At 44.2% G+C, this 72,089-nt stretch overlaps 3 pseudogenes; 2 read left to right on the forward strand and 1 right to left on the reverse strand.

Annotated features, from left to right (window-relative positions):
• The first annotated feature begins 23,081 nt into the window (after positions 1-23,081).
• On the forward strand, positions 23,082-23,204 carry LOC136637499 (5S ribosomal RNA; annotated as a pseudogene).
• A 16,892-nt stretch (positions 23,205-40,096) lies between these two features.
• Positions 40,097-40,214, reverse strand: LOC136638051 (5S ribosomal RNA; annotated as a pseudogene).
• An 11,114-nt stretch (positions 40,215-51,328) lies between these two features.
• Positions 51,329-51,442, forward strand: LOC136637253 (5S ribosomal RNA; annotated as a pseudogene).
• Positions 51,443-72,089: the final 20,647 nt, after the last annotated feature.

Genomic DNA, 72,089 nt, shown 5'->3' on the forward strand with positions numbered 1-72,089 from the left:
CTGCCAGTAGCAACAGATTGCAGAGGACCACTTGGTAGCTTGGTTTGAAGAATACAGACTGTAGAGCAGGGGGGAAATGTGTTTGATGTCAACAGTGTGCTGGAGTTCAGACAGGCTCTGTTAGTCTTAGATAATCAGGGTTGGGTGGTAGCCACTGTCACATCTCTCATTTAGCTTTCTCCAACTGGTAAACTGAAGTCCAATTCATGTATCCACCAGACAAGAAACAGGTGGTGGGGTGTGGCAGGCTGTGGCATCGCTTGACCCCTCAGCTGCGGGACAGTCCACACCTGGCCGGCTGCGTGCGACAGCCTCTCTGCCACTAATCAGTGGGAAAGATTGAGTAGCTTGAAAAAAAATGCTGCACTGAGTGGCTTGAATAAATGCTATGCCAGAGCAGAGTGAGGAGAAAGCAACACAGGCAGGAAGAGAAACAGGGAGTTCAAATGCAAGAGGGAGCAAGGACGAACCAGAGACAGGGAGCAAACTGGAGGAGGAGGAGATGAGGGGAAAGCAGAGAGCAGAAAGGAAGGAGGAGGAAAATGCTGTGGAGGAGGGAGAAGGTGCAAAGTGGGTGAAGGTTCAAAGACAAGAGGAAAGAGATCAAAGGGCTGGACACCAGAGCGGCAAAATAAGGACAGGAGGAAAGGCAGAAGCAAATGACCATAAGAGGATGCCACCCCCAGGTAGGGAAAGAGCAGGGAAGGAATGGCGGCATGAGGAGGCTGAAAGATTGGGGCATGAAAGGAAAGGAGAAAAGGGGGAAAGGAAGCTAGGAGTCAGGGGATGGCCTTTGAAGAGCCAGTGTGAGGCAAAGCACCAGGAGGAGAGAATTGCCAGGTGGCTGTGAGTGCCTGCTCAAAGGAAGTCCTCTTTGGTGCAAGGCCAACTCCAAGAGGTCCATCAATGCCACTGAGTGGCTGATCTGCCAGATTCACTGGTTCCTCATGGTGCAGAGGTTTTTAGCCCAAAGAAAAGAACCAATATCCAACCAAGCCAGTGCCCAACTAAGTAGTAGACGTTTAAGGAGCAATCTAAAAGGTGCCCTGGGCCAAGGCAAGTCTCTTGCACTGGCCCATTGTCATCACGAAAGTGCTGTAAAGCACTTTCACACCAGTAAATGGACATGCGCTGGCCTCTGGAGTCCAAATTGGACCCTGCTGCGCTGGTAGATGGGTAAGGATACACTGGCCTTTCCAGGCCAGTACAGGGTCTAGGGCTGGAGAGAGACATTCCAGGACAGGGGGCGGGTGGGCGGGCAGGTCTGTGGGCAGGTGGCGGGAAAGCAGGAAGTGGAACTGGGACCCGGCAGTTATGCCAGATCTGACCTAGTTCCTGGGCAGCCCAGGCCACCTCTGTGCTGCTTGTATCTGCACCACCTCTTGAGGTGGCGTAGATCTGAGTAGGCCCATTAGGGCTGCACTGGTTCTCCCCCAGGTAAGGAGAAGTGATTCCCCTTGGCCTGGAGCAAGCTGCTTGCAGCCCAAAACTTGCATTGGATATGGGCAGGTACACTGACCTCCCCATTCCAGAGCAAGTTAGGATTGCGGTGCCCAAGTGGCATCACCTATTTCCATTGCCTCCCAATAGGGAGTGCTTGTCTGTTATCTCAGAAGATTAGAGGAATCTTGAGGAATCAACCTCCGCTTGGAATAGTATTATGTCCTATCCTCAGTCCACCAATGTAGACTTGCCCTCTTGGGATGAGGAGGAGGGGTAGCCATGCCCACATGCAGGTACTAGAACTGTGCTCACTAGCCATGCCCTCCCTCCACAGTCACTGGCCATGCACCCATGTCTTCATGTCCCCTGCAGAAGGGAGCAACACATATAAGCAGGGTTTCTCTACAAAGTGTGGAATTCTGATCCCATGTTAAATGCTGCTATCTATATTAATTGGCCCTTCCCAGGTCCCCATATATTCAATATTCATCCACGGATTGGTTGAAGGTAGGACCAGATCTAAGGGGGGGGGGAGCATGGGTGTGTGCCCCCCCCAAACTGTCACACCACTGGGAAAGGATGCCCGTTGGGATGGAGAGTGAAGTTGGGTGCCAAAGGAATGCCCACTGGGTGGGCTGTCATCATGCCCAGCCTATGCTCTGGCTGGTCCAAGGTCTTACAGCCTTATTATCCTCCTCTGTTGGTAGGCCTGGGCCCCAGAGCCCCATGTATGTGCAACCCAAGCATAGCTGGGAGCCCAGGTCTACGTGCCTGGAAGAGGTAGCTCTAGTCAGAATGGGAGCCCCGATCTACCTGACAGGTAGATCTGGACTCCAGAGTTCCAGCCCTGTGAAGCTTCAGTTCTACTGCACAGGAAGATTTGAGCCCAGCATTCCAGTCCAGGTGGATAGGTAAGTAGATAGGTAGACCTGGACTCCAGAGTCCTGGCTCTGCAAAGTACTTCCACTGGAAGCCCAGGTCTACTGGCCTGGTTGATGTGGGCTTGGGAGTCTTTCTGGGCCCATCCAGGCCATGTGACCAGAAGGGGTGGAGCTCATAAGGATTATATTAATGGTTAAATATTATTGTTTTGGATTATATTTATATTTTTATGTAAGTTCCAATTCCAAATTTAGTTTAACTTATGATTAATATTTTTCTTTCTTATATTTTTATACAAAAATATATTCATTAAATATATATTTAATATAAATATATTTAATAAATATAAATTTATTTCTTATGTTTTCTCTTGTTTTAGTTACAAGTCATTTCAGTTAAGGTAGTGCTCATGGCCGCCCCCCCGCCCCCAAACACTGAATACCCCTTGTTGAAGGTGGTCTGGTTAGGATACATTCTCCCATTTGGTCTACTTCATGCATTTGAGCATAACATCCAAATAAAGTTCATTTTTTTTACATGACTGCATGGTGAAGGAACAGCTTTGGAAAAATAAAACATACAACCTAGTACAAAAATATATGGGCATTTTTTGTTGTTATTGTTCAATCACCTATTGTTACAAATAGTTTGTGTTGGAATCTTTTCGTAGGATGCAAAGATGATCCCAAATTTTAAATAAGTTATATTTAATTGACATAATTGCCATAAGAAGTTAATGTTTGCTTCTTCCATAGCCCCATGAATATGTAAGTTGCCTCCTCGCCACTGTCACTAGTACAGTAATTACACAGGTAAAGGAATAGGACTGTAGAAATAATATATTACATGCCCATGTGACAAGAACATAAATTCACAATATGGAATACATTCAAAATGATTCTGTGCTGATCAACTGCTGAGAATGGCCATTGTAGGCCATTTTACAAATAGGTTATATTAATGCCCAGCTGAGAAACATTTGGAGTGCAAACAGCAAGAACAGAGCATCTCAGAGTATTCATTTTTCATGGAGTGTTTGTTAGTCCATTTTGTACCTACAGAGTATCTTATGACAATTATTGTTTCTGGTTATTGTGGTAGCATAATGGCAGCTTCCAAGGTCTTTAACTTTATTGTGGGTCTATAAATTCAATATTTTACCAAGCATAGAAAATAAAAAAAAGAGATGACAGCACAATTTTAAGATAAAATGAAAAGCATAAGAGGTCTATTCTTGTTCTTATGTTGGGTTGTGTTTTCTTGCAGAAATGAATGAAGTGGATAAGAACATAAGAACATAAGAACAGCCCCACTGGATCAGGCCATAGGTCCATCTAGTCCAGCTTCCTGTATCTCACAGTGGCCCACCAAATGCCCCAGGGAGCACACCAGATAACAAGAGACCTCATCCTGGTGCCCTCCCTTGCATCTGGCCTTCTGACATAGCCCATTTCTAAAATCAGGAGGTTGCACATACACATCATGGCTTGTACCCCATAATGGATCTTACAAAATAAAGGGGGGATATTGAAGTTCTTACCGCACAGTCTTATCTTGGGCCTAGGGCAGCAGACCTCACAATCCGCTGCTGTAAGTTCATTTACGGCAGCATGAAAGGTGTGCCATTGGATATACAGAGCCCTCAACATCCTGAGTGGAGTTCAGCATTCCATCATGACACCATGTGTTTTTCAAACAGAACAGGTCACAGGGATGCTCTGGGCGGTCGCATCTGTTGCCCAGCATCCCAGAAGGCTATGTCACAGGATGTCTGGGCAGACACGACTGCCTGGAAGGTCCCTGTGACCTGTTCTGCTTGAAAAACATGCAGCGCCATGGCGGAATGGTAAGCTCTGCTCATGGAAGGAAAGGCTTTCTCCGAATCCCGGATCTGGTCTGCAGGCTGGGGTTTGGAGAGCCCTGAGCTAATGAGCCTGATATGGCCTGATATGGTATAAGGCAGTGTTCTTATGACCCATCAGCACTTCAAGTTGTACTAGCTCTCACTCGTGTGTTCTCCCCCCAATGTCCTTCAGTTCAATTCACTAATACAGTGTCTTCAGTTGAGGGTTAGGTTTGAACACTGGGTATTTTTCTTTTAAATGAAAAATATTCTACAAGCAGATTTTCTTTCTAATTTCCTGGGAAGCTCTGATAATGAGGATGACCATTTAATTGGCCCATTCCTGTTCCTGGAAAGCATATGTGCTCCAACTGTGTTTTGAATGATTTTGCTTCACGTTATTCCCCTGAAATGGGGAGGGGGAGAGAAAAATCACTTTGAAAAAGAACAGAAAAACATCATGCCTAGCAAAGAAATGAATACTCGGAATACTTTTATAATGGACATTATAGGCAAGTGAGGGATGTTTGAAATGCTGAAGGTATGAGGTTGAAGCACTGTAAATCCAGAAGTACAGTAATGGGGTTAGAAGATAAACTGCAGAAAGAATCCCAGGTTGTAGGAAGGGGTATGCAGCTTAGCAAAAAAAACAGTGCCTGAGAGTGAGGTAGCATTAAAATTTAGAACTGATATATCTGTTTGTAGGATACCTGTAAATAAAATATATATTTAAGCTTACTCTGGTGTCAGATGAGACTAGCAGTGTAAAAGAACTATGATGCTTTATCCTGTAATTCACTTTTGTGTGGCGTTATCCCACATTTCCATCAGTATGCCACTGCGAGGGGCAGAATGGGGGGAAGACTATGGGCAGTCTGGAGTGGGGAGCGGGCCAAGGAGAGGCGGGAGGGAGCAAGAAGGGTAGCAGAATGCAGAATGGGTCAAATCTCAGACACAGAGGTACATGCAAAAATCCCACTCCCCCTTTTCCCAGTCAGACACACCCCAAACTCTCCTTGGAATTATGCCAGCTAAATAGTGAGAAAATCCATTGATGGCTAGGGATCCTATGGAGAAATAAGTAACAAAGATTTTTACCTACCTCACTGGGGGCATCTAGTCACCACTCCATCATAGCATGTGGTGCTTGCTCTGTGTGCTGCTTTTTATAGACTAGTGGGGGATAGGATTGGGCTGTATCAGCATCACTGCTTGATGTCTAGCAATGCTAAACAACATATAATCATAGAATCATATTTTGTATGATTATTATGCATTCATAATTGTATTTTATTATATATCCGTGCCATACAATACCCCTGCTAACTGGGTAAGAGGCACTTTTTAAGTGCGTGCTCTTCTTTTATTTAGCAGGGGGAGAGTAACTGGCCCTCCTCACCCCAGGACTGTCTTTTCTAGTAGCTGTTTGCTGGTGTTCTTTTGCATCCTTTTAGATTGTGAGCCCTTTGGGGACAGGGAGCCATTAGTTGTTTGTTTGATTTTCTCTGTAAACCGCTTTGTGAACTTTCTGTTGAAAAGCAGTATATAAATACTGTTGATGATAATAATACAATAATCTTTATATTTATTGTAATATTATACGTTATTGTATAATATGCAAAATAATATTAAATTTAAGAGATTGTTTCTTTGAAACTAATCACATCAGGATATATTCATTCATTCATCCATTAATTTAAAATAAATATTATATTTCACCTTTCCCATGCTGGAGCAAATGCCCAAGGCAGCTTATAGAGATCCAAGAATGAAATGTACAGTACTCCAGACATTTCACTCTCTCTCATAAAAACAATGCATAAAATGATGGGGAAAAAAGCAAGAAAACCAATTTAGGCAATTTCCACAAGAATTTAGAATAGAAAAGCAGCAGGATAAAACACAATTACAGATGTACAGAGGGCAGGCACCAACCCGTTATCCAAATGCCAGACGGAACAGAAGTGTTTTGAGTCCTCACTGAAGCTCTGTGAGGGCAGGGCTGGCCTTAGGGCAATTTGGCCAATTTGCACTGCCAGTGTCCATGCCAAGGTGGGGTGGGCAGAGCACTGTATTGGCGTTCTTGCCTGCCCCTGAGTCCATATGGCCTGAAATGGAAACAGCTGGCAGTGAGGTCATCATGTCTCTACCAACTATTTTCAGGTGCCACGCTTCGCACATGGCACCATCAGTACTGGACTCCCAAATGCTCTGTATTGGGCCCCACCACTCCTGGGGCCAGTCTTGCCTGAAGGAGGGGATTGTTATTAATTTCCCTGCCAGTTAATTCTATAAATAAATACCTTTTTTTATTTCTTTTTAAAAACTACAGTGGGCCCTTGGTATCCATGGGGGTTCCATTCTCGGAACCTCCTTAGATGTCAAAACCCATGGATGATTAAATTTTTCAGCTATGGCCACCTGAAATTCTCCAAACACAACCATCGCTGTGCTCTGGTCACGTCCAGAGGATGTTCTGAGGGCCAGGGATGTTTCACTGGCCCTCAGAAGTCCTTCTGAGGCCTCTGAAAGGCAGAGAATTGCAACTTCTGATTTTTGGTCAAAAAAAGGAAGTTGAAATTTTGGCCTTTCAGAGGCCCTCTGAGGCTCAGGCAGGCTGAAGACTTTCTGAGGCCCATGGAGGGCCCAGGTCAGGCCGACCCTGCAGGTTTGGGACCCACAGATAGTGAAATCCATGAGTCCTGAATCTGTGAATACAGAAGGCTGATCTGTATATCTAAATGGCTAAGAATGCTTTCTAGGTGAAAAAGATGGATTATTTTGCAAACTATACATTTCTTTGCTGTGAAGTAATTTCACAACGTGCTTGAGAAGCAGAAATGTTCAAGATATGCTTTTTCACTATATGGAGTTTACAATCTGGGTACGTGGCCACTTCATTTTAATGGGGACTTTCACTAATTCTGTAGTGATCCCTGACAGCTACTAGACCTCATGGGAGTGACTTATTTGTTTTATCTCAGTATGAGGTCCTACACTTTTACAGAAGTAGGTAAAACAAGACAAATGCAAGTGTGTCTACTTCAGCTGAGAAGCACTGGAGAATATGTGTTCCTCATTAGTGCTAAAGAGATGGGAAACTGTATGCCAAGTACATCTTTTTCTTAGCTCTTCTGTTCCAAGTAAAATGTCAGAGGGCACAATTAGCAAGATCTCAGGTCTGTTTTCTCTTCTGTATCAAATCTGATGCCTTCTGAATGTACTTGAATGTGAGCTCTGCCTAAACTTCAGCATAGTGATGGCCTATACCCCCTGCTTCCTTAATCCTCCCAAAGAAGTCACACACACACCCCTATGGATGGAGAGAGAGCAGACACATCCCTGTCCACCTTTCCCTTTACTTACCAGGAACGTGGTGTATAGCCTCTGCGTCACTTCTGTTTGAAATGGGTAAGAGCAGTGCAAACCAGCACACACTGCTCCTGTTCTTTGGAAATAGATGGAGTGCAGATCAGGGAGGCTACATGCTCCACTTTATTCACTTATATTGAGTGAGAGCCTTTAGAGCTCTCAGTTCACCAGATGATTTCCACCCAGGTGCAGTTTTTTAAAGTAGCTGTGGTTGGTGCTCAGGATATTATCCAACTCTAGCTCACTCCTCCACATTCCACACATTCATTCTCTCACAGAATGCCTTCACAAGGCTCATCTCCATCCAAAGTCTTCCATCCAAAGTTGAGACTGCAGCTGAATCTGCTTAGCTTTCTTCAGGCAGGCACTGACTTAACCACCAGACCACACCTCCTGCTGGCACACTTCTGGTAAATAAAGGGATGGAGGAGGGCTCAAAATTACAACTCCCTGCATGTGGGTTTAAGCACTAAGTGGGCAGGGCCGTGGTACCTTCTTTCTTTCTTCTTCCAGCAGTGCTGGAGGGAGAAGGTGGGAAGCTGCTGCAGCTCTAGATCATCAGGTGGGTAAAAAGAGGTAATTGGGAGTTGCAGCAGCTTTTTTTTTTCCTTTCCCAGCAGTGCTGGAGGGAGAAGGGGGTTGCCATTGCTGTGATACACTTCTGGTTTGTTCCCAGCAAGTTTGAAGATGATCACAGCTCCGAGTGGAGTGATATGACCACCAGTTCAAAGCGGCTGCTGTACATGACTCTCTCAGGGGACTTCATAGCAAGGCTGGCCTTGCTTCCACATCACACGTGTAGACAATGCCCTGGGTATTCACCGCTGCTGTCCAAAAGGCTAGCCCAAGATTTATTGCCCTCTAAGCCCTAGTTTAATGACTTGATGAGCATTAGACACCGGGAGAACTTTACCTTGGGTGCGTCGGTAAATGAATGCACAATCAGTTTATTTTGCATGCATTTCCCCTAGGATAGTAAATATGTTATGCAAGAAGTCATATAAGGAGGAAAGACAGTTATAGATAGGGATGCCTGCCAGAAATTTCAAGAGATGCTGTTCTCATTTTGCTCTGCTTTTTAAAATTGAGTTGTTATTCAAGTGCTTTAGAAAGTCCAAGAAATCTATCAGCATTACTGCTCACTCGGGCATATCTTTCAGAGTAATAAACATGATGTAAGAATGACAAGTTATGGAAATGGCCATGAACACTGGCAATAAATGTAAGCACTTTCTTAGCAGCATTGCTCTGATGAGTATTCCTCAACCACTCCCCCCCCCCCCTCACAATACAAGAACCAGAGTTTGGCCAGTGAAGCTGATTGATGGGAGGTACTTAGGCACGGTGACTTTTGACCCCAGGCTGTAACCCACATGTACGGACACAGGATGGTAAAAAACTGCTTGGTATTAAGAAAGAATCATTTTGCAAGTTTGATTAAAAGTCTGAGAGAAAGTGGCTGAAGCCTCAGCTCAGGGTGTTTATACTTCGTAGCTCAAGAGATAGCAGGTGCTAGGCAGCTACTGAAGAGCAATGAGCTCACTCCTTGGCAAGGGATAAGGGCATTCACTGATTTATGCTTACTAGGAAAACTCTGCAGCTTTCATACTTGATGCTTTCAGAGCAAAAGCATACATAGGTAATATGGAGACCAAGTGACCCTTGATACCAAACTGTACCCAAGGTAACTGGTCACAATAGTTAGAAACCAAAATGCTTGATTTTAGTAAAGCTTTTAAAAACCTCTTTAATAAATGGAACCAAAAGCTGCTTTGCTGTGTTTCAGAAAGCCTTGGCTTTGCAAACTGGGCCCCAGATAACACTAGGCAACTGTATCAGGACACCCTAATGAGGGATGAGTACGGGTCTGAAGTTCTGCCAAGATGAAGTCTTCACACTTGTCTTTAAGTATTTTGTGCTCTCTGTTAATGATGTTATTCTAAACCTTATCAAAACAATCTGTATAATTGGGTTGATTTATGTGAATGTGATCCAAAACTAAGTAAATAATATTAAAGTGCACCCTGGTGGGATTTAGAAACTTTTATACTTTTTTTAGGTTTTAAGGTGAAACCCCACTTGTATGAAAATCAAAGCCAATCAATTGTTTTGCCCACTTGTTGCCCACCTATTTCCCATCTTTTATGCAAATGGTACCTTATCTGTGACCTATTAGGTGTTAGCCCCATCTCTGATATAAAATTTCAGCCAATGGGAAGTCTAGATTTTGGGACAAAGAGCCAAAAATTGTATAAAAAGTTGGAACCCATATTGGGAATTGCTCTCACGCTTTGGACACTAGTCCCGTGAGATGCCCATTGCTTACAATGAAATAAAAAAGCCTGCAAACCTTCACCCCTGAGTACCGAGTTATTCTTGAGTTGCCTTTTCAACCTTGCAACAGTACTACTTCACAAAGCATGCAGTCACCTGTGGAATTTGTCTAGCAATGTCTACTAGTCATTTTGATGGTTATGCAATATTTAGTTAACACTTTGCAAAGTCCTGCATGTACTGAAGGTACAAAAATTCAGAGGCAGCAGTAAAGGATAGGATAGACCTAGCTTGGTAGCAACATGTTTGAAAAAGATGTAGGTGTTTCAGTGACCCACAATCTGAAATGAATCAGCTGGAGGGGGAAAAAAAAACCTAATGCAATACTGGGCTGTATTAATAGAGGCATATAGTCTAGATCTGGAGAGAAGCAATAGTTCCACACTATTCTGTACTAGTCAGAACTCACTTGGAATACTGCATCTAGTGCAAGGTTAAGAAGGAGATGGATAAGCTGGAACAGGTTCAGAAGAGGGCAGCTGAGATGGTGAGAAGTTTGGAAATAAGTCCTATGTGGAACAGTTAAGAAAGCCTGCTAAGTTTAGCTTGGAGAAAACAAAACTAGGGGGAGATATGACAGCCATCCTCAAGCATATGAAGAGCTATCTCACAGAAGAAGGGGAGAACTTACTGTCCCTAGCTCCCTAGGACAGGGCCAGAACTAACTAGCTGAAACTATAAGGAAGTAGATTTATGGCTAAGTCCTAACCAGGCATGTGTTGTCCTGGCAGCAACTGGCAGTCATAAAGCAACCTCTGTGTTGCTGAACCATTGGTGAGGATGCTGGAGTGGCCTCACACATACTGGCAGATGATCAAAGACCCACCAGAGCAAGTAAGGCTGCAGAGAGGGTGGAACAGGGCAGGTGGAGGGCAGGGGTGGGCAGAATATCAGAGGGGTGGGCGAAACAGGGCAGTGATGGGGTAGTGTTCTTCCCTTCTGATTGCCATGCTGGGTCTGCTAGCAGTTGCAGCTAGCAAACCAATGGCTGTCATGGTAGGGAGAGAGAGAACAGAGAAAAGAGACATGGCTGCAGAAGGCAGGAGCTATGAATGATGAGAATATGTATAATGTTTGCTGGGGCACACTCCAGCAGCTTCAAGCCTCATTGAAATGAACGTGAGTTTGGGAGCAACAAAAGTATGTTTTTTGCACAACTCGCAATTATTTTCAGGGGAGATATTCCTTGTGACCTACCTACTATATTGTGGGGATGTTTTCTGGAACTTCCTTTAGCTTCCACCATTGACATTTCAGAATGATCCAGTGACATTCACAGCTACTTTGTGTTGCTTACCTAGCAAAAGAATTGCATGCACAAACCGCAGTTTGCATACCCCAGAATTAGAAATGGATACAGATGGAGGAGACAGTCCAGGACAAACAATGACTGTGGATAGAAACAACTGGCATGGATAAGTTTAGCAATGGCTCCAAAATTCATAATTACCTGATTCGCGTTTAAATTTAGTTAGCTTGTAGTGCAAGGCTGTATTACAAATTTGAGCATAGGCATAATGTCCTCATAAGATTCTCAGGCTTGGATTGCTAAATAAGATTCTGTGTACAAGCAGTCACAGTTCAGCTGATCAAGGACTGAGGGTCACTGCACAGAAGTTCTTTAATGTTAGCCTTGTGCTCTTGCTGAAACTCTCATTGATTGCTGTGAACTCCATGACCAGACCCAAGCCACCTAAGTGGCTTTTTGTTTGGTGAGTAGCTTGACTATTCCGGGTCTGTTCTCTTGCAAATTACAGATTGGCTCCAGAGGAGAGCAAGAGGGAAGAAGATTGGGGATGGTGGTTTTCTAATCCCAACTTATCCACTGCAGCCCCTGGCATGCAATAGTAAATAGGACCAGGGAGAAGTGGTATGGGGGCTGCAGGTGAGGCAGAACCACCCCATTGTAGTCCATGGAAAGGCACTGCAGCTGCCCTGCCTGCTTACACTGCTTACACTACATGTAAGGAGAACCTCCTTGGGTGTAAGCTGGCAGGGCAGCTGCAGAGTTTTACCATGGACAACGATGGGGCAGTTCTGCCTCACCCGCTGCCCCTGCACCACATGTCCCTGAATAGGACACTAATGTCATGGGAGCCAGGACTGTCACCTGAAAGGATCTGGCACAAGATCCACCTCCTCTCACCCCCAAACTACTACAGTCCCCCCCAAACCACCTCAATCCCCTTAATCTGATCACAATCCATCCCCAAACTGCCCATGACCTGCCCACCTAATCTGCTCCAGTCCAGCTTGGGTGGGGGGCCACTGGCAGACGTGCAGAGACTCTTTTTTGGGGTCTCTCCAAACTGGAGACCACTGATCCAGCTCTACAGGGCCAGCCTTAGGGCAATTCATCCAATTGGACCAAATCAGGACCCATAGTTGGGAGGGGCCTGGTGTGGGGGGGCAGTAAGTAGAGCGCCCACAGGTGCCACCACCACCACGCTCTGTAGCTGATACTCTGGCATAGAATCATCCTTGCTGCTATGCGGCCCTCCTGCTGTCCCCTGGGCTTTATTGGCCTGAAATTGGGCACCCATCATCACCTAACCACCACCTATTTCTGGATGCTGTGCCTTGCGAGTGTGCAGTCAGCCCTGGCTCTCTGCTGCTGGTTCAGCCCCAGTGAGTAGAGGGCCCTATGGGGAGCACAGGGGTGAGGGTCTCATAACAATGTTTTGCACTGGGCCCTGCAGTTCCCAAGTTTGGCCCTGTAGCTCATTGCTGTCATCACAAATTGACAATGGCTCTCCAGCACTGGTGTCGCTAGGGGGGTGTGGGCCACACCAGGTGACGCACCTTAGAGGGTGACGCGCTAAAATCATGCCTGTATGAGCTACCGTGTCATGCCATACACTGTTGGATGCAGAATGGCCAGTGGAGTGCAGTGCAAAAAACAGAATTGAAATTGTTCCTTTTGTTCAAATTTTATGGCCAAAAAACCGGAAGGAAAAAATGCATGGAGCCCTATCAAAAGTGAAAGTGAGCCGTATCATGCGTTTACTCGTGAGTAGGTGTACTTGCCATTGTCTGTCGGAAAAGGCAGGCTGAGAGGAATCCAACGACACCTGAATGGTCCCAATCCAATGAATGTAGCCCCCCAAAAACACCCGAGAAGCTCCCCCCTCCCAGCTGCGAGTCTGAGCCGGAAATGAAGCCACGTGGCCACGTTTACTCACGCGTAGGCAGACTTGCCTTAGTCGAGGCAGGCTGAGAGGCTCCAAGGATGTCAGAATGGTCCTCATCTAATGATGCAGCCCCCAAAAACACCAAAGAAGGAGGTTCCTCCCTGCCAGCTGCCTCCCTCCCAGTCTATGGAGCCCTATGGAAAGCAAAGCAGCCTCACAGTCGTGTTTACTCATGAGTAGGCAGATGTACCTTGGCTGGTGGTCAGGCCAGGCAAAGGGGAATGTGAGGACACCAGAAGGGTCCTGATCCAATGGAGCTGGAGTGCAACAGAAGGCAGCCTCCCCCCCCCCCCCTAAAAAGAACAAAAAAGAGGCTTGAACTGGTAAGGGGAAAGTTTTCTATTTTGCACTTGCAAAGCCAGGAGGGTCTTTATCTGGATATGCCTGAAATAGAAGAACTTGAAACTGGGCACTGGGGAGGGCTGAACATCTCACTGATGCTTTTGGGGGGTTGTTATTGCAGGCAGAGTAAACCCCATTGACCACTATGGGACTTCAGAGTAGACATGCATAGAATTGGGATCACAGACTGCAATCCTACCCACACTTTCCTGAGAGTAAGCTCCATTGACCACAATAGGACTTACTTCAGAGTAGATTCACTTGGTTGAATAGGACTGGCTCCCCCTTATTTAATTATTTCTTTTATTTTAATTTAATTTTTTATAATTATTTATTTTAATTTGCTTGATGATGTCACTTCTGGCCATGACATCACTTCCAATGGGTCCTGGACAGATTGTCATTCTAAAAAGTGAGTCCCAGTGCTAAAAGTTTGAGAACTGCTGCAATAAGTTGTTAGTAAGTTGACACGGGGGGGGGGGTGTTTGAGAGAGAGAAACTACAAGTTTTCAAAATCACTAAAATCAGAATTTGGAGGAATAATACCATCATGTTATATATCAATCAATGCGTAATTTCATGCAGAATGCAATGAAACAATCTACATTGAAATATCTGTGTTCTAACAAAAGGTACAGCCAAAAAACCGGTGGGGGCGGGGCGATGGTACAACACCACGCCCACCTGGAGCATTGTGCCACCCTCTGCGTGGGGTGACGCGTAGGCCTCTCATACCGGGTGACGCGAATCCTGCTCTCCAGTGTTATAGACAGGAATATTTATGTAACCCTAACCAGAGATGCCAGGAATTGAAGCTGTAGCACATTCTGCATACAGAGCATGTAGTCTATCACGGAGTCACAACCCTTCACCACAGGTAGCATTGCCACAAGTTTACATAGTTTTCTCAAGGGTCTATGGGATTGCAGTCTTGGTCAGGATAGCTGCAATTGTAGCCCTTGCCAAGCTTATCAGAGCTGTTTCCTTTCTTCCTTTTAGGAGAAAAGGGGAAAAAATGCTCAAACAGCACAGTTAAAACTTTCAGAAATGCATCCAGAATTGTTGGAAGGGGGGAGTGAAAGAACATAAGGAGCTCCACTGGATCAGGCTAGAGGCCCATCTATTCCAGCTTCCTGTATCTCACAGTGGCCAACCAGATACCTCAGGGAGCACACAAAACAACAAGAGACTTGCTTCATGGTTCCCTCCCTTGCATCTGGCATTCTGAGGTACCCTACTTCTATCAGGAGGTTGCATATACCCATCATGGCTTGTAACCTGTGATGAACTTTTCCTACAGAAATTTGTCCATTCCCCTTTTAAAGGCATCTAGGCCAGATGCCAACACCACATTATATGGCAAGGGGTTCCATGGACTCTTAACGCTGGGTAAAGAAATTGTGTCTTTTGTGTGTCCCAGCTTTCCCAACACTCAGTTGTAATGGATGTCCCCTGGTTCTGTTGTTGTGTGAGAGGGAAAAGAGCATCCATCCATCCATTCATCCATCCATCCACCTCCTGTATAATTTTGTATGTCTCAATCATGTCCCCCCTCCAGCATCTTTTTTTCTAGACGGAAGAGCCCCAAACACTGTAGCCTTTCCTCATAAAGGAGGTGCTGCAGCCCAGTAATAATCTCTTCTGCCATTGTCACTGGAGTTAGTAATGGATGTGTTGGGGTGGTGGGTCTGAGATTCTCCTGGAAGCTGAACTTTGGGATTTCAGAGAGAGAGAGAGAGAGAGAGTACGTGTTTTGAATCTTTATTGGAAAAAAGGCCACAAAGTTTCCTGTGTTCAGCAATATGTGTCAAGCTCCACAAATATATCACTCATCATCTTGAACTTATTTAATTTCTCCCTTTGCCAGGGCATTGCCCATCTGCAGGATTCTGTGGCATTCTGCAAGCATGTCCTTCAGATATATGCCCTGCTCTGTCAAAGCAATGAACTTATTTTGTTTCTTAAGGCAAAAAAAATGCCAGATGAGTTGTGAAGGCTTCTGGGAGTTTTGCGAAGGATTAAAGATGAAGACGCAGCCTTTCAAATACTTACAGGATGTATTAGTTAATTCATGTTGTTTATAAGGCAAGTATGCCAAGCACACCCTGAGAAACCTCTCTCAGTGATGAAATCAATATTGTTCAGGAAGAAGCTCTCTTTTGTTTTCCTTTTATTTAGAGAGAACCAGACCCGGAGGCAGGCAGAGAATCAGCTCCTGCATTCACAATTCTGTGCCACCACCAAAGCTACTGACCCTTGAAAGATACAAGACAAATAAAGAATGCCAGGGTCTTGATGTTAATTACTGGAACTGCAGAACCAAGGGGGAGGCATGCACCTAATAAAAGTGTGGTGTGCGTGCTTGTGTTTCTGTTCTTTTTTCCCTAAATGCAAAGAAGAATGATCAAGTATTTGCAAAGGTTTGGGGACATTATACCAAAAACAGGTAGAGTGTGTTGTAAATTAGACTCCTTTCATATGGCAGAAATGATTAGGCCCAAACCATTCCCTGCAAACATGTCAGACAGAGGGCCCAATTCTATCCAAATTTCCAGCACCAATGCAGTCGCAACTGAGGTGGCGTCTGACTGGCCCACACTACCATAGGATGCGGCCCATACTCTATTAGCACAGCTACATCAGCACTGGAAAGTTGGTTAAGATTGGGCCCTAAAAGATGTATACTTTCTGTAAACCACTTTGGTACATTTGCATCCCAGGCCTAGTGCCCAGACAAGTAATGGTAAAGAGTATGTCACTACACAGGTGGTTTCTGTTAGCTTCATTTTCTAGGAAAACACAGCAAACCTCTTGCAATTTATTTTCCCTCAGTAGATACCAAGAACTGTGTTAATGAAAACATGAGCCATGGGTGAATTCTATGCCACATCTTTTGCCAGGGAAGTATTTAGACCTTTCAATCAATCAACATTTCCTTGTACAATTTATATATTGTACAAGATTCTGGTCACTTCTGGGAGGTCTTAGTGGGGTCCAGCCACAGGTTTGGAACCCACAGATGATGAAATCCACTGGTCCCAAATCTGCAGATATGGAGGGCCCACGGTATATCCTTGGAGAAACAACCAGTGTATTGGCATCCCCCTGTATCTGCAACTCCTGTATCAACAGATTCACTTATCCATGGTTCTTCCTCCCACCCCGCTCCCTCGACCATTACTTATCTGTCAAAGGGGTCCCTATAATTTATATGGTGCCAGCACTCATCTCTCTTCTACTGCAACCTGTGATAGAATGTTAGAGAAGAACACAATAAGCAGTCAGCCAGAACATTAAAGAAGGGAGAAAACCAGAATTCTAACAGGAAACAGGAAGCTTCTTGCTTCCTGTTAGCATTCTCTTAGCTTTCCTTACCCTTCCATAAACCCCTCAACTGCCAATGTGTCTAATCAGACATGCACCAGCTCTTGACCAAGGAGACAAAGGGGGCATGTTGGCTTCTGGTATAAGCTGCTGTCTCTGACATGCCCCCAGGCTCCCCCTCATTCCACCCACCCCCCTGTCCCATTCCACCCACCACGCGGACTCATGACCATTGACGGGCCTTCTTCTTCCTGCCATTGCGCGTGAGGCCTCCATGGCTTCTCTGGCAGTGGCATGGAAGCATACAGCTATGTACATGTCTGGATCACGATTTGCAACAAGCTGGAAAGCATGTTCTGCCACCAGAATGCTTGGGATTAGGCTGTGAGGCTATACATATCCCAACCTATTCATTTCTTCTGAAACTTATATAAAAAGAAAACCTAGATTTTACAGAGTGACTTGTACAAGCACTGACACTAGTGATTAATTGCTGCTCTTCGTAAACATATCTAACGGTGAGTAAATCTAACTGCAAATGACTTACACTATAAAGTGTTCATTGTTTATGTTAATGCACAAACTAGTCCATAGTTCAGAAACCCCAAGAAGCTACCTTCCCCCCATCAGGCTCTCGAGTGGTTTCTTAACTGCAGCCTAGTGAATCATGTGGTTGAGCAATGTCTCTTAACAGATACAAAGAGATAAAGAGAATATAAAACTGCACGCTGCAAACCAACCTTGGCAAACCTACTGTTTCTTTCTGTGATGGCAAGTTTAAAAGCCCCTGACTGCAGTGCTTCTTTCACAAAGTAGCGATCAGAGTTTTTGAATTCTTGAGCTTTCAGAGGAGTTTCCATTTGATAGTTGCTCGCTTATTATTTCACCCAGGCGATGACATTGCTTGGTGATATTATTAACTCCAAACACTTTTGTTGTTAGCTTTCGCAGTAGCTAACGCACACACCCCACGATAGCAGAATGGCCAGCGAAGGGATTTGTACAGAAAAGGAAAAGGCTGTCATCTCCTCCTCTGCAGATGGAAATGGCCCCAAGAAATATTCTGACTCCAGTTCTCCTGAAAGCAAATAAATCCTTTTATCAAAGCAAGGCAGAAAGGATTGCTCACTTTATCAAGCACATTTACAAAAGAGAAAACTGATGTGCTGATTGCAGGCATGATTTCCCCCCCCCACCCCGTTTGGGTAAGAGGCACTTTTTCAAGTGGGTGCTCCTTTTTTTTAGCAGGGGGAGAGTAACTGGCCCACCTCACCCCAGCAGTGTCTGTTCTAGTGGCTGTCTGCTGGTATTCATTTGCATCTTTTTAGATTGTGAGCCCTTTTGGGACAGGGAGCCATTTAGTTATTTGATTTTTCTCTGTAAACCGCTTTGTGAACTTTAAGTTGAAAAGCGGTATATAAATACTGTTGATTGATTGATTGATTGATTGATTATAAAGCAGCCCGCTCCTCTGAGATGTTATGTCAGCAAAACTACACTAGGCTTAGGATCGAACAATTTGGGACCCTGGTACAAGATTGCAACTTTCCGCTAAGTCAAGGCTTTTGAAATAACAGTTTCTTTTATCGAATCGGGGACAGCAAGGCTGAACCAAACTATTATGTGGCTGTATAAGACATAAAGTAGGGAATGGAAAAGAAGTAAGTACGAGACAGGATGGCTCTTTGGAACATCGTAGCAGCAGATTCAGCTTTTGAGGAGCCCAGGGGAAAGTTCTATGGAGGGTCCCAATAACATATGTCCCTCATCCTTTGGAAAGCACTGCAAATGCCAGTGACCCTCACATGGAGCTCAGGAACTGGGGACCAGACTGAACTGGCACCTCATTCATGCTGCAACCCATAGCAGTCAAGGAGGATTTCTGATTGGCTTTTCCAGTGGGGAGGCTTTTCAGAAGGCCATGGGGATCAGGCAGTGGTGGCAAGCCATCCTCTCCCACCCATGTGCTATTTAATAGTTCTTGGAGGCCCTGTTCTCCCCCCACCCCCCAATAACACAGAAGAAGGTTATTTGGGAATTGTTCAGGCCTGGCAATCACTGAGTCAGCTCTTCCTTCCCATACCTGCTCATCTGAAATACCATAGTAAGCATTGATTAGAAGATTAATAGGATTAAGAAAAACTAACAATTTATTGTCTTACCCCATAGCTTTGCACAGGAATGTACTATAGCACAGTAAGAACATAAGAACGGCCCCATTGGATCAGGCCATAGGCCCATCTAGTCCAGCTTCCTGTATCTCACTGCGGCCCACCAAATGCCCCAGAGAGCACACCAGATCTGTGCAAGATACCTGGTTAAACTCAGATGATCCTCTAGCCTAAACCATGGTGTAAAGGACTGTGAACAAGAAGCAGTAGGCTTCAATTCTGTCTGCGAGTGGAGGAATTCTAAAGCTTTTGATTGCAGTTTCCAGTTTTGTCTAACTATGATAAACTGGTTTGTTTAAACCAGAATTTGTTCACAGATTCGGTTTACAAGACAGGATCAAATGTTAGCTTGATATCTGGTTTGTAAATGAATGACCCAATCCAATGCCCCCCAAACACTGGAGTATCACCAGGCATGCCAGCATAAACATGGTCCTGCGGTTGCCGACGCCCCTCTACCAATTGCTGCAGCGTGGACTTGGAAAGCAGCACAGAATTGGAAGCAGGGTGCCAACTGGCTACCAACACAACCCACTAGTGGAGAGATGAGAAAGGGAGAGGGATTGGGGTGAGATGGGGCAGGATGGTGGAGCCAGTGGCTGCAGGATCCTGGACCCCCACCAGGGGGCAGGACAGGTCCCCAGCTGTTCCTCAGAGCTACACCAGCAACAAAGCTGGTGTAGCTCTGAGGAGTCCCATAGGGTTCTGTGTAACAACCAGGACATTCAGGTAAGTCCTACTCTTCTTACCCCTCTTCTCAGGCCACTCCAATGGGATGGCATATTGAATGAAGCAGACATTACACTGGCAGCCCAGCATCCAATGCATCATTCCTGCTCAGGATTGGGCCACAACTGTGCAATGGCTTGCCTAATGGCTTGCCTAATGTGCAAGCCATTAGGTACAATATATTCAATACACTGTAAATACATAACTTGGGCTCAGCCATCCTAGTGAGAGTGGCTGAGGAGTGTGCAGCTAAGAAAGAAAAGCACACCCTCCTCATCCACTCTCATTTTCGCCGTCTTCAGCTGTATGAAACAAACCTCAAATTTGACATCCAGCTCATGAGTCACTATCATTTTAGGAGGGGCAGTTGGTAAAGGGAGCGTATTGTCAAAGAATGGCTTTTTAATGCGCAGGTAGACTAATTCTATGCTTGGGATCATTAGAAAAGGTATTGAGAACAGAACGGCTAATATTATAATGCCGTTGTACAAATCGATGGTAAGGCCACACCTGGAGTATTGTGTCCGGTTCTGGCCGCCACATCTCAAAAAGGACATAATTTTTTGGCATCCTTCAGTCTCGGAAGACCACGGTGTCACGCTCTGAATGGTGGCTCTGGAACAGTGTCCTCTCCAGTGCACGAAGCCTGGGTAAAGTAGGTATGGAGGATAGGCTGTTGCCCATGCAGCAAATCCCCCCTCTCCACATCACTGAAATGGTCCAATGGAAAGGCAGAAGCCAATACGGTTGGTTCCAGCGGTGTCGCAGGAGTCAGCCATGAACTGCCTCAGGGACTCCGGCTCCAGATTTTGCCTCAAGGTTGACTCCTGAAGCCTTTTCCACAAATGGATGTAGCCACAAGGCAGTGGAGGTTTGGGATCAGAGTTTTCCTTCTCTCAGATGAGCTGCCTTCCCAGGCTGATGAGTCCCATCTACCCTGTGGCTGTTTAGTCGCCTCTTACAACAAATACAGCCAAACTGAGGGCCTATTCTTATCCCCAGCCCCCAGGGGATAAAAAGGACATAGTGGAAATGGAAAAGGTCCAAAAGAGAGTGATGAAGATGATTACTGGGCTGGGGCACCTTCCTTATGAGGAAAGGCTACGGTGTTTGGGCCTCTTCAGCTTAGAAAATAGATGTCTGAGGGGGGATATACAAAATTGTATGAGACATACAAAATTATGCAGGGGAAGGACAAAGTGGATAGAGAGATGCTCTTTTCACTCTCACATAACACCAGAACCAGGGGACATCCACTAAAATTGAATGTTGGGAGGGTTAAGACAAACAAAAGAAAATATTTCTTTACTCAGCGTGTGGTTGGTCTGTGGAACTCCTTGCCACAGGATGTGGTGATAGCATCTGGCCTGGATGCCTTTAAAAGGGGATTGGAAATGTTTCTGGAGGAAAAATCCATTACGGGTTACAAGCCATGATGTGTATGTGCAACCTCCTGATTTTAGAAATGGGCTATGTCAGAATGCCAGATGCAAGGGAGGGCACCAGAATGAGGTCTCTTGTTATCTGGTGTGCTCCCTGGGGCATTTGGTGGGCCGCTGTGAGATACAGGAAGCTGGACTAGATGGGCCTATGGCCTGATCCAGTGGGGCTGTTCTTATGTTCTTATGTAGTGAAGACTTTATTATGGGCTACAATTAGGGGATAATGCTGGACGTTTTGGCTTTTAAGGCACCCTCCAAACACATCACCTCTGCTTTTTCAATATCCAGGGGTGAAGGCTATTTGGAATGATGTTTGCAGCTCGCCTCATTTCTTGATATCTCTTCCTTTTATCCCATCAGCTAAATTGCAGCTCTTTTCTTGTGTGGATTTCTAATTACCACCTTACCTCCTTTTGTCTCAAAGTGGGCTTCTGCTGCTTTCGCCGGCGCAAAGACAATTATGCTGAAAAAGTCAAAAAGAGCCGCTCTCATCTCAGATTATTTATACGGAGTACGGTAATGATGGCCCACAAGAGTGTAGCAAGAAAATGTTGAATTTTCATTTAGGGCCATTGGCATGTCTTTTCGCTCACTCTCTGATATCTCAGGACCCATTCCATGGCAAATCTCTTTGCTGTGGGAATACTGGATGGTTATTAGAGTTGGGCCAGTTCTCCCTTGTTCATTTCATTTGGATTGAACAGTACTCCATACTCTCCAGGTGCTGAAAACGTGCTTTATGGCATGTTGCAACTTGGGCTCAGTGACTCAAGTACATCCCTGTCCTCTACTAACCCAAAACCTTGCCTTGTGTATCTATAGACAATGGGCCAACATCCTAAAATTCCTGATACAAGATGCTGAAGCATATGTTTCAAGTTAAGCATGCATTCTTGTGATTCTTAATAGTAGCAGCAGGGGTGCATTAAATAATGATAGCTTTATCTTACTTTTTTAAAAATGTCTGTGGCATTTAACAAAAACAAAACAGCAGAGCATCAATTAACAGCCCAATCCTATCCCTCACTATCACCATCAATGCAGCTATACCAAAAAGGCACATGCTACATCCTATAGTGTGTGTGTGGGGGGGGGGGGGAGTTGACCCAAAGGCAAAAGGGAGGTAAGTAAAAACTATTTTTACTTACCTTTGCATAAGCGTTGGGGCTACTTATGGATCTTGGACGTATGCCACCTATTTTGGTTGTGTATGTCCAAGGACGGAAAGGAGGCAGGGAGGTCTGCAAAAAAAAAAAAAAAAAGATCCAGTGTGTGCTATTACCACCAGATCTGCCCCCCGCCTGCTCCCCACCACCAGTTCCTCCCCCTCCCTGCCCTGTCTCTGTTTTATGCTATTTTTACATCTATGGCATATTTAAAATTTTCTCTAATTAAACATAAAATCTGAATGGATTACCTTTTTCAGGCTTATTTGCAGTACCCCAAAGCTTGGTTAAAGGCTCTCAAAAATCTCATACCGCTCCAACTGCGTACTTAAATTTTTACAAATCCTCAATCTGTTTTTTATGCCCTCTCTACACATAAAAGACAAGAGCCAGGAAGAAAAAAAAAAAAAGAGCCCACAGGAGTTGGCAGCTGTGAGAGTAACTATCGCAGATAATTTTGCACTTTGATTTTTATGATCCACAGGGACTCCATCAAACGCTTAAAAATGTATATTCATTTCCTGAGCATCATTCTTGCACACAGAAGATTAACTGTAAAATCATTTTTAGAAAGTTGCAGAAAACAGGGGATGTTTTAAGCCCTTCTCATCTAAAAACTGCAGCTGCCAATAGATCAATTATAATTTAAATGAAGATGGAAACATTCCTAATTGAGTTGTCTTCTAGATGACACATGAACTGTCATGTTTAAGCCTAGCTGTGTCGGAACCCATTCACTGGCAGGGCTAAATCCAGTTACTCAGCCATTTTGACACCCAGGAAAGTATGATAGAGCTATGCGAGAAGATGGAGCAGTGACTTTTTCAAGAAATGTAGTGGAAGATCACAGTGCTGTCTATTACCCTGCACATGCCCGATCTCATCTGATCTCGGAAGCTAAGTAGGGTCAGGCCTGGTTAGTACTTGGATGGGAAACTGCCTGGGAATACCGGGTGCTGTAGGCTTATACCATAGTCTTTCGAGACTGAACGTTGCCAACCATGTCTATTGATAATGTTGGTGGTCTTTGTACCAATTGTCCTATAGTAATTGCTGTTCTATAGGCATTCCCAGCAGAGTATTCAGCCATTTATGGTCAATATGGTCTTAGGGTGCTGAGTTAAAGTCAAGTAACACCCAGCAATTTCCAGCCAATACTGTTCATTTAGTAAATTGTATGCATATGCTTGTTTGTTCAGTCTGAAAATTAGAAAAACAAAATGTCACTAAGGGATCAGTTCCCAGAACCTTGAAGCTCAAGGTCTCAGAACATGAAACCCAGTTAGACTCTTCATTGATGCAGCAAATAGACCAGGCAGCCAAAACTGTTTAGAAAAAGGTAGCCAGCGAATCGTGCAGCACCACCTTGGGGAGACCCACTTTGATGATCGTTCAGTAATCCCATTGGAGGAAAGGAAATGTTTGCTCATTTCTTCTCGCTTATGAAAACCTGCTGAGTGGTAATTCTGTATATGTTCTTATTCTTATAATTAGTCTCTAAGTCAGCCATTTTCAACCACTGTGCTTTGGCACACTGGTCTGCCGCGACTGGCCCCCAGGTGTGCCACGGGAATTAGGGAGAGGGTCATTTATCAATAGGACCATTGGGAGCTGTGAGCCCCCATTGACAGCACAGTGTGCCTTGTCAATTGTCAAAAAGCTGATGGTGTGCCTTGATCATTTTAGTGCCTTTCCAGTGTGCCTCGAGATGAAGAAGGTTGAAAATCACTGCTCTAAGTGTTGCAATGGATGAGGTTATGCCTACAGAATATTGAGATCATGTTAGGGTTTTGCTTCTCCTCCTTCATTTCTTCACACTTACCTTAGTCCATGATTTGGATTCACAATTCAAAGTGTCCTTCTCCACTTATATATAAATTGAAGCACAATGTCTACCTCAAGGCTGCCAGGCTTGGCATGGGCAGAGCAATTCAGCTGCCTTGGCCACCTTTCCAGGGGTTGTCATGAAAAAGCTGAGGGTTTGCTTGCAACAACATCAGATTTGAGTCTAGGTGGTAGTGCCTAGGGTGGAAATGAAAGGCCTTCTGTCTCCTCTGGGATAGGTGCTTCAAGTAAAGGGAGGGGAGTCTCCTGTAGTTTGGACCCACTGCACATTGATCATGATATGTTATTGTTTAATAAATGTGGCCCATATTCCCATTAACAATAATCTCCTGATCATTTGGGGGACAAGGCAATTATCTATCCTAGGCTGATTATTATCTATCCGCTACATTTAGTAGGGGAATTACAGCTACAAGAAGTCTCCTGGGGTAAGGGAACATTTGTCCCTTTGCCCCAGGATAAGACCCAGCACAAGCCCAAGTTGATCCATGCCAGTGGATCAGGCCCAGGAAGAAGGATAGGATACGGTGCGTGCTGGTCATCTAAACGGGGCGTGAAGAGAGAGGAACAAGGAGTGGGGGCAGGCAGGAGGTGGAATAGGGAAGGGATAGTATGGATAGCAGTGGCAGTGACTTGCACCTGTCTCCTAGCTTGTTCCTTCTTCTCTTCCCTCTCTCTTACTCTCTTCAGTTCTGCACAAGTAAAACAGCTGGTGCAGATGTAAGGAGACCCATTTGGGTAGCAGAGGTTTGCACCACAGTAAGGGATACAAATATCCCCTTACCTAGAAGAGACTTCTGTGATTGCCCCTTGCAGGATGCTTTGGTGCAACTGCATGGGGGGGGGGGTAGTTAGCATTGGGATGAAAATTTTATCTATGTCTGCACAAACAGATGTGCTAATTTAGTTGAGTTTCTTCAAGAGACTGTTGTGTTTTCTAATTTTTCCACATTTTAGAATAGCAACTTGAGCTAGCCACACAATTAAGGATGTTTTGCTGGCACCTGTGGCTATATACAAAGCAACCGCAGGTCAGTTTTAAACACATCACCTCTCTTATGGAAAGCTAAAATCAAAACAAACAAAAAAAGCTCAATATGTATGTGAAATCACAGAGCTTCACTACCGGGGATAGTCTGTGGAAGGTAAAGGAAGCCAATTCAAAGAGAATGGGGCATTAAAAAAATGACAGAGTAGACTAGAATGAGAATTCGAAAGGAGGACAGGGTCAAGGACAAATATTTCCCAAATATATAACCACTAAAGAAAATAGGTGAGTGAAGAAAGAAGCACTGCTAACAAAAAAAAAATTAACGCAAAAATAAAGCAACCGACTGGGAACTACTGAACTTTCAATGACAAAATGTAGCACTTGAATGCAGCCGACACTCCCAGAGGAGAAATGGTCTAGAGTTCTTGGATTCCAGTAATAGGATTCTGCTATGCTCCCATCCCTCTTGCTTTCTCCAGGTGTTGAGATTTTGGGAACACAATCACTGGGGTACTGACGTCTGCAGCCACCACAGGAAGAAGGGCGCATTGTTCAAGGCTACTGAATCATCACTGCTGCCAATTAGCAAAACTTGTATTATCCTTGAGGGCCCTAGGAAGAGGCACACATAACAATACGCAATCTCAACAATGTCATGAGAATACCCCAAAGTTCCCAACATTTCCCAGTTTCCTGATTGCCATTGTCACGAGAATAGATTCAAGCTGTGTCCTTATCTGTTCTTATTATGATCTTTGTCACAGGAATGAGCTGTAGGAATGTTAATATCCAAGAGTGTCTGGAAACACAACAGACTGCCGAGCGGCTTTAACCTTTTCAATATTCCGCCGTTGATTGTTTTTACCATTCAGCTGCTCTCACACAAACCTGCAGCAAGGGCAGCAATACGAAGCCAGCCAATCAGAACAGAGAGCCTCCAAAAGGTCGAAGATGTGCATTTCAAAGAAGAATCACCTGAGATTGAAATAAGACTTCCCTCACTCCCCCACACACACATGCTTATTTTATTGGTGTCATCAAACATAGCAGCACGCATAGTTCTGAACACAATTATGTGTGTTGGAGCTGCAGAAGAAATTATTTGAACTGATGCAAGCCAATGCTGTGGCTCGGTCAGGTATTATCAATGCTGCAATAAGCATGAGAATGCTAAGATGAGAAAGACCAGGGAAGCTTTATGAATCCATTTCCCTCTTATGCAGCAATCACTGTCCAAGTCTACAGGGGCTGGTACCTTTTGTCTGATGGGGACCACCCACCCATGCAGGAACACACTCCATATGGCTGACACCAAGGGAGCCACAGCAGGAATCAGCAGGTGACCTGGCTTCCTCGTGAGAAGCAATCCTGACCTCTTTGTGAAGAGTAAGGCTTCCTGTTCTCACCTGATCACCCAGCCAACTAGAAGACAGAAAGGATGGGGAATTGGGACATAACTGGGAATGGGAAAGTATAAGAGACCACTTGATAAAGTGCTGGTGAGGTGACAGAAAGAAGAGGCTAGTGCAGTGGTTCCCAAACTTACTTGAGTCACAACGGTGGTGTTGCTAGGGGGGTGTGGGCCACACTGGGTGATGCACGCACGGGGGTTGGTGACACCACTACTGGTTAAAAAATTTTAAAACTTGGTATTTTTGAATAATATTATCATGTTATATATCAATCAATGTGTAATTTCATGCAGAATGCAGTGAACCAAACAACGGTGAAATATCTCCATTCTAGCAAAAGTTATAGCCAAAAAAACTAGAGGTGGCAGTGCAACAGTACATCATTGCACCCACCACCTTGGGCATTGCCCCATCCACTGCATGGGTGGAGATCCATCATTGGGGTGATGTGCTAGCCTCCTGCACTGGGTGAGGCAAACCATAGTGACGCCACTGAGTCACGATGTCCCTCAGCCTATTTTTCCCAGCTCAACTGGGCGCTGCCATCTTGCATCTCATGAAATATTGTGAAATCCAAGATGGCAGCACCCAAACCTCATGAAGATTTTGCAAGATCCAAGATTGTGGCACCAGGGATGGCAAGTACAAGTGGCTACCAGGGACATCCCACAGGTACCCTGTGAGAGTGTGTCACAATATCCTAAGGCATCACAATGCACAATATGGGAACCCCTGGGCTAGTAGGATGAGGAGATTCATCCATCTCCCCTGTGACTTCCAGAGAGGACTGAAGTATGCAGTGTAAGTCCCTCCTGGACCACAAATAATATTGTTACTATAATCATATTACTAGATTATTTCTTTTTCCCCCTTTATTTATTTATTTATTTATTTATTTATTTATTTATTTATTTTTAATTAACACACACAGACATACATACATATAACATACATTTAGGAGTGCTAAATACCATATACCATTACTCATTAATCATACCATATCTCCTAATCTACTACTCATCTACTTCTGCCTCTTATTAGTTTATCCATTTATTTATATAATATATACTAAATTTTCCCTAATGCCCTGTACTATATTTTCTAAATTTTCACTTTCAATCAAACATAAACTTACTTCAGTTACTCATTAAAACAAAATAATCTAATTACCAAAAGTATAACAACATATAAAACAATTCTTCCATCTACTTGTAACTCTTCTACTCATTTATATATTTCTTATATCAAATATAATAGATTTTTCCTAATTCCCTATAATATCTTTTCTAAATATTCACTTTTTATCATCTCAACTAGTTCAATTAGTCATTAATATCAAATAATAATAATCTAATTTCCAAATTATAATAAAACCAACAATCTCTTATAATATGTTCTTTACCATTCTCCAATCTAATTCTCCAATCTGATTACATTTTTTTCTTTAACACAATAACCACCTATAAAACAATTCATTTACCCCCTAACATTTCCAACTATTTTTTTCTAAATTATATATATCAATTTCATATATATTTATTTTTAAAATAAATTTAAACCAGTTATTAACTAAATAAAATCCTCCAATTTTCTTTAACCCTCAGGTTAACCCTCAGGTTTCTTTTTCTTTCTTTTTTTCCATTTTTTCCCCTGTAATATCTTTAATAATTTATCTCCATAACAGAATCCAATAAGCCCACACTTTCTTGTATAAGGCATGTTCATTCTTCTAATTAACTGGGATATGTTTTCTTCTTCTTGTTCCAACAAATTTTGTACTTTGTGCACCCATGTTACTCTGTCCATCTTCTCTATTTCAATCTCCATCAGCATCCCCTCTAGATCCTGTTGATTTTCCACTCTTCTAATTTCTATATCCACTCTTCTGATGATGATTTCATCCCTCACCATCATCTTTTCTGCTTTCTCCTTCTGTTTATCTTCTGTTTTCTTCACATCTTCCAGTTGCTCCTTGCACACATTTATCTGTTGAGAGAGAGTCTTTAAACTGGCCTGAATCTGCAAGAACCAACTCAACTGCTGTCTTCTCATTGTGAGGCATTTTTCCAAATTTTTTAGGAACATTTGAGTCCAAATATCTGGAACAAGCTCCATCTTGCAATTTCTCTCTAATCCACAAGATGTTCTCAGCGTATTATTCTCCTTACTTCCACCACATGTTTTTTTTCAGTCAGGCATTTTTTGAATTTTTCTTACAGATAACAGTGTAATTAATAGAGAAAAACAAAATGAAAGAAACAGTCTCAAGGAGACAAAACTCTTTCAAGTCTAGTAAAAATTATGTCCACAAGTAATTCTGAATTTTAGTCCGCACACCAAATTATACTTATAGTTATAATCCACGACCGATTTATTCCACTACAAAGATAAAGAGCACTTTCAGCATCCTTAAAAAGTTTCTCATTAACGCCTTCAGTGTATCCAGGGCTTTTAGCCAAATCAGTCAATCAAAGCCGGGGATAATATTAACACATACTTATCTTAAATTTCCAACTTAAGCTTGACGCTTCATGCTTTTTCTTCCATATGGTATCTTAGCACGGAACCAGCAGCTTGATTGCAGACACTGCAGCTCCTCCAATGCTGTCCCTAACTATGAGGTTTCCGAGAAGAAAGCCCCCCACCCCCCCCCCCGCCAGTCGGGCTTTCAAAATCTCTGGTACTTGCACCGTGGAAAGATCTTATCTCTCCTGATAAAGATCTTCAGATCTTCTTCAGACCTGCAGTTTTTTGTTTGTTTTTTTTTTGGGGGGGGGGCAGACTGTCTCTCAGGAGCCCCTGGAGACATGTCTGTTCATCCACTGTTGGCTCCTCCTCCTCGCTAGATTTATTTCTATAATCTTTTTTATCTATAATTTTAGATGAATTAGATTATAGTAATACTGTTACTATAAAAAAACCATAAAGCATTTTGTGGCAGCGCAGGAAACTGGCATGCCAGCGGAAAGGGTACAGCTTCCTGTGTGCAGCTGTTGTGGAGTGGTAGAAGCTCTCTGGAGCAGTTAAGCCTGATGCAGGGGGTGGAATGGAGAAGGGTGGGACAGGGAAGAGATGAGGCAGGGTGGGTGAATTGGGCTCTGAAGAGGGTTGGTTTAGGGGCAGCAGGAAATGCCAAATCCTGACCCCCATCCCGGACCTGAGCCTCCTGCATGGATCCACTCAGACTGTTGCAACCTGGCACCAAGATAGTGGAAAGAATCATACTACTGCGTGGTGGCATGAGATATATATTTTGAGGGTATTGCGCTGAGCTTTTCCAGGAAGGATGAAGAGATTGACATTTTCGAAGCAAATTTATTTCCCAAAATAGAGCAGAGATGTTGAAAGCCAGTTCAGAGTTCAGCACTCTGTGAGAATTTGCAGGCAGCTGCTGAAAGCTCCTGACAAACAGTACTTGAAATCTTTATTATCCCACCTTATGAATTGACTTCCCTTGTTTCACCTCTACATCTCTAGTTTGGTGACACAGGGTCAGCTAATCCCAGCTGTGGGTGGAACTCTTTGGAAGACTAAGACTATGACTTCCACTGGACTATTCTCCTCCACACGACTAAAGTCTCTTTTCACATTCATCCTTCATTCTGTCTTGAATGTACTCCAAATATAATGGCTTGCGCTTTGCTGTAAGAAGGTTAGCCACTGTAGAATTATACTATAAAAAGCAAGTGCTTTGATCCACATGCCGATTTAACAGCAGAAGGTAAAACATATCCAGGTCTATTCACAATAAAATTGTTTGAGACAATTTCATTATTTACATCAGCACCTTTCTTCATTTCCTTATGTATTCATAGATAATTCAATGAGAGATATAACAAACTGCTATGTTGATTCAGTAATCAGTGTATGTCGGGGTGGACAAACTTGTTTTAAATAAGGGCCACGTACGATAAACTTCAGATGTTCGCAATATTTAAGAAGCATTTCAATTCTTAGATATATTTACTCACCATGAACACTAAACTTGCATTTTAATCCAGTGGACTCTTGGTTTATACCTGGTAAATAATTCTAAAGCTTGAAAACATTTTATTTACCTTTTATAGTAATTGTGATGCAAAATGGATCTCAGCCAACATATTTCTGCAAGATGCACATTATATGTCAAAGAGCCGCATGGGGCTCTCAGGCCACCCCTGGTGTATGTCACCCTGGTATATGTCATGTTGCTTGGGGTGTGGATGTCTCAACAAAGGGGAAGAAAAAACTAATTGAAATTGACATATAGCTGGTTCAGCATTAAGGTCTGCATGGAAGTTCCTGTCAGGTACAAGCTGGAGATGACCAACTCCAAATTACATCCATGATTAGCACCTTAGGGGGAAAACAAGATTCTGTTAATCATTGAGGGTGAGCCACCAGTTAAGAACCATAAAAAACTAGGAGTAAGAACCAGAATAATGGACTGATGAAAATGACAGACCCATCGGTAAATGAGAGTAACCAGGATCACAGTTAGGCAGACAATTCAGGAAAGACAAAGAGCCAAAGAATGATGTAGATCTGGAAGGTAGGCCAGAAGACAAGATCAAAGCACAAATAGGAAACTAGGGCAGACTGAAAGTTTTTATCACAAAAGAAGGATGCCAGTGTCCAATCAGGGACAAGTGGTAGTTGATCAGGCCTATAAGCAAAAAAAAAAAAAAAAAAAAAAAGCTGTCTGTAGACTGAGGTCTCCAAGGTTTGTCTGACTCATTGTCCAAAACTATCCTCGAACTCTGCTGCCAGAACTTCTGTGGTGCAAAAGCTGGGCTGCTGCTGCACACTACCAGGCCAGTGCCACAAATGATGAGCAACTGCAACAGCTCCTCTGGCTCCCCTGGAAGTTTAAAGATGGATTCAGAGTGGGGAAGGAATGGAATGGGGATTGGGGTCACCAAAGGTGTGTCAGGGAAAGGCAGGGGGCCATTACTTGTGGCAATGAGGCATCCAATATGCTACGTCCCCTCTTGGCCTCTCTCCATTGGGTCCACTCAGACATGTACCAGCCAAAGACTTGGCACAAATCTGAGTAGGCACATTGCAGACCATGGTGTGGCAGAGCAGGAATGTCATCTACTTACCTCTCTGTTGCGCCATTGTCCCCTGGCCAACCCATAGGATGCAGCGGAGCCTGTGTCAGTGCAACAGTGTAGCAAAGTTCAGCCAAGGAAAGGATTGGGCCATCAGTCTAGTAAGTAAATAACCTCAAAGCTAAAATGATGGTTCAAGGTGCTCCAGAGTTCAAGTAAGTTTCATGAGCTTAAGAAAAAAAAAAAGCAATTCTCTATGTTAGATTTTGAGTTGTGTACAACAGAATGAATCTCTTTAGTGGCCTTCAAGACATTTGTTTTGTTTGCTGCAGACATTTTTCTCACTTATTCTGAGACTTATTGAGCATTTCTAGGAAATACAGATACATCCCAGATCATTCTGGGAAATGAATTAAGAGAGCAACCAGTTTATGTAAAATCTTTGATTCAAGGGCATTTAAAAACACACACACACTTTCATCTTAAATTGAATTCTATGCAGTGTATGTCATTCTCCTTTATGTCTGTCAATTTCATTGAAGTGGAGGAAACCATCTAAAAGTCAAAAGGCATAAAAGAAAAAAGTCATTGATTATATATCTCCTTTTATCTTTTGTTTAATTAAAGAAGGGGGGAGAAGCAAGCTGGAGCCCTCCTGAAGGAGCAGCAAATTATGGGTATCCAGCTTTACATGCTGTGATGTGTGGTGATTGTCAAGGGTTATAATTTTCAAACAATAGCCATGATAAAGTATAAGCACACAAAATAGGAAATAGGATGGACAAGGACCTGTCCTCAATGGACAGGAAAATGGAATAGATGGGCTAATGGGTGCAATGGAGGTAAAAGTAGTTATGTGCTTTTACTCTTTTCCCTAAAGTTAAAAGAAAAAAAAGTTTCTTGGGGAGATGCTGTAGCTCCCTGAACATTTGGGAAGTCATTGGTAGTAAGTGTAGACAAAACTCATGTGGCTGGACCAATGATGGTGAGACTCACTATAAGGCTGCAATCCTATGCACACCTTCCTGGCGATAGAACATAAGAACATAAGAACAGCCCCACTGGATCAGGCCATAGGCCCATCTAGTCCAGCTTCCTGTATCTCACAGCGGCCCACCAAATGCCCCAGGGAGCACACCAGATAACAAGAAGACCTGCAAGGCATTCTGGGAATTGTAGTTAAGAATATAAGAATAGCCCCACTGGATCAGGCCATAGGCCCATCTAGTCCAGCTTCCTGTATCTCACAGCGGCCCACCAAATGCCCCACTGCCAGGGACAAAGGGATATTTTTTTACACATAGTAGTGGCAGCGCCGGCCTTCCAGGGGATGCGGGGAGCCAAACAATGCCTCTGCAGTGCTCCCTGAGCATCGGAATATCTAAGAATTGCTGTCACGACCCACTTCTGGTTTCACAGACTGGAAGTAGGTCTCAGTGCTATTTTTTGATATTCCAAGGCTTGGGGAACCCTGCAGAGGCGTGTCACTGCCTTCACCATCACCACACCCCTTAAGGGGGGAGAGATCGGGGGGGAGCAGTGAGTCAGCTTCATATGTTGAAAATAATAGGAATATCAATAAAAAGACATTAAATCAACATTCTTAATGGAAGTAAGTTTAAAAATTCTACAATTGTATATGTGGTTCAGGAGTGGGAGGATGCATTTAAAAATATTTATTTGAAATAATTAATAGTGTCCTCTTTTTTTTCTCCTGGAGCTTAAGGTGAACATGACTGAAATGTACAAGATTATGCAGGGGATGGACAGAGTGGATAGGGAGATGCTCTTTACACTCTCACATAACACCAGAACCAGGGGACATCCACTCAAATTGAGTGTTGGAAGAGTTAGAACAGACAAGAGAAAATATTTCTTTACTCAGTGTGTGGTTGGTCTGTGGAACTCCTTACCACAGGATGTGGTGATGGCATCTGGCCTGGATGCCTTTAAAAGGGGATTGGAAAAGTTTCTGGAGGAAAAATCCATTACAGGGTACAAGCCATGATGTGTATGCGCAACCTCCTGATTTTAGAAATGGGTTATGTCAGAATGCCAGATGCAAGGGAGGGCACCAGGATGAGGTCTCTTGTTATCTGGTGTGCTCCCTGGGGCATTTGGTGGGCCGCTGTGAGATACAGGAAGCTGGACTAGATGGGCCTATGGCCTGATCCAGTGGGGCTGTTCTTATGTTCTTAAGATGTTGAAAAGTTGATGAAGTTTCTGCTCATAGAGACTCAGGGCTGCTTAACTTCAGCAAGATTATACTAATACCAGGGTTCTTAATGCCTCCCAGCATTACACTGAGCTTGCTGGATTTGCACCAACTATATAGCTGGTATGGTTCCATGAAGCCCCACAAGGCAGGCTGTGGCATTACTTGGGGTAAAGAGAATAATATCCCCTTGTAACAAAGAGACCTCAAGCTGTCTCCTAACCTGCACTAGACACAGCGCAGGTTAGAATGGGGCTGCCCATAGGTTTTGAAATATCTTAAGCATTCCCCTAGAAAACAAGGCATCAGCTTCCACCAAGCTTCAAGCTGTCATTTCAGTTATTAAGTAAGCTAGGCCTGCATTATTCAACAAGTCAGAATGCATTAGATAAACATTAAACAAGTTTCAGTAGGTTCATTTCTTCAATACTGAATTAACTATTAAAGAAGTAATTGATGCATAATTAAACAGGACTAAATAATTAGGGAGTATTAAGTAGTGATCATTAATTTTAAAGGTCAATTGTTGGGAACGTGCTAGTTAACACTAGAGGTAATATATATTTTTTCCAGCTGAGAACTGATGCTGTGAATGGTGGTATAGTGAATGGGGTTGAATAATACTTTCTTGGCAGTGCTGGACAATGTCCTCCTTTGGTAGAAATATGGATTCCGAAATTCAATATTATTATCTATTTTTTTGCCAATTAATACAGTATGGGAAACTGAGAGCACAATCCCAGCCTGCAGATCTGCCAACTCAGCAGTCTCTGCTCTGGTCGAGAGTGTAGCAAATGTGCCGTAAAGCACGTTTGTGGCACCTGGAGAGTAAGCAGCACCAGTAAGAGTGCTGTGCCATGAGTAAGAGGCCTGCGCCATGCCACTGATACTGCATCCAGAGAATCAGCTGCCAGTGGAGGTAAGAGATGGACCAGGCAGCGGGGGTGGTGGGAGGATGGAATGGTGCCAGGGAGGAGTTTTTTTTTTTTTTTTGGGGGGGGGGAGGCAGAACGGGGTGGATCAGGCCCAGGAGTGGGACAGGATCAGCGGAGCAGGCCTCTGCCATATCCTATTGTCCCTCCCAGGCCTGAAACAAGAGCGTGGAATCAGGACTGAACTTGGTAAATCAGAGAGAGATTGCAGGAGTCTGGCAGGTCAGCATCAGATCCAGGATGAGATGTAGTGAGTTGAATTTGAAGGAGAGAACATTTACGAAGAGAAATGGAGAGACCGGTAGTGGTACAGAAGAAGACAAAGAGTGCAATCCTAACCAACTTCCCAGCACTTGCATGGTTGTGCCAGTGGGACATGTGCTGCATCCTACAGTTGGGGGGAAGTCACAGAGGCCTCTTCAAGGTAAGGGATTGTTTGCTTCCTTACCTTGGAGTTGCATTGCCTGTACCTCAGTACTGGAAAATTGGTTAGGATTGCGCCCAAAGTGTACTGGTGTGTGTGTGGGGGGGCGGGGGGGAGAGAAGACTAACAATGTTAAAATGTAATATACTTTTCCAGAGATTATGCAACCTTTGCAAGTTAATACAAGTGAAAACCTGGCCTTGGGATTGTACATCCCTGAGCCATTGTATCAGAGTGGATTCAAGATTAAACCTAGTGGGCTATGGTGGCACCTAACAGAATATGCTTCTCAGGTGTGCCCAGCACACCACTATTTCCTGCAGAACTTAATCATGGAAAACAAGTACAGATACATTCAGTGAATGTATTTCTGGTTTCTAAATTAGTACAGTAAGAACATAAGAACATAAGAACATAAGAACAGCCCCACTGGATCAGGCCATAGGCCCATCTAGTCCAGCTTCCTGTATCTCACAGCGGCCCACCAAATGCCCCAGGGAGCACACCAGATAACAAGAGACCTCATCCTGGTGCCCTCCCCTACATCTGGCATTCTGACTTAACCCATTCCTAAAATCAGGAGGTTGCGCATACCCATCATGGCTTGTACCCCATAATGGATTTTTCCTCCAGAAACTCGTCCAATCCCCTTTTAAAGGCGTCTAGGCTAGACGCCAGCACCACATCCTGTGGCAAGGAGTTCCACAGACCAACCACGCGCTGAGTAAAGAAATATTTTCTTTTGTCTGTCCTAACCCGCCCAACACTCAATTTTAGTGGATGTCCCCTGGTTCTGGTATTATGTGAGAGTGTAAAGAGCATCTCCCTATCCACTCTGTCCATCCCCTGCATAATTTTGTATGTCTCAATCATGTCCCCCCTCAAGCGTCTCTTTTCTAGGCTGAAGAGGCCCAAACGCCGTAGCCTTTCCTCATAAGGAAGGTGCCCCAGCCCCGTAATCATCTTAGTCGCTCTCTTTTGCACCTTTTCCATTTCCACTATGTCTTTTTTGAGATGCGGCGACCAGAACTGGACACAATACTCCAGGTGTGGCCTTACCATAGATTTGTACAACGGCAGTATAATACTAACCGTTTTGTTCTCAATACCCTTCCTAATGATCCCAAGCATAGAATTGGCCTTCTTCACTGCCGCCGCACATTGGGTCGACACTTTCATCGACCTGTCCACCACCACCCCAAGATCTCTCTCCTGATCTGTCACAGACAGCTCAGAACCCATCAGTCTATATCTAAAGTTTTGATTTTTTGCCCCAATGTGCATGACTTTACACTTACTGACATTGAAGCGCATCTGCCATTTTGCTGCCCATTCTGCCAGTCTGGAGAGATCCTTCTGGAGCTCCTCACAATCACTTCTGGTCTTTACCACTCGGAAAAGTTTGGTGTCGTCTGCAAACTTAGCCACTTCACTGCTCAACCCTGTCTCCAGGTCATTTATGAAGAGGTTGAAAAGCACCGGTCCCAGGACAGATCCTTGGGGCACACCGCTTTTCACCTCTCTCCATTGTGAAAATTGTCCATTGACACCCACTCTCTGCTTCCTGGCCTCCAACCAGTTCTCAATCCACGAGAGGACCTGTCCTCTAATTCCCTGACTGTGGAGTTTTTTCAGTAGCCTTTGGTGAGGGACCGTGTCAAACGCCTTCTGAAAGTCCAGATATATAATGTCCACGGGTTCTCCCGCATCCACATGCCTGTTGACCTTTTCAAAGAATTCTATAAGGTTCGTGAGGCAAGACTTACCCTTACAGAAGCCATGCTGACTCTCCCTCAGCAAGGCCTGTTTGTCAGTGAAGTTGAATGACCTCTCATTTTGTATAAGCGTCAGACCTGGTACCTGCAGCGTACTGTGCAATCACAGGACACCAGTTGTTCAGTATATCTGTGCTGGTTTTCCAGAACATTCTATTTCCAATTAGAAGTGCTGATTTCAAGGCACCTATAAAGCCGTAGATAGCTGGACCCTTTGGTTTGTCATCGACAGGTCCAGACTATTTATACACTGATTTTTTTATACACGGATTTGACTCAACACGAATGGCCACTGCAAATGAGAAAGAATGTGCTGATCCCTGGAGAAGGGGAAAATGCATCCCTTTAAAATCAGCTTTAGAAACTGAACAGTCCTTCAACAATAGCCTCCTTAATGAGAGGGGGGGGGCTTCTGGCTGACAATCCATCAATCCTTCTCTCCCCAGTGGACTCCTCCCTTCCCCCTGACCCCTGAAAGAAAGGTGATCCCTTTGCATTGGTGAAGGGGGGGGGGGGCTGAGTATAAGCTCTCAGCTCTTTGTAAGCGCGTGCAGGAGGACCAATTGATGGATTGTCTTGTTAATGACTCTTATCTTACATAGCAAAGGTCAGCAAGGCTGTTTTTAAATCAACAGAGCAAAGAAACTGTTTTTTAAATTGATTTGCTATAGTGCGTTTTTTGCCATCCACGTGAGTGCTTGGAACGGAACCCATGCGGATAATTCGTCTCAACCTATATAAGATCAACTGTCTAATTCCTGTAACATATACTTTTGATTTCATTCCGGGCAAATATTTTAATCCCTTGAAATATTTTAAGGGAAATCATTGGAGCAGTGTTTCTTAAACTGTGGGTCGGGACCCACTAGGTGGGTCATGAGCCAATTTCAGGTGGGTCCCCATTCATTTCAATATTTTATTTTTAATTTGTTAGATTTGATGCTACCCTGGTATGTGACTGCATTTGGGGAAATGTTACAGACCTGTACTTTTAACAAGCTACTATACAGATTCTTTTAACAATGACAGTCAATGGGACTTACTCCTGAGTAAGTGACTGTAGGATTGCAGCCTAAGATTATTAAAAAATGTCCTACATGATGATGCCACTTCCAGTCATGACATCACTTCTGATGGGTCCTGACAGATTCTCCTTCTAAAAAGTGAGTCCTGGTGCTAACTGCATTGGAGGAATATGTGTTCATTGGGTGTGTGTGAGCAAGTGCTCATTTCACCCTGCGTGCTTCTGTTCATATTTATTTTTGTTGTTTTCAAAGGCTGCTTCTTAGCGTTTCCTAAAGGGGGTTGCAGACTTGGGGAATGATGACCTTTGAGTTTTATCTAGGTTTTTTTCTCTCCTAAGCCATGTTTTACATCTTGTTGTGTCATCAAACAGTATATCAACAACATTACTGCAGTTGACTTTCCTTATTTTCTCTTGACAGTGTCCTCGGGGTTGATAAATGACCACACTTCCTTGTAAAAGGGGAATGTATTTATTTGGGGACTATATATAAGTTTATGAAATCATCTCCTTGTGACTAGAAAAGTCTAACGCTCAGCTTAACTCTTAATGTAGGGCTCCTAGTATACAATTTCCCACTGCTAACCCCTCAATATTGAGGCTTCAAGTTATCACTTTTTTAATTTTTTTTCCTTCAAGAAATGCTATTTTTGTACACTTTAGGGCCCAGTCCTATCTAACTTTCCAGAGTTGATGTAGCTGTGCCAATGGGACTCAGGCGCTGCATCCTGTGGTAGGGGAGCAGACACTGAGGCCTCCTGAGGGTAAGGAAACATTTGAAGCGTAAATTGAAAATGACAGCCCAAAGTCTAAGTGGTGCTCACATTTTATTTTTCAAGATATCCACAATGATGAACTTTTCATAGTTGCCATTCCAAAATCTGCTTATTGTACCCCCCCCCCCAAAAAAGTGCTTTCCACTTCCAATGAAGTATCTAAAGCAAACTCAACTTTCCAAAACAAAATCTGCTTCAGTGTCTGCAAAAAGATGACCTCACACATAACTGCACTGCAATTTCAGCAAGAGACAATTGTAACCTGAACCTCTGTAGACTTCGGCAACAGTCCAGCTTCATCACATAGATTTCCTCTAAGAGCAGATAGTTTCTGCCTCCATGAAGTGGAACCAATGAAATGACATTGAACCTCAAACCGTCCAAGGGCTGCATAGCCAAGTCAAGCCATTTCTGCTGGTCCTAATAATTATATGTGTTAAATGACTCTGTAGGCAATGCTTAGGTGATGATTACTGATTCCACACCAGATGCGTGTTTATTAAGCATTCATCTCCAAGCATAAATGAATTAGGAAATGTCATTTCATTTGAGGTGTCGTTTTCCTACGTACAGTAATTGGGTTTCATACCATATGTCACTCAGGGGGTTATTTGTACATAAAAGGAGAGATGTTGAGCTCAATCCCTCTTATCAAGTGTGTTAATGAAATTAAAACAGCAGTAAATAAATTGAAGCAGTTTGCTGCTGCACGTAAACAAATGTATCACTGTGGCTGGCGCGCATATCGCACTATCATGCAGAGCCACAAAGGGGCTGGTTCATTGTTGAACAACCTGAGAGGCAGCACAAGTAATTAGATCAAATTGCCGAGTTGCTTTGGGGTATTTATTTATAAAGCATTTGTACCCCACCCTTCAGACACGGCTCCCAGAGTGGCTTACATAAAATCATAACAGTGGAAAAACTTTGCAACTGAAAAGGGGTGGGGAACAGGAGGATATAGATATGCCTTGCTGGTTTCATTCCCACCAACCCACCCAAGGGCAGCTGATAGTTCTGTGGCCACTGTAAATGGAAAGTGGCAAGACAAGCTTAAAGAGGTATCAATACTCTGGCACTTTGTCTTTAAACTACACACTCATGAAGTTCAATGCAATAACCTCTACTGAAGTCGAAACTCACTTTTGAGCCACAAGACGTTTCAGGTAATTTCTTCCAAAGGCATTGTGATGGAGCAATTCTCCAGCTGCTCCAGTCTCATAAGTTCATCTTCTATTTCCTTCTTGTAATTAGCAGTAGATTTTCCAGAATGAGTTTCTTTTGATCACAGTTATCTCCAGCCAATATTTCTGTTCCGTAAACTACCAGTGCATTCATTGATGAATCTAAGGACACACAAAGAGTCTTGCAGGATCAGGCTCATGGTCTTGTGTGGTTGGCAACCTTCAGTCTCGAAAGACTATGGTATAAGCCTACAGCACCCGGTATTCCTAGGTGGTCTCCCATCCAAGTACTAACCAGGCCTGACCCTGCTTAGCTTCCGAGATCAGACGAGATCGGGCACGTGCAGGGAAGATAGCCAGACGCTTCTGGAAAAGCATAAACAGGGCATGACGGCAACAGCCCTTTCATATTGTTTGGTTTCCGCATCAAGTACTCACCTCTGACCATGGGTGTACCTGCCATTTAACAGATGACCAATAGCCAGTTTTTAGACCTATACTCCTTGAATGTATGTAATCCCCTTTTAGAACCTTCTGAGGCAGAGGTCATCTGTACATGTGCCCTATCTGTAATGTATTCTCCAGTATCAGATCTCTGTTAGGACTGGGAATTTTCTATACCTCCAGATAGCAGTCTTTAAAAACAATTATAAATATCCCAGCTTGTAGGAACCAAAAGCGCTACTTCTGCTACAATGAAATCATGTTATTTGACATAATTTCCTTTCCCATCAGGGGACAGTCTCTTTTCCAAGCATCCTGTTTCCCATCACAGATCGGTCAAAGCAAATGATTGCGATTTTCAGAGATCATGAAATCAATCCTATCCTAGTATTTATGGCAGTGCGACATTGTCCCATTGTCATAAATTGGCTGCCGACGATGCGCGAAGTGGGCTGCTAGCAGCCATTTCTGAGCCACTGCCAGTATCGAAGGCTTACTGCCACAGCCAGCAACCTACACCGGAGCAGGTGAGCTGGCATGTGGGCTATGAGAGTGAGTAATGTGTTGGCAGGGCCTGGATTTCCAAACTGCCCAAATTCATATTTCAGCCATCCCATTTCTGAAATTTACACACAACAGTTCCATCAATCTAGATTCAAATATTCCCATGTTTGGGCATCTGATAGGTTCATACAATTCTTTTGTCACATCAATACCTGTAATCTGTTATATGAGAGCCCAATCCTGAGCTCCCATGGCCTGCAGCTGCGGCACCAAAAATGGCTGCCACCACATCCTGCACTCCCACGGCAGCCATGGGCAGCACCTCAGGAGAAGGGGACTTTTGTCCCCTTCCCCCCGGGTAAAGGGAATAACCCTGCATTGGTCGGCAGTGAGGTAAGAGCCTTAGAGTCAGGCGTCAAACCTGACGTGAAGGCTCTGGATCATCACTCCACTGGTCCCGCCTCCCTTCCTTCCCACTCCCTCCCCACAGCACGCCTCCCCCTCCCCAGAACGCGGCCTTCCCCCGCCCCCGTTTTCCTCACCCCTGCTGGCAGTCCGTGCAACCGCTGAGCGGTGGAGGTCGGGTGCCCGGTTGGTGCTAGCCCAGCACTGGCCAGTGCTGGGCTAGCACGGGTGCTTACCTGGCGTTAGGACTCGCAAATGTGCCTTACAGCACATTTGCGACAGTGTGCGCCAGCGGTAAGCCAGCACTTCGAGCTCAGGATTGGGCTCTAAGTCCTTAGTTTCTTTCATATAAAGACACTAGTCTTCTCAATAGCCTAGCAAGGATTGGTTAACAGTTTGGGTTAACATAAAGATATTGCTTCTTCTCTCAACATCTATCACAGTTGTGATTTTCTTCACTGTCTAATAAAAATGGAAGACAGAGTTCATTTCTCACTAAGTGACTGGGTAGAATTCACCCTGCATATTTTCGCCATGTACCTTTGCTTCCACAAGATTACAGCCTTTCTTGTTCTTTTTTAAAAAGAAAATTGGTAATTTGGGGCTGTGAATGATCTAACTGGGCAGCATGTCCAGACAGAATCTGGGCAAAATCTCCCCAAGTAGGCATTAGGTTACCCCAGTGGTTACCGAACTGTGAGCCATGGTTCCCTGGGGAGTAGCAGAAACCAGCCAGAAGAACTGTGGAATACTTAAGAAAAACCCATCGCCCTATACAATGTGCAAGTGGGCTTGCATTATCCACGAAGTTTAGGTTCCATGCACCTCAGAACACCTTCCACAACCTTAGAATTAAAGACCTTAGAAGGCTTTTGGTAGGCTGGGGAGGGCTTCCCTGGCCCTCCAAAGGCCTTTTAAAACCTTTAAACATCACTTCTGGCTTTTCTGAAAAACCGGAAGTTACCTTCTAAGGCAGCCGTTTTCAATCTTTTTCAGCTCACGGCACACTGACAGGATGCTAAGATTGTCAAGACATACTACCATTTTTTTAAACTTACATTTGATTATTACGTTACAATTAATTTTTAATTTATATAATGAATACAATTAAATTATTACATGACAATTAAAGAAATTCACAAGAAGCTGAAATCAAACTACTCTGAACTTGAGTAGAGCTTTCTCACAACGTTACCTTCAAGAACTGTATAACTGGAGAGGGAAGTGTATGTGATTTCTGGAAAGGAGGAAAAATGTTTTGAAGTAGGGTGATCAAATTGTCATCAGAAGTGCCAGAAAGTGGTGGCAAAGAGAGGTCAGATTGAGCGCATACTGGAGAAATTTGGGATGAAGGGCAATGAGGAAACATGACTGAAACAAGTGCAGGATTCAACTGAGGGTGGAGGGGAGAGAGAGAGAGAATGTGAGGCAACTGATTCTGGATCTTTGGAAGGTAGGGCATTTGGTGGGCCACTGTGAGATAAAGGAAGCTGGACTAACCTATGGCCTGATCCAGCAGGGTTGTTCTTATGGGAAAAAGTGAGAAGAGGGACAGTAAGAGAGGGGTTAACTTCAATTATGAAATTTTAGGAGGGGAGGTATGTGTGTGCGGGAGTGGATTGGGGGAGAAGAGGAGAGAGATGTGCCAACTACCTGCTCTTGTATTTGAGGGGAAAAGTGCAAATAATGCCCTTACTGTACAAGTCAAAATATGCCCCATCAGTGGAGGCAACACCGGAAGGATTACTGTGGGGTGTTGCAGGCAAACTGGCATGGAAAAGGGTCTCGCAAGGACTCTGTTCAGCCAGCCAATCCTTTGGTTGGTGGCCTTAGCAGACTCCCAATTCACTCGCTCACTTCGTACCTGCTTGGCCTCCTTCTGGCTTGCTTGAATACCTGCTGTCCACAGCTCCCACCCAGAGCGCCTCCAGGTTCTCTGGCTGCCCAATCAGTGCATGTGGGGCAGGCAAGGGCTGCCTTATTTTTGCTCGGCAGCAGCAGTGCATGACAGCGGAAGCTTTGAAGTGGCTGCTTCCAGCCGCTTCTTAAAAGCATGCTGCTGCATGAGAAACAAAGCAGCTGTGTCCAACCCCTTCACTGGCTGCCCCTTTTACCTGTGCTGCCGGGTCAAGCTGAAAGCAGCCACTTCTCCTGCATGGCTGCAGCCTGTCTCCTCCCTGTCTCCTCCTGCAGCACACCTCAGGCAGACTGGCAGCACACCTGTGTGCCGTGGCACAGTGGTTGAAAACCACTGTTCTAAGGCTTCCTGAAGGTCTTAGAAGGCATTCTGAGGGCCTGGGAGGCTGTGTGCGGCCTTTCGAAAGCATCTGGAGCCCAGCTTGGGTTGCCTCTGGAGAGATCATGTCAGGCCAAAATAGAAACCATGGAAGATCAAATCTGCCTGTCCTGAATCTGTAGGTTATGAGGGCAACCTGTATAGGATTGTAGCCATAACAGAGAGCCACAGCCAATGGCTCAGTAAGTTAAGAAAGACACCAGTCAAAAAGGTTTGGGATCCACTGGTCAAGGGCAGGGGTGCCCAACCCTGGCCCAGGGGCTATTTGAGGCCCTCAGGGACTTCCAATCCAGCCCGTGGAGTGCCCACAGTCCCGAATGAGCCTCTGGCCCTCCAGAGACTTGCTGCTCTCAGTGATAGGGTGACTATTTGACCTCTCGGATGAGCTGTGGGATGAGGGCTTGCTCCACTGCTTGCTGTTTCACGTCTGTGATGCAGAGCGGCAGTGAAGGAAAGGACAGCCTTACTTTGTGCAAGGCCTTTTCTAGCGCTTGCGCTATTTCAAGACCTTCTTTCATTCATACAAGTTCTATCTCTAATATATTCATTTATGTAAATTTATTCAAATTTGAAATGTGAATTAATTCTTTTTGTCCCGGCCCCCCACACAGTGTCACAGAGATGATGTGGCCCTCCTGGCAAAATGTTTGGACATCCCTATTCTAGGGTATTGGTGAAAATTTGGTAGCTGCCCAAAGAAACTCTTGTAGTCCTTTGTCATTTTAAAAAGAAATGAGGAAAAAGATATTCCAAGACCACTACCAAATCTCACTGCAGCCTTCTTCATGAAAATAAACAGGGTCACAAAATGAGTTCATATTTGAATCCAGGCTTGATGCCAATCATTCAAGATGCTTCTACTCATTGGGTTAGCTGGGGGGGGGCGGTGCACTGAGTTTTGCAGGGAGCTTTCCTGCAATGTGCAAGTGGCTCCTCCCCCTCCCCTTGGGAGCCATGTGGGTGGGAGGAGGGAAACGGAGGTGAACGTCTCCCGAGGGGAGGGGGAGGAGCCGCTTGCACACTGCAGGAGGCTCCCTGCAAAACTTAGTGCACCGCCCCCCCTCTAGCTACGCTGGTGCTTCTACTAGCCAATGCTATCAGGTCACTTCACCATGTTTTGTTTGGGGGTCAAAAAACGTGTCAGCAGAGCTAAACAGCTGTGATTCCAGCATAGGACTTTTGTGGACAGTTGGTGCACTATTTTTTATCTCCTAGTTAAGGAATTTCTGCTGTGCTTTTAGGAACTCCGGGATTCATAGGAATACACTTAGAAAACGTATGCCCTACATGGATGGCTGAGGGTGGTAGTGTATAAGAGCAGCAGCAAAAGACAGTTTCGGGATATATTATGGTAAGCAAACAGAGCAGACATGCCCCTAGAGCAATCTTACCTCTTAATAGTATTCCCCGTGCTATTCAGAGCCCCAGTGTTCATTTCTCAGTCTTTTAAAGAAAAAAGATTTAGGCTCTAGGGGAGATGGTATTCATGTGTTCTGCCCTGGAACAACATCTTGTAAATTGTGCAACCTGGGATTTCATACAGGACCTCGGAAAAAGACAAGAAAAACAGCACAGGAAACAATGCAACAATAAGCACAGAGCAACAGTCGGGATTTTCATCTTCTTTTGCTTCAAAGATCATTAGCATTAAAGAGTTAATCCTGATGCCCATTCAATGTGTGCCTATGAATAATCAGAAAGATTCCTAAAAGGCAGGATCAAAAGGTACAAATTCAGGCTATAATTCCAAGGCAACCCCAAGTTAGCAAAAGCAAGGCTAATGATCCTTTTATAAATTAGCATCACAAATTGTAAGGCTTCTCTCCTTCCTCCCTGGCTGTGCAATGCACTGAGAATTACAGGAGCTGTTGCCTTGTTTCTGAACTCCGCATCTGCATTTTAGAGTGCATAACAGAAGCACATCAGAACTCATAGTTAGTCCAATCCTATCACCCGGAGCATGCTGGCAGTGACCATTTTTAAACTACCGCTGCAAAGTGGTGACAGTATTGATAGCCCACTGCTGCAGCGAGCAACCTGCTTCGGTGCAGGTAAGCCAGTGCTGAAGGTTGTTTGTGGGTGGGGAGGGGGAGTAACAGACCTGCTGGGGGAGGAACTGGGTGGGTGTGTTGGGGGAGGAAAGGGGTGCATCCAGTGGCAGTCATACAGATTGGATCATATCCCCTCTTTCCAAAACCTCCCCACTCCTTTTCTCTCCTCAGACAAATGTCACCAAAATGGTTGGCTTATGTCCAAGGAGACACATAGGTGTCTTGTAGAGTGGCATGGATGTAAGTAAAAAAAAAAATGCTTTTATTTCCCATTTGTCTTCAGATCATTGCCCCCCCCCTTTTGCTCACCTTTTGCCTTTTTTTGTGCAATTGAAAGTGATAGTCCGTCAGGGGGATAGGATATAGGATTAGGGTCTTCAACCCAGTCCTGCTTACATTCCCCCACACTGATTCAGCACCACCAGTGTGGCTTCCATTTTGGCTGCTGAAGGTCTCCTCAGGGTGAGAGAACATTTATCTCCCTGCCTCAGGGTAAGCCCCAACAGCCAGAATGGGTCAACTTGAACCTTCACTTGCTATATAGCTGGCACAAGTCCAGGCTTATCCACATTGGAAGATTAGGTCTGGGAGGGGGGATTAGGATATGATGCACACTGGCTCTATCAATCCCACCCCCCTCCTGGGCCCAATCTGCCCACCCCCAGCCCAGCTGCAAGCTTAAGCAAGCTCCACCTGATGTGGAAAGTTCCTCCACACACAGTCCCTCACACCAGTCTAGCATAGGAATGAGGTCATCAAGTTCAAGCTCATTTCAGAGGTAGGAAATCTCATCCTTAGGTTGGTCACCATTGTGTGTACAGTTAGTGGCAATCAGGCACTAATAATGAAATAATGGCCTTATTGTCTTGTTAATTAAGTGCTCCAGAGAGCAATTGTTATCTTAATTAAAACCTTCAGTGTACACTTACACCTTCGCCAATGAGTGTCTATGAATATATGCATGACTCCCTACTGAAATATAGCACAGAATCTGATGGGTTGACACATCAAGCACGTTTGGAAAATCAGGAATGCTGTTTACTGAAATGTTTATTGGTTATAGAGCAACATGAGAAAACGATTGATGAATTAAGATGACAAAGAGCACCGGAGAAACTTTTTTTTCCCCTTAAATGTCAGTTTGGTTATTGGTTAGGATTGTGTCATGACGTAGACTTTTCACTTTGCCTGGACAATTTGTCTTTCATCTTAGAAGACTGGGAGTCAGGAAAAGTTACACTGATTGAACTTTCAGACTTACATTGATTTTACTTCAGATTGTTCCAACAAGTTCTTCCTGAAAGAAGTGATAAGACAAGTCAAGAAAAGCAAAATTTCAAGTGGACATGAGCTTAGTTTTCTCATCAGAGTGGCAGCTCCAGAAACTGCATAGATGTTCTAGGCCAGTGTTTCTCAACCATTGGTACGGGTACCACCAGTGGTACATAAGCTGGTGCCTTGTGGTACTTGCTGGACCCTTGAACACCTACACCCAGCAGCGAGACTGGGAACGTGACACAACAAACAGCAGTAGGAAGCTTGGCTCAGCGGGCAGAGCTTGAAAGCATGCTTTTCCATGCTCAAAAAAGCCCTCCCGTGCAACCTAAGCCTCTTACTGGTGTTAGTCGTGCCACATCTGGCCTCTCAACCTAGACGTAACTGGTGATGATGCTTCTGTTACTTCTGGTGGTACTTAGAATAGGTGGACCAAGTGAAGTGGTACAGTGGAGGACAAATGTTGAGAAACACTGTTCAAGGCTGTGCTATGCATGATCAGAGGCCACCTGAGCTGCTCTTGCATGTTGATATGGTCATGTCATGGTACCACAGATGGCTTAAGAGTGTGACTAATAATTCTGATGCCTTTTTCAAGCCCATAAATGGATTCCATATGGTGCCACTTAGAGAGCTTCTACCACAAACAGCACTAGAAATCCACCAGCATATACCAGTCTGTTTCTGTAACTCAGTGGCATCTTTGCCTTGGATGTCAGACTTCCAAAGCTGTTGGTTCTTTGTTGCTTCTTCAAACCATTGACTGTCTATCAGTTTCATACAACGCATGCTTTCTCCAGCTACTGTTTATCTCTTTTTGCTGTCTGAGGGCCTAAGCCTATCCATATCCACTCAGAAGTAAATCCCATTGTAGCCAATGGGGCTTACTCCCAGGTAAGTATGGATAGGATTGCAGCCTGAGAGCCCAATCCTGAGCTCCATGTATTGGCACGTTTGCAAGCCCTAACATCGGGCGAATGCCCATGCTAACCCAGTGCTGCCCTGCGCTGGGCTAGCGCTGGGTAGGCGCCTGGCCTCCACTGCTCAGTGGTCTCATGGACCACCAAGCAGCGGAGAGGAAAGCAGGGCATGGTGGGGGAGCAGGGAGGAGGCATTCCAGGGAGGAGGGAGGTGGGGAGAGGGTGGGACGAGGTGTGTTGGGGGGAGGGAGTGGGGATGGAGGGAGGTGGGACTGGTAGACCTTTGCTCCACCTGATCCAAAGCCTCCAAGTCAGGCTCATTGCCTGTCTAGGCTCATTGCCTAGAGTTACGTCTAGGTTGACAAAAGTCCCCTTCCCCCGAGGTGCTGCCCGTGGCTGCCTCTGTGTGTAGGATGCAGCAGCAGCCATTTTCGGTGCCGCCGCAGCCGTGCGCCCAGGCAGCTCAGGATTGGGCTCTGACAGCCCAATCCTATCCCCACTTACCTGGGAGTAAGCCCCATTGACTCTAATGGAACTTACTTCTGAGTAGGCAGGCATAGGATTGGGCTGTGAGTCCTCTATTTAGACTGTCCCCAACAAACCATAAGAGCAACTGAAATGAGGCCATCGCGTCACTCCTGTGATGGACGTCATCCCATGCAGTGGGACATTGCCCTGTGAAGTGGGCATGGTGATGTGCCATCACCCCACTGTTGATGGTTTTTTGGCTATAACGTTTGATATGATAGAGATATTTCAATACGGTTTGTTGCATTGTATTTCTGCATGAAATTACGCATTGACAAGATGGTACTATTCAAAAATACCAAGGTTTAAAAAAATGTGGGCAAGTAGTGGGGTCACACAGGGGCCCACGCCTCCCATGCATAGTACAAAATTGTTGCCACCACTATACCAGCTGTCAAGGGTGTTGCTGTGAAGACATGGCATGTTTTGCTTTCGGAAGAGGAGAAGAGGCATAGCTAGCTGTTCATTCAGAACTTTTGTCTAGGTTATTCTCAGGTTATTCCTTATCCATGTTGTTCCTCTTCACAAATATATACTTAATGCGAACTATCTCTTAAGAGACTCACAGTAAGCAAAGTTGAATTACTTTTTCAAGCAGAAGAAGATGTTTCAAATGATAACCACAGGCTGAATTTAAACACGATTCCGATTGTTTTACATGGAGAGACCAATTGTACAGTTATAACAGGTATGTACAGGTATAACAGGAACAGGAAAAACTATATTGATAAAAACGGATGACAGTTAAAAACAGTACTTCTTTAATTCCTTGTGCAATGCTAAATTTGATTTCTCTCCAGAAAGACATTTTCACCTTGACCAAGTAAACTTCTCTTGAGGAAGAAGGCCCACCTTTTTCTGCTTAAGACATACAGTGGGACCTTGGTATTCATGGAGGATCTACATAAGAACATAAGAACAGCCCCACTAGATCAGGCCATAGGCCCATCTAGTCCAGCTTCCTGTATCTCACAGCGGCCCACCAAATGCCCCAGGGAGCACACCAGATAACAAGAGACCTCATTCTGGTGCCCTCCAAGGGTCCATCTGTTCCAGGACCACTACCCCCTGCTAAACACACACAGATACCAAATTCTGCAGAGAATTAAATCCGTGATTGGGCCTCAAAGGATGCAACCAGGAGGCCAAGAAGGCCTTCTAAGGCCCTCTAGCCACAGGCTTGGCATCCATGGAGATCAAAATCAGCTGATGCTGAATGCTTGGATGAGGAAGGTTCACTATATATGATATAACTTAATGAATTTAATATTTTTTTTCACGTATGCATGACATCTTGTCTTCTGAATCTTGAAATGTCACCTTCATCTATATGAACAATTCTTTGTCCTTTTGTTTCAGGCCTTCTTGGTAAGTCACATGCCAATCAGTTTTTCTTTCATCAAGTTTGCAAAAGACATCCAGAGCCTACTTATCTCTTTGTTTTGACAGCATGAGAATAGAAATCTCACCAGAACATATCTGTGATATTTCAGAGTTTCCCTGCATCTGATTGTGCTGAAGAACAAATGGTGCTTTAGCATTTACATATCTTCACCTTCAGAGAACTATAAATAGCACAGAAATGTTAAAAACACAATAAGAGCGAGAAGATGATGGATGAAGTGAAATGTACATGTTGGAAGTTTGAAAATTACTTTTTCAAGTAATTATCTGTTTTCTTCTCTGGGTTCTATGGAGGAGAGTTGAGTGCATGGAAGAAACAAGAGACTATTTGCTTCATTTACTGTTAAATACATTGTACAAGGAAGTCACTTACGAAACAACAGCTTGACTGAAACAGGCACTGTACAATCAAGATGGATCACCCAGTCAACCAACACACATGCATTCGGAGCTTTGACCTACAGCAGTGAAGTTTATCTAGGCCATGATATTAAGGGATTTATTTATTTATTTATTTATTTATTTTGCTTATGAAGTATATAGTTGCAGTATTATTTTTAGTTTTGCTGATACCAATTTTTTTTGTAGCTAAGGAGAAAAAGGAAAAAGTCCACATGGAGGGAGAGAGTTCTGGAAAATGAGGCAATTGCTTTTAGGGGTTCTACTGCAGCACTCCCTGACCTCCCCCCCCCCAAAAAAAAAAAATCAGATTAATCAATGAAGAATGCAATCTCAAGGTCACACAACAAAGATTAGTTGCATTTTAATGTAATTTACCTATCACTTGTATTCATAATCAAGATATTCTCACACTTTCAGAGCATAAAGGTAAAGGTTCCCCCTGGTGTTAAGCCTAGTCGTGTCCAACTCTAGTGGGGGTGCTCATCTCCGTTTCTAAGCCAAAGAGCCGGCGTTGTCCGTAGACAGTTTCTGTGGTCATGTGGCCAGTAGGACTAGACACCTAAGTGAACTATCTTCCCACTGAGATGGTATCTATCTACTCGTATTTTTTCATGCTTTCGAACTGCTAGGTTGGCAGGAGCTGGGACAATCCACGGGAGCTCACTCTGTTGCGTGGATTCAAACTGTCAGCCTTGCAGTCAACAGGATCATCAGCTTAGCGGTTTAACCCGCCGCGCCACTGCATCCAGAGCATATTTCTGTTAAAAAGGCGAATCTAACCCTCTTCAGGGATTAGTAATATAAAGAGTATAAAATAAATTGATGATGTAGACATATTACAGCCCACTCCTGGCACCATGGTATAGCAGCACCAAAATGGCTAGTGCTGTATCCTGCAGGGCCAGGAAGGCAGCTAGAGGTCTCCTCAGGGCAAGGAAACATCGGTTTTGAGTTTTATAAGAACTCCTGGTTCAGTGCTCTCTGGGAAAGGTTTTCTTTTTTCCCCAGACAGCCCTCCTCCCTGGTTCTTCGTTACCAGGATGGCAACAGGTAGAAACTACCATTTTCCTCCCCCTGAGGAAAGTGGGGAGCAGGACATGATGCTTCTCTAACCACTAACCACCTCCAGCCACTGTGCTTCTCCTTTCAGTCAACCTGCTTTCTCCCAGTAATTTATCTGGTTGGTTGGCAACCTTCAGTCTCGAAAGACTATGGTCTAAGCCTACAGCACCCAGTATTCCCAGGTTTTTCCTTTGGCTTCCCTGCACATGCCTGATCTCATCTGATCTCGGAAGCTAAGCAAGGTCAGGCCTGGTTAGTACTTGGATGGGAGACCACCTGGGAATACTGGGTGCTGTAGGCTTAGACCATAGTCTTTCGAGACTGAAGGTTGCCAACCACTCCCCCTGGAAAAATGCCAGGTGTTTCTCCTTGAAAGAAATCTTGAAATTAGTTTTGAGTTTTACATTTTTTGAAATTTTGGTGCCACTTGCAGATCAGATGCAACATTCATGAGCCATCAGTCATGTGCAAAATGGCATGGTATATTTCTAAAGACTTCTAATATATACGTTTATTTACTATATTTATATTCTACTCTACATTAGGGTTCCAACCTACACAAGGGACTGGTCAGGCCCGTACCTGTTTAGTATTAGGTGTTCCCATATCGGCCACTGGGTTCCATGCACGAGATATTTATTAAAGAATATCCTTTAAAAAAAAAAAAAAAAAGCAGCAATTCATTGTCACCCATTTTGAATGAAGTCTACTATTTTTGGTTTATTAGAAGAAAAAAGATGTGTGAATTATCAATAAGGATGAAGGATTGATCAAAATAGACGTCCCTCCAAATAAATAGAGCATGTATTGGACATTGTAAGATGAAGGCAAATATAAAACGCGAGGCCAATTTTTCTTTATGGTTGAAGGGTAAGTTAAACTTCATTTCCAGACTCATGGTTCCAAACTGTAAATTTTCATGATTATCAGTCAGTCTGGCTAATAAAACATACAGTTCAATAATACACAGGCTGGTAAAGACACTCATGTCAACAACTCAATGATGTTGAGAATAATTGATTGCTAGCCAGTCCATTAAGCGATCTTTTGTACTATAACAAATACTGAGAAGGAAACAGGAATCCTGATAAGGAAACCTTTGGATGGTTAACCACCGGAAAAGAACTATTTCAGAACTGGCATTGCAGGTGGGCCCTGATATGGTTCTTAACCATGCCATGTCATCACACACCTGCTTTCCCTCCCTGCCTGGCAAACATACCATGAATTTCCAGGTGCTGGGAAGGTGGGCAACAGCTGCAGCAATCCAATCTCCTCCCCAGCACCAATAATTTTAAAATTCCCAAGTGCTGGAGCATCTGGGGATATTAAAATATCTTTCTGAAATCAAACATGTGAGACAAAGTTCAACCTCCTCACTATATATACTTTGTTCCTCCCCCCAATATATAACTTTCTTATGTTGCCACTGACTATCATAAGTACACCAGTAGCAATGGAGCCTTTTCAGTGCTGGCTCCATTCCCTTCCGAGCAAGACTGCCATCTCCAGTCCATTCCATGGACTCTATTAAGAGGCAGTAAAATATTTCATTATTTTTTGGCTGTACTTTTAAATGACACTTTTTTTTTTTGTTTCTTGCTTGTAACTTGGTTGATGCTTTCATTTTGTATGGGATGTTAATGTATTAATACATTGTTAGATATTTTGGGAACTTTAGGTCAAAGAGTGGATTATGAAGTACAAACTGAATGAAGTCTCGATAAGAATTGCATAGGAAAGTGGTTCCCAATCTTTTAAGCACCAGGACTCACTTTTTTAAAATGACACTTGGTTGGGACCCACTCAGATTTACTAGCCTCTAAAACAGGTGATCCAGAAAGAAATGTTTTGTTTGTTTGTTTGTATCAATAACCTGAAAAAGTCTCTCAAACACTTATCTCCCTACCTTTATACATGCTTGCAAACTGTGGGAGGTCAGCTCCTTGCTGGATAATTAGCAACTACATTATCTGATTTTTGAATAGTCTCAGGGTTTAAGGCAGTTAGTTAGCAGATCTTTCCATCACCCACTGATGACCCACCAAAAATCAGGTCACAACCCACCAGGTCCCCACCCACAGTTTGGGAACCACTGGGATAGGACATTATCCTGGTGGACTGTGCCCAAAATATTTAACTAGAGAAATGTTCAGGCCAAAGATAAAAAGTTGAGCTTGAAATCTAGCGCATTCCATCCTGTAGTAATTAGAAAGGAGTAAACCTATTTCAGTGCACCGATTTCTCTAAGGTTACAATCCTATACACACGTCCCTGGGAGTAAACCCCAATGAACACAGTGGAACACGTCCGAGAGTAGACATGCATAGGAATCTGCTGTAAGCAAACTACAGGCAATATGCACAATATTGCATAGACAACGTGTACAATATTGCATTGTCAATAGGTAGAAGATGAACAAAAATGACATTAGACCAGTGGTATATGAATGCCACGTTAAAGGAGAGTTGCTGATTATAAATTGTAACTTTAAAGGGCAGGTGGCAACAAAGGTCAGGACGGTTAGTTACTCTGTTCTGTGGCTTTTCCATATTAAAACGGACACTTCCTCATGTTGGTTGCGGATGGGTTCACTTCAATTATCCTGTGAACGTCATTTCGGAACACTGTAAATTGGCGTGGAACTTTTGAGAAAAAGGGTAAAATTGAACTAGTTAGCGAAGGGCACAAAGACTGAACAGGGATTCTAATTGCCTTCCATTCTCCGAGAATCCCTGTCAAACGGTGGTTTTTCATGCAAATTTTAAGACATGCAAGGGTTTCTTCCCAACTGTATGGTTATCATTTAGTGGCAGCATTAAAGCCTTGTTCAGGTATTATCTTCTCTGAGGGGCTTATTGGGTGCAGGCGCAATAGCTCTGCTCTCCATGCATCAAATATTTTTTTCTCTTCAGACGGGTGATGAATGGTTCTTGTGATGACTTGTAGGTGTGAATGGGTCATCACAAATACGAAGACACAAAGTGAATTGTTGCACCATTTATACATTAATTGAAGTCTCCGTGTGGTGGAGGAGTGGTACAACTCCTTCACTTCACTTGCTATATCTGCATAAATTCAATTCCCAGCATCTCCAAGTAGGGCTGGGAAAGACCCAAATTGGTGGTCAATCAATGAAGTTTGAGCTAGACAGGCCAAAGGTCTGACTTGGTATAAGGGTCCATTTCTATAATCTACCCCTTCAAACCAATGCAGTTACAACAAAAAAGGGACATGCTGCATCCAGTGGGGGGGGGGGTGGAGGGAGGGAGGTGAATATATAAAATATATACTTACGTCTCTGTAAGCTATGGGGCCACCTATGGATCTCCTTGGACATGCGCTATCTCACTTCATAGCATATGTCTGAGGAGAGGGATGAGGAGCTTCAGAAAGGAAGGGATAGGATCTGATATGCCCCATTGGCATCAGATCCACTTCTTCCCCACCCCATTCTCCCCTTCTCTCTGCCTAGTTCTCCTCCAGCTGACCCCTCCTCACCCAACCCTGCCCCCACTACTGCCTTACCTGGTCTGGTGGGTGCAGCGCTGCCACCTCTTGTGGCAGTGCTCACAGAATGGCCAATGCAGCCCTATGCTGTCCATTGGCAGCCATTTTATAACAGTGGGAGTGACTTCTCCTGTCATAATTGGCTCCACGTGGCAGCCCAATAAAGTGTAAGGGTAGGGCATGTGTGGTCTTCCACCACTGGTGCACCTTTGGACCTTCTCACAATGAATTAGTCATGGGGTTCTTTGACATCAGAGGAAGAGAAAGGTCACTTTAAGAGGAAGAGGAAGGTCATTTTAAGAGTCCATGGAGGATACCATTACATTCATGATATCAATCTGCACAATAAAAAAAAAAACTAACAAAAACACCTGCAAAAATGTTAAAACAGAAGAAATGTGATACCAATGGCACTTAGTATTTTGCAATGATTTTATTTTGTCTCTTCCTTATTGAAAACCTGGAGATGTTGTGTGGCTAATGTGAGTGCATTTGTTATTTTCTGTATTATTGTCATTATTTGCATGCCTGCTTTTATTGTACATCAATTTGTGTTTTTAAAAATAAAAAAAAGAAACGTAGCCTTAAGATATTTAAAAGAAGCAAACTAAAATATGGTAAGAAGCAGTCTTGTTCTATGGATTTCAAGCTGTTGTTTTATTAAATAGAAGCATCTCTGAGATAAACATGCTGCTGGTACTTTTTAATTTCCAATATTCACATGACTCATCTTCCTGCCAGCATCCTCTCTTGTTGGAAAATTGTTTATCACTAAGTAAACATCATATTTTTCCTCTCTGAAAGGCAGTTTTACAGAGCTTTAAGATTTGCGGCCACTAAATGAAAGTGATACAGTGTTCGCACAAAAACTGAAGCAGCGTGTCTTAGAATTTCATTTGAAATAAATGGAACTTACATTCTTTTAGGAAGATGAATACGCATTTTGCTTTATTGCCTTCTGACAAAGCCATAGATACCAATAGATGTTTGCTGAACCAGCAGCAAATATGCACTGTCGTGATTTTAAGGTGTATTATACCGCACTTGGCACAACACAAACTAGCATGCACAAGATATAATACTCCTTTCTGAAATTAAACATGTGCTGCAGTTTCAGATCAAAATGTTCCAATGATCCCTGTTATACTTGGAAGATGTAAAGTATATTATAACCTGCTCAGATCATTTTAGAGTTTCCACCTACTTTGGTACATATATGCTCCCCATTGATCTTTATTGCAGTTGTCTTTTGGCATAAATGCTACAGAAGTTGTTATTGTGGTGCAAAGAAAATAAGCTTTCACTTAACATCAAAAAAACTAAAGAACTTATAATTGATTTCCAGAAAAAGAGGGATGTACACACACCATTATACATAAATGGTGAGGAGGTGGAGAGGGTTGCTAGTTTCAAATTCCTAGGTATTTTCATCACAGAGGACCTCTCATGGACTATTAACACCAGCATGTTGATTAAAAAAAGGCACAAAAGCGGTTATATTTTCTGAGGAAGCTTGGGAGGTGAAATTTGTCACAGCAGCTGCTTGTGTCTTACTATTGTTGCACCATTGAGAGTGTCCTAACCTATGATATCTTGGTGTGGTACGGAAATTGCTCTGCAGGGGACAAAAAAGCTCCGCAGAGAATTATTAAGATCTCGCAGCACATCATCAACCTTCATCTACCAGCTTTGGAGGACATCTATACATCTCACTGTCTGCAGAAGTCACATAGTATTCTGAGAGACCCCTTCCATCCGGCTCATAAGTTCTTTGAACTGTTGCCTTCGGGTAGACGATACAGAACCATTAGAGCAGCACCACACGATTCCTGAACAGTTTCTATCCCACAGCCATCATTACGTTGAATAAGGCGATATAGTTGTTTCCATGCTCCTTGGCGTCATGGTCTGTTATACTGTTTATATATTATGATGCATGTTGTATAGAATGTGTGGGTGAGTGTGCAGAGTGTGATTGTTGGAATTGTATATATTTATGCTTGTATCTCAAAGGTGCATAAATTTCTATGTACTGTAGCACAATGACAATAAAGTTACTACTACTACTACTACTACTACTACTACTACTACTACATAAATAGAAGATGGGCAACCAGCTGGTCTCAGTCTGGCTCAGCAGTGGTATGCAGAGTCTGATATCTCAGAATCTCTAAGAGGTCAGTTAGCTAAAGAAAAAAGTGATTCATCACAAGTACAATTTCTATGAGTAAAGTACCAAGATGATACGAAGTCACAGGCTTGATTGAGCAATTGACCATCAGTTTTGCCTTGTGTATTGGCAGCCTTCAGTCTCGAAAGACTATGGTATTGCGCTCTGAAAGGTGGTTCTGGCACAGCGTCTAGTGTGGCTGAAAAGGCCAATTCGGGAGTGACAATCCCTTCCACACCGGGAGCAAGTGCAGTCTGTCCCTGGTCTGTCTCCCTGGCTATGGGCCTTCCTTCTTTGCCTCTTAGCCTCAGACTGTTGGCCAAGTGTCTCTTCAAACTGGGAAAGGCCATGCTGCACAGCCTGCCTCCAAGCAGGCCGCTCAGAGGCCAGGGTTTCCCACTTGTTGAGGTCCACTCCTAAGGCCTTCAGATCCCTCTTGCAGATGTCCTTGTATCGCAGCTGAAACTTCCACTTACAGAGTTAGCTCCTGATTCAATATCTCCATTCCTAAGAAGATTGGCTTCCTGTGGTGGTTGAAATGACAGAGACCTTCTGCAAGAAGACTGCCAGTGTCCCTGAGGGCCCAATCTGAATCAATGCTCCAGTGCTGATGCAGCCACAATGCAACCTGGAGGCAAGGGAAAAATATTCTCTTACCTTGAGGAGGTCTCTATGACTGCTTTCACCACCACGTGATCAGCACATGTCTCTTTGACGTGACTGCATCTGTGCTGGAAAGTTGGATAGAATTGGGCCCAGAGTCTCATTGGAATAAACTTGGAGGCTGATATTCTTTGCTCCTGCCTCTCTTTTTCTCCTTGAGATAAAATGAACTGGGGCCTCTCCTTCCCTGCATGATTTTCTGCTACCTCTTCCATCCTTCTCTGCCTTTGAATGGAGACCCTGGAGAGACTTCAGAATACTCACTGAAGACAGGCTGCTTTCAGGTGGTGCATGAAAAATAGCAGACAGCACTTTAAAGATGAGCAGGTTTATCACTTGTGCACCTCACAATAAAGCACATGAGACAAAGACTTGGATTTCAATTGGGCCTCTTCAGTGATTATTAATTCTGAACTTCTGCAGCAGGAAGCACACTAAAACTCCTCCCTCATGTGCTGGCACGTTCCAGTGGAGAAACAGTGTGAGACCATAGCTTCCCCAGATTCACAGGTGAGACCAACCAGACTCAAAGCCTCAATCTGTCTGGAGACAGTGCAAGCTTTTCACAGTCAACCCCAAAGCTGCACTGCATGAATTCCCACAGGCTGGAGAGCATTTGAGGTTGCCTTCACTAATCCAAGCCAGAGAGCTCACCAGTCAGCCTTGCCGAGATGGTGAGCAGCTAACAAGCAGTACTGGTTTACCCACTGACCCTGCTTACTTTGGGGTGTACACCAACCAACCTCTAAGTTCCAAGATCCCACCGGCATAAAAGTCCCAGGCTCGGAGTGATTGCTAGATGGCTCCTGAATAGGTAGGCTGGAATGGGGGGGGGGCAGTTCATGAGCAGGAAGGGGGAGGGCAGAGGGGGAAGAGAGGGATATGAACTGGGGGGGCATTTGAGGGTGGAAGTGGGTGGATCTAGTGGCAGCAACTCTCACCAGACCCTGTCTTCATTTTTCAAACCCTACATGCCCCCAGCTCTCCTCACACTTGCTCCAGCAAACGGCAGTAGGTCTGAGGAGACCCATAGAGACAGGTGGCGAAAGTGGTGATAATGAAATAGAGACAGATAACACTGCTTTCTACACTTCTCATTTTGGGGTTAACAAATAAATTTATTTATTATTTAATGGGGGTGCACAGGTAATGACTGTGGCTGCATCTGCTGACCCTATACCACCTATATCACCTATCTAGCACACTTTTAAAGCATGTTAAAAGTGCACTTCTTTCTGAACTTCTAACTTTGGGAAACACCGAAATGTGCAAAAAAATTAAAACACTGCTACTAGAAGTAGCAGCACTGCAACTGTGCCAATGGACCCCACTGTACCGACTGGACCAGGTAATATAGCAGTAGGAGTGTGGTGGGCAGGAAGGAGGAAGGATGGAGGCAGGGATATAGCAGGAGGGGTGGATGTGGTGGCAATGGCACACATTGGATCCTATCCCCTTCACTGAGGAGCTCTTCTGCCCCTTTCTTCTCCTGCCAGTTAAAGAGCTGGTGCAGGTTTGAGGAGCCCATTGCAGACTGGGAGACTATGGAAGAGTAAGGGGAAAGAATTCCCCTTCCTCTTCTAATCTTCCACCCACTCCCGACTGCATACAGCAAGCACCTTTTTGGCACAACTGCATGGGGGGTGGTGGTGGACAGGATTGGGCTCTTAGATTAAGCCATTGCATTATGCCTATTATCCAGATTTTCAAACTACATGCAGAATATCCAGATTAGGGCAATACAGCAACCCTTGAGCAAATGTGTTGAACATTGTTGCACAGGTACTCCAGGGGACCTTACTATTCACATCTAATGTAAAGTCGAAAGAGTCAATATATGTCCAAGGGATGCATGCACAGCAAAGTCTTTCCAAATGTACAGATAATAATTTGCTCTGCGAGGGGATCTCATTAAAAGACCAAGCTATGGAAAAGACTCTTTAGGGGTCCACTTAGCAAGTGGTACCTTAAGAGATTTACACAGATGCATTATATAGTTGCTAATGACCATTATTCCTGTGAATCTTGTCTTCCTTTCAAGTCCTCCTCCTCAACCCATGGCCATCCCTGCTATTTCTCATTCCATACCTCCCGGCGTCACTTTGATAATAAACTATTTTAAATAGAAAGGAAAGGAACCAATACACTAATTAACTAGACCTCTGGCACATAATTTTCTACTCTAATGAAGATGTTATTGAAATTCTTGTCAAGACTAATGATCCTCATTGTCAGCTAATATTAGATAAAACAGTGTGCTATAATTTCACACCATTCTGTGCAACGTCGTTTTGTACCATTTTTGCCTAAGGGCCAGTTTCCAAGTTAAAGCGACCACATGGAGATCGGTTTGTGTGAATTCCCCTTACATGGTTTTAGCAGCGACGTGCAGTGTGGGGCGACAGGTGGGGCCGACCTAACCTGTCGTAGTCCATGGAAAAGCACCACAGCCTCCCCACCCTCTTACACTCGAGGAGACTCTCCGGACACCTCCTTTCTCAGACTTTGAAGTTCAGGAGAAAGGGGAAGTTACTGTATATACCATGGGGACTCTGAATATCGTAAACCTAAATGAAAACAAAAAATAAAATCCCAAATAAAACAAAATAAAATTCATGATATAGCCAGCATCAACAGGAATAACAGATAATGACTGAATAATTTTCATTAATATACATCACCGGAACTCAAGAGAGTTTTATCTGGCACTGAAAGATAATAGTGTGGTAGTAGTAGCACCAGATAACTAGGTTTTTTTTTTGGGGGGGGGGGGAGGGGATTCTAAAATCAGGGCATCACAATAACCTTTGCCTGGTGTCTTCCCACCTTGTGTCCAAAGGCAAGAATGTTCAGATCAAGGCTCACCTGAATATGTCAGTACATGGGGCTGTACTGGCAGAGAAGTCTGTTTAGGCAGTCTCAGCAAGCCTGGTCTCAGGTGGTTTAGGACTTTATAAGATCAAAACCATTGATGGATGAATTAACAACAGTAGCAGCTAAATAGAGAGATTCCAAAGATATTGTAGAACAGGATGTATGAGTGGCTTGAGCTTCCTTTTCTTATCACCATGTCTCATCTCAAAAAATATGCACATCTCTCCCTTTCAGGTAAGAGCAAGAACAGAAGGTTGAATCTCATTCCAATTTCCTCTTTCAAGCACTTTGAGAACTTCAGGCAGTGGATGTGTACCTGGGAGCACCACAAGGACAAGTACCTATCCATCTGTGGACACCCATGTGGCACTGGCAATGCTCAAACCTGCCATAGCGTGAGGAAGGTTTGCCAGTCCCATAAGTTTCAGGTCCACCACAAAGTTAGGAAGACAGGGATAGCAATTCAATATTGGGTAGGCCAAGGTTCTCCAGACCCTGTCCCTCAAACCAGATCTGGTGCCCTGTTCCCTCCCCCGCATCAACAGTGCTTACTGTTCTACAGGGCAGTCATCTTTCCCTGCTGCTGATCTCCCCCAAACCGAGCTCCAGCTCACTGCTTCCGGGTTCTGTTGCCCCAGCAACCACTGTGCCCAGATTTCTAGGTAGGTGCAGAGGGCTGGAGCTCAGTTTGGAGAAGATCAGGAACAGGGAGGGACAGCTCCCTGATGGAATGGTAAGCACTGGTCATGCCGGGAACATCTTTCCCGTTGCACAGTGGTCTCCAGTTTGGAGACCTCTGAGCTAGGCCATCACAATTACTGAGAGCAGCTCTAGCAGCATGGGGTTGAGTCCATAGTTATTTCCAGGAGAAAGACACATGTGATGTGAATGACAAAAATGTAGTTCTTGTCCACACATTTTCACACAAATGAAATCAGAGAAGTGTTCTGTGCTGTGCATTCAAAATGGAGAACATTTTAAAAGTTGTTATCTACATTGCAGATGCAAGGAGGAGTCTGCTAGTCTAGAAACGGGGTTCTTGGTTTGCATCTTGGAGATCTGCACTTGATCTTTAACTTGATGGATTAAACAGGTGATGCAGCACTTAACAGCCTATGCTACCTGCTTTTGCTACAGCAGGGTCATCTGTAGCCACACAACTCTAACGGAAGCAGAGGAAGTGCAGATGAAAATTCTATGGAAGGGGGGAAGACCAGGAAAATTCAGTTGTTTGCTGGTGACATATGGAAGATGGAACCTTATGGAAGGTTGTCAACCATATCCGGAAAGCAAAACAGTTCTACTCCTGCGCCTGTATTTCTCTCCGGGAAATTATCCCTGTGACAACAAGCAAGCCAGAATAATTTCAAAATGAGATAAAATCAATACATTTGCACAGAAACACCCACTGTTATGCTGGCTAAATCTGTCTGTTATTTTTTCCAGAAAATAGCCACTCTTCATTCATTTGCATTGTTTTAATAGACCTTTCTTTTACAAGTTTCTGTGGTTTCCCATCAGCATGTAATGCTATAATGAAATGACAGTTCCAGCCAGGCAGTAAAGAAAAAAAAAACAACTATCCTTTATTTTGTTGTCAGGTAATAGTTGTATTTTTCTCTTCCTTTTTCTACTTTCCATTTGTATCTTTTCACAATCTTTTCTTCCAGCAACATCTTTCAAGAATCTCAGCATCTCAGTAACATAGTTTAATTAATTTGATGTTGTTTTGTTTATCTAGTGGACCACGGTGAAGTCAATGAGATCTCTTAATGCTCCGAGACAACCAAATTGAACTCATCATTCCTTAATATGCTATATTCTACAAGGTGCAGTTTATTTGCATATTTATTATTTAAAATTAATATAAAATTCCATAGTGAACAATTGGGGGGAGGAGGAGATGTTATCAGCCTGATGCTGTAACCCCCATAGAGCTGTAAAATCTTGATGAACCAAGGCATACTGTCTACAGCTGAATGAATTAATTTGACTAACAAAGTGTGTCTTAAGTTTGAAATTCAGTTCGACATCTTCTTTGAGTCTTGTTAATTTAAAATAAAAGAACTTCTGATCAATAAACTGTCTTGAAACAATACTTGATTAATGATGTTGTTAATAAACTAATCTAAATGCATGCTTCTGGGCATCTTCCAAAGCAAAAACTTTTGGAAATAGGGCAAGTGGGAGGTAATGGTATAAATGCGTAAAGGATGGATTTGTTGGCTTGCATCTCTGATATCTTGCTTGTAACGATGGATTTTGATAAGCACAAATAGCGAGGATTTGCAGCTGAAAGATACTTCCCAGTCTCAAAATACAGCATAAATCAATAGATCGGATAGGTCAGATAGAGCGCAATTCCATCCCTCACCATTTTCTGCCATGCACATTGACAGAACACAGGCTGCATGCAGTGGTGATAGTGGTGGGTGATCAGGTAACCCAGAATAGGTAAATAAAAAATATTTACTGGCCATCAGTGGGTCTCCTTGGACCTATGTCAGCTATTTTGCTGACTTAAGTCTGAGAAGAGATAGAGGGTATGTCAAAAAAATGGGGACAACATCCCAGCATGTGCTGCTGTCACTGGGATCCATCCTTCCCACCCTCTGAATAGGAATGCCTCTCACTGCCCTACTCCCTGGCCCGATTCTCACCCTCCAACCACCCGTTCTACCACTTTACCTGCACCAGTGTGGTGTTGTGGAGCCGCTGCTATGCTGCTGGGTCCTCAGGCCATTTGCCCCAAGGGCCACAAAGTGCACAGCTGCATCATGCCTTTAAACACATGGCTGTGGGACTAATGACTGGGAGTTCCACCCCCATAAACACCCAACATGATCGGACTGTAGTTCACTTTTCATATAGAGATGAGCACAAGGATGTGCACCTATATCTGTTGCTTTATGGAAATTAATAAAGAAATTCTTACAGGTGGGTAAGAGGAGTTCTCTGTGTGCAATGGATGCTTCTGCAAGACATGAGATTTGTGGGGTGGAAGTCCGAAAGAGGGACAAGGATCTAAACATTTTCTTCCTATACAGTGAGAGTTTTGCATTTTTGCAAAGCTATATTCAATTACCATGGCAGGGGAATAAAAGATTCTAAGAAAACATGGTAATTATAGAGATGATAAAATGTAAGTACATCAAAAGAACTTGGTGATAAGTTTAACAGAATTTTAAAGCACTGTTTCCTGGAACAGAGAGGAGGTTACATTTGAAAGGATGGTAATAACTGCCTGAAACAGTCCTTGAATATATGGGAATCAAGTGTCCAGCTATGCTGTAGCAGTACTTAGTAAATATGTTTTTCATCACATCCAGATCTTCCATCTTTGCCAGCTGTCATCTCACCTTTTTATATGAAAGTGAACGCATTCCACATGCGCTGCCTCCGGCGCATTCTCGGCATCACCTGGCAGGACAAAGTTCCTAACAACACAGTCCTGGAACGTGCTGGAATCCCTAGCATGTATGCACTGCTGAAACAGAGACGCCTGCGTTGGCTCGGTCATGTCGTGAGAATGGATGATGGCCGGATCCCAAAGGATCTCCTCTATGGAGAACTCGTGCAAGGAAAGCGCCCTACAGGTAGACCACAGCTGCGATACAAGGACATCTGCAAGAGGGATCCGAAGGCCTTGGGGATGGACCTCAACAAGTGGGAAACCCTGGCCTCTGAGCGGCCCGCTTGGAGGCAGGCTGTGCAGCATGGCCTTTCCCAGTTTGAAGAGACACTTGGCCAACAGTCTGAGGCAAAGAGGCAAAGAAGGAAGGCCCATAGCCAGGGAGACAGACCAGGGACAGACTGCACTTACTCCCGGTGTGGAAGGGATTGTCACTCCCGGATTGGCCTTTTCAGCCACACTAGACGCTGTGCCAGAACCACCTTTCAGAGCGCGATACCATAGTCTTTCGAGACTGAAGGTTGCCAATACTAATACTAGTTAGTGCTGGCCCCTGAGGGCTGGGGGATAAGAATAGGCCCTCAGTTTGGCTGTACTTGTCATAAGAGGCAACTAAACAGCCACCGGGTAGATGGGACTCGTCAGCTCATCTGAGAGAAGGAAAACTCTGATCCCAAACCTCCACTGCCTTGTGGCTACATCCAGTTATGGAAAAGGCTTCAGGAGTCAACCTCGAGGCAAAATCCGAAGCTGGAATCCCTGAGGCAGTTCATGGCTGAACACAGTCACGTTCTGGCAACTCTTGCGACGCCGCTGGAACCAACCATATTGGCTTCTGCCTTTCCATTGGACCATTTCAGCGATGTGGAGAGGGAGGATTTGCTGCATGGGTAACAGTCTATCCTCCATATCTACTATTCAGAGCGTAATACCATAGTCTTCCGAGACTGAAGGATGCCAACAACAGTTAGTGCTGAGGGCCCATGATACCTGTAAAAGCCTTTATTGTAATCGCAAGTGTAATACGCATTCCATTTTTTCTGCCTAGAAAATCATGTTTCTGCACCGGTTGCGTGACTTAATTTTTTTCTGAGTACTGCCGGTTCACGGTTTAAACTAATCATAATCATTTGTGGTGTCGTTTTGAAAATGGATTTTATGCCACTCTTCTAAGCTCACCGAGGACAGGAAACTATGACTGGTTTCCAGGAACTTCCTGTAGAAAGATGTTTCTTTCATTCAGTGGCCTTTCAGCAAGTCCTGCTGAACTAGCAGCCACAGTCCTTTAGAGCCTGGCTCAAGTTTTATGGCCATTCCCTGTATGTACATGAGCCAGTGTTTCGGCAGGAAGGTCAGAGCTTTCCCATACACACAAGCGGAGTGGAGGACACCCACTGGACCAGGTAAGTCTAGTGCAGGTGTGAGGGAGGGCAGCGACAGGAGTGGGGGTGGGCAGATCAGGTTCAGGAGGGGGTGAAATCAGCTGCATCAGTGCATGCCATATCTCATCCCCTTCCCAGGCCCAATCCACCTGCACAGATCACCTTGGACTTGAGCCATTCTTCTATCAAGCCATCTATCGGGCCCTTGCTAAAAATTGCAGGACTTCGTCATCTCCACTGCAGTTGTCCTTATTTCTTTTCCTTATCTCTGCCTCTAATAGGCTTTGTTTAGAAAGCCGTGTTCCAAATGAAAGCTGCTTTGTGGCTGCTCATGTTAAAAGGGACATGTAGTACGCCTCTTAACTTGTCACAGCCTAAAAAGCATTTCATCTTCACTTTTGCAACCAGCTTTTCTCCAGCTGGGAGATCACCATGCACGGCCCCGCCACATCATGTAATTATCCAAACAGGCTGGGGTGATCCAGCTGCGAGAGGGATTCTTCTACAGGTAGCATATGGCTGCTTGGAGAGTCCCACCTGTGGTGACTTCAACAACTGCTGACTGCCACATAAAAGGCTTCCAATGAGCTAAGCGGCTTTGAGACAGTTCTCTCCTCTCTTGTCGTCCCTTGTCCTGTTTTCTGTTTTGATCCAGCTTTGATTCAGAGAGCAATCTATGCACTATAGCAAAAGCCTTTTTCATTTTTTTATTACGCTGGCATGCTGCAGGATTCAGAGAATGAGAGTCTAGGTTTAGGAAAAGCAGCCAAAGAACCCAACAAAACTATGCTCCTAAAAGAGACTGCAGTTCTCCTTTTATGTCACAAATCTTCTTGTTCTAATCATTCTCCCCCCCCCCTCGGCACAGCCAAAATAACATGTTTTCCATTTCATTTTCTCGTAGTGAAAACATCTGATTTTGAATTTTAGTCCATGCTGAGTGGTGCAGTGCGGTGGTGCAGTATTACACAAAGTGTGGCTGTATTAATACATAATATCTTGCCTGATTCCCTGGATCACAGTAATTACCCCTGCACCCACAATAAAGAGACCAGACTTAGGTTTGGATGAAAATGGGCCACTTTATTAACTTTTAAACTGCAGCAGGGCAATAAACTATGAACATCAGACATGCGGGGCTATATGGGGGGAAATGGTCCTAGCCGTCTGCCTCCCCCTGTGATCTCATTGTTTCCGCACTGTCCAATGAACACTCGAGACAACAGATATGGGAGAAAGGGCCACTTTATTTAGCAGTGACAGCAGAAGAGGAGGCTGAGACCTGCAGCATCCAAGGCAGCGAAAGCCCCTGTGGTGCAGGGAGGGACCTCTGGGCGGTACCAGAAACCTCTGCCCCCAGGTGGGCATGCACCCGACTCCGAGTCACGCCCCGCTGCTGGGACGGCGCGTCTCATCCATGTCTATCCCTTAAGGGGAAGACAGCCGGACCGCAGACTGTGCCACCTCGAGCCGCTGAGCCTCTGAGCCTCTGAGGTGTGCCCCGCGGTCCCAGCCAGGGCCCCGTCTACGTCCTCGTGCCGCCAAGCCCCTGAGGACTGAAATAGGATTCCGCCCTGCCTATGCTGCCTGAAGGTGTATGCCAAAGTCCCATTCACGCCTCCTAACCCATACCACCTGCCCTCTTACAGTGACCAATGGCAGCTTGCAAACAGGGGGGGTGTAACCCCCTGGCCCATAACAGTCTGGGGTAGGTGAAAAAACTGCCTACCCCTCGGCCAATCTTGGCAGGCAGCAAAAAATTCCTACCCGGCCCCAAACGGCGACCAGTTAAACTCAGACTGCCTCTAGGGCGGGCGGGCGGGTATTCCCATGGTGCCCACGTGCACAAGGAGGAAGAGGGCCAGGTCTCGTCCCCTTTTAAAAGGTCCGCCGTGGCTGCCAGACCCAGCCCCCTTCACCTCCCCCTTGGGGAGGGACTGGACTCTCGTGTCCAGGCCAGGCCAAACAAACTCCAACCACCTCTTTAATTGGGTGATCAGGATTGGGCGCACTGCCTGACTTGAGGCCCAACACTGGCAATTGCCAGCTCAGGTCTTTCAACGCCACCCCCAAAGGGGGCAAGGCAGCCGGACTTTAGATCCAGTAGGCAGAGCCTCACCAACCTGACAGTCCAGGCAAGGGGTTCTCCTGCCTGCCTCCTGGAGCCAGTCAGGCATCATGGGAGCGGTTCAGACTCACCCCTCACCTTGCTGCCTTGGGTGGACACCGAGCCAAATACCTACCTACCCAGCCCCACACATATCCTGCCCCTCAAGACCGGTAGTGACCAAACCTAACCTAGGACCTAAGGACCGTGCCATCCTTTGCCAGTCTGAAGTAGGCGAAAAAACAGACATCTAAGGGCCAATCAATATTTCTGCAAAAAATTCCTACCCGGCCCTTGGCAAGCAACCAGCTAATCCCAGACTGGTTGAAAGAGCGGGCGGGTGGGGTTGCCGGCTGGGAGCGAAGTAAGCCCAGCCGAAGCGTGCGCTCCTGACTGGCGCTCTGGTCCCGCCTCTCCCCAGTCGTGATAGCCAATTGCGGTGCGGCCTCAGCCTGGAGGGGTTATCTCCTAGGATAACAAAGTTGCCTACACCTGATCCAGACATATACTTTGCCTGCTCATTTACTTGGGAATGAAATCTAATTTTCTGATTTTCTCCAGCAGGAACATGACCATTGCTCGATTAACAACCATGGCAACAATAGCAGAGAGGGGATCACTTCTCGGCTGAAAATAATATTCATTAATATTTATTCAGTCAAAGTAGTCAGTGACAAACTCTGGTTCAGTGAACCAATTCTCCTTTGTGTATCATTTTCTTCAAAACTCTCCTTTCTCCTTGCATTTAGCCAATAATTTAGAAGCCACTGTAAATAAATATACAGGCTCCATCCCAAGCTTCTCTCTCTATATATGAGGGAGATATATTAAGCTGTTTGCCTTGATGCTAATGGAGGGAACTAAATTGTGCTGCCTTGGATGATCGTGATAAGATAATGGAATTCAGCATGATCAAAATTCCGATTCCATCCTCTTGCCTTGTCAGATTCAAAGTCCTGCAAGTCAAGGGCAATTATTGCAAAGACAATGTCTCAAATGTAATGACTGCAGAAAATCCTCATCACTTTCCCTTCAGCCACTTTTGGGGGAAAAAAAAATTAAGATGTACAGTATTTGGTAACACGTGTTTCATCTACTTCTGTTCTTTGGTTTCACAATGCATTCAGGCCAAGATCCACTGGAAAGGATCCACTGAATCGATCCATTTCTCTATGCCCTAGTTTCAGTCCCCTGAAACTCAGTGCAGAGAAGGGGTCCCTTCTGAAATTCTGGAGAGCTGCTTCCAGTCAGTGTGACCACTGAGCTAGGTGAACCAATGATCCGACTCTGTTTAAGGTATTCTCAGATGCTTCAGTTAGTATAATACCTGTAAGACACTGAAATTGGAAGTGGCATCAAATTACAGGCTTATTTTTTCCACCCCTCCTTGATTGGATAGGCATCTCTTCCAGATTAGTCCAAGGAGCTCCTCTTGTCAAGATAAACACTTTCAAAATATTTAATTACGTTTGCCGTGGCTTTATGTAAAGCCCACTGGTGCTAATTGGATATTAGTGAAAGATGCTTTTGAGATTGGCGGGAACTCTGCTTTTGTGATAGTTCTGCCACAAGAGAAGTAAGTAGAAAGGAAAAGTAGCATGCATGAATTGAGCACTGTTTCATAAGCCCCAATGCTGGACCTGATGCAACATTTAGACATACGTTTTGGTCTTGTGTAATCATACAAACTTTCAGGATGGGGGCATTAGTGGCATTTACTGGATAATGTAACAACCATTCTTGTTTGTGGATATGTCCATTCTTTTGAACCACTTACCTACTTTATGGAAGCTGTCTGAGGGACAATGAAAATGGACTCTTTGTTCTTACTGTTGCAGGCTGTGCAGCATGGCCTTTCCCAGTTTGAAGAGACACTTTGCCAACAGTCTGAGGCTAAGAGGCAAAGAAGGAAGGCCCATAGTCAGGGAGACAGACCAGGGACAGACTGCACTTGCTCCCGGTGTGGAAGGGATTGTCACTCCCGGATTGGCCTTTTCAGCCACACTAGACGCTGTGCCAGAACCACCTTTCAGAGCGCGATACCATAGTCTTTCGAGACTGAAGGTTGCCAATACATATTGAAAGTTGGGAAAAATAATTGGCCTGCCCACTATTACCCAGTGGACCAAAGACCTTTTAACTTGATTTATATTTGACTCTATCACCTACAGAAGACAATTTCGTGTGGATAAATATTTGGATATTTGGAAGCCCTTCTTGGAAATTTATGTACAGATTTTTTTTTTTGTTAGATCTGTTTATAGATGGCTTTCTGTATTCTTTACAATATATTGATTGTAATATATATATATATAATATTGATTGTCCCCCTCTTTTTTTCTTTTTTCCTATCCTTTATAAGTTCTTTTTTTCCCTTTATATTTAATATTCTGTTTAATTAGTCTACTATTTTATTGCTTTATTTATCAATAAAGGAAATAAATAAAAAAACCCCAACACAGATATTATTTTGTTATTTAGCAATCAGCAATTAGCAATAACATTGGTATACTACTAATCACACTGCCCAACCATGGTTCTTTTGTCAAAACTCCTGTCTGACCACGTGATCCTTTTTGGCAAGACGTTTTGGAAATGTATAACATGTAGGCAAGTGACACAATAGTAGTTCTTGCAGACAAATCCTTGGCAGTGTAACATTTGCAGCTGAACATTTTATAAACTTATTGAGAGTCTAGAGCGCAAAGGACGAGTGCATCACTCTTGCTTTGCATCTCGCATGTAGTGTATGCGAGAGTGCATCACTCTCGCATACACTACATCTCATCCATGCATCTCTTAAAGGTGCACCCACATTCTGTTAGAAGTGTTCTCTACCATCTCTGCTGTCAGCATACTTCCTGCCTTGTTCTTGGTCTGGCATTTTCCTCCCTTTCTTCACCAAGCAGAATCAAGGGTATTTGGTAAGAGTTTACAGTGACTGTACTACAACAGGTTGCCCCAAAATGATGGAATGTTCTAAGCTTCCCCCCCCCATGACTCTGTACTGCGGCATCCCGGAGCCTCCTGGCAGCTGGGGCTGGGTGATGTGGTGACATGGAAACATCAGCCCGCTGCATTATTGCATCACCACTGCACCTGGGTCTGACACATTCACCCACTTACAGAATGGCTCCATTTCTAAACTAAATGGAGGCAAGGGAGGGCAGGTGGACCCAACTTTGTAGCACTCATTGCTTTCGGTGATGAGCGCTGTGATCCTCGTGGAGAGCCTGGAGCACTGCGGAGGGGGGTGCGTCACCCCAATTGTTCCCCATGCACCACGTCCTCTCTCCTGCAGTCTTAGTTCCCAGGGCCTGGGGGTCTCCCACTTTGCCCACCACTGACTCTGCATATGCAAAATAGACCCAAGCTTATCCCAGCCTCTTTCCTGAAGTGCTAGCTTTCCACATGCCAAGGGATTTTCAATTTCTGTATACTGCTTCAGCTGAAAACTGTATCACAGATCCATCCTGAACATTGAGATGAATTTTCTGACAGTCAGGTTCTTTTTGTTCTATGAGCATGATGTTATAAACATTCTCCGTTTATAACGGAGAAGCGAGAGCACAGATTCACTCACAACCCGCTCCATTTCATATGCATATAGACACTATCTTTTTTTTTAAGGTCGATGGTGTTTCAATGTTATATGCTTATTTACTTATCTGTCTGCTCTGTTATGCCTTGTTCAGATAGAAGACTTTCCTAGTGTATTTATGTACATCGTTTTCATCTTGCACTGCCTGTAGGCAGTCTACTGTACAAGCATTTCAGTGAAAAGCTGCTTAATTAGTTAGTGGCATTTTCCCAGTCCATTTCCACTGAGCACACTCTCTCTTTGACTGACAAAAGCAAAGAAGAAATGTCATAAAACTAAAGCATTTGCCTCTATATTTCTTTCTATATGACAAAAAAAAACCTTGTTATTTAAAGAGCATTTCGAAGACTGACAATTTTTAGGGTAGTTTAAAGCTTTCATAGACTGTCTCTCTCTCCCTCCCTTTCTCTATGTCTGTATCTACACACTCACACACACATATTTATATACACAGACATTTTTAATACTGCACACCTCCAAGGAACTCAGGGTGCTGTTTCTGGTTGCTTCTGTCCTCTTGTCCTCACAACAACCCTGCGAGCTATGTTAGATCTGATAGTGAGTGGTTCAAGGTCACTCAGGAAAGTGTGTCGCTGAGTGCGGATTTGAACCTGGATCTTTTAGGTCTAACTCCAGCACCAGAACCAATGCACCATCCTAGCTCTCAGGCCTCAACCAAACAAAAAGCACATTGTCTATTTTAGCTCTGATAGCACTGGTTCATTAGGTCTAAACAGAGTCAACTGAGCAAAATTGCAGAAGGAGCTTGTACATGCAGCGTTGAAAAGAAAGAGGGTCATACTGAATCTATGTACAGGAATTCCACCTGAGATTCCCATGGATAACACAGATCTACAAAAATACAAACCCCCCCTTTTTTAGTTGCCAAGGTTGTTTGAACAAATTTAGGATACTTTTGGGGTGTTGAATCCTAAAATGGCATCAGTTTCGCCCGACTGGCTCTCATTTTGGGGGTATGGCACAGCAATCATATATGCTGATTCAAGCAGCTTCCTCGTGAGGAAGTCACCACCATAGCTTCCTTATGAGAAAGCTGCTTGAATCAGCATATAAGCTGGCTGTGCCGTACCCAGTGGTGGACCTCCCATTATGGACGATGGGGCAAATGCCCCAGGCAGAAGCCTTTAGGACCCCTTAGAAGTCTCTTTGAGGCTCTCGATGGGGTTGGAAACTGTGATTCCATTTTTCCTGAAGCACAGTTTAAAGTC

This window comes from Tiliqua scincoides, chromosome 1 (assembly GCF_035046505.1).
Source record: "Tiliqua scincoides isolate rTilSci1 chromosome 1, rTilSci1.hap2, whole genome shotgun sequence".
Taxonomy (NCBI): Eukaryota; Metazoa; Chordata; class Lepidosauria; order Squamata; family Scincidae; genus Tiliqua; species Tiliqua scincoides.